This window comes from Triticum urartu, chromosome 3 (assembly GCF_003073215.2).
Source record: "Triticum urartu cultivar G1812 chromosome 3, Tu2.1, whole genome shotgun sequence".
In the NCBI taxonomy this organism is placed as follows: Eukaryota; Viridiplantae; Streptophyta; class Magnoliopsida; order Poales; family Poaceae; genus Triticum; species Triticum urartu.
In genome coordinates, this window is record NC_053024.1 from 386,260,502 (window position 1) to 386,332,102 (window position 71,601).

General features: G+C 44.2%; 5 protein-coding genes across 5 annotated transcripts; 2 read left to right on the forward strand and 3 right to left on the reverse strand.

Moving 5' to 3' along the window:
- The first annotated feature begins 36,876 nt into the window (after positions 1–36,876).
- Positions 36,877–41,314, forward strand: LOC125544054 (probable V-type proton ATPase subunit d). Its single transcript, XM_048707593.1, has 10 exons — positions 36,877–37,268; positions 37,836–37,956; positions 38,079–38,186; positions 38,270–38,372; positions 38,465–38,545; positions 38,617–38,702; positions 38,803–38,862; positions 38,952–39,000; positions 40,266–40,400; positions 40,887–41,314. Exons 1-10 carry the CDS (start codon positions 37,088–37,090, stop codon positions 41,016–41,018), a joined length of 1,056 nt encoding a protein of 351 aa, XP_048563550.1. The 5' UTR covers positions 36,877–37,087; the 3' UTR covers positions 41,019–41,314.
- A 201-nt stretch (positions 41,315–41,515) lies between these two features.
- LOC125544057 lies at positions 41,516–43,093 on the reverse strand. The gene is made up of 2 exons (XM_048707595.1): positions 42,556–43,093; positions 41,516–42,422 (listed from the first exon to the last, which is right to left on the reverse strand). The coding sequence occupies exons 1-2, from the start codon at positions 42,665–42,667 to the stop codon at positions 41,767–41,769; spliced, it is 768 nt and encodes a 255-aa protein (XP_048563552.1). The 5' UTR covers positions 42,668–43,093; the 3' UTR covers positions 41,516–41,766.
- A 138-nt stretch (positions 43,094–43,231) lies between these two features.
- On the reverse strand, positions 43,232–45,652 carry LOC125544056 (mitochondrial outer membrane protein porin 3). Its single transcript, XM_048707594.1, has 6 exons — positions 45,454–45,652; positions 45,303–45,370; positions 44,600–44,710; positions 44,320–44,409; positions 44,014–44,222; positions 43,232–43,840 (listed from the first exon to the last, which is right to left on the reverse strand). Exons 1-6 carry the CDS (start codon positions 45,494–45,496, stop codon positions 43,534–43,536), a joined length of 828 nt encoding a protein of 275 aa, XP_048563551.1. The 5' UTR covers positions 45,497–45,652; the 3' UTR covers positions 43,232–43,533.
- A 7-nt stretch (positions 45,653–45,659) lies between these two features.
- LOC125544053 (beta-adaptin-like protein A) lies at positions 45,660–57,244 on the forward strand. Its single transcript, XM_048707591.1, has 11 exons — positions 45,660–45,752; positions 45,837–46,353; positions 51,670–51,794; positions 51,874–52,072; positions 52,433–52,661; positions 52,777–52,943; positions 53,048–53,257; positions 54,258–54,368; positions 54,462–54,638; positions 55,657–56,100; positions 56,512–57,244. Exons 1-11 carry the CDS (start codon positions 45,697–45,699, stop codon positions 56,800–56,802), a joined length of 2,526 nt encoding a protein of 841 aa, XP_048563548.1. The 5' UTR covers positions 45,660–45,696; the 3' UTR covers positions 56,803–57,244.
- On the reverse strand, positions 57,026–58,400 carry LOC125544058 (mitochondrial import receptor subunit TOM7-1-like). The gene has a single exon (XM_048707596.1). The coding sequence runs from the start codon at positions 58,310–58,312 to the stop codon at positions 58,064–58,066; it is 249 nt and encodes an 82-aa protein (XP_048563553.1). The 5' UTR covers positions 58,313–58,400; the 3' UTR covers positions 57,026–58,063.
- Positions 58,401–71,601: the final 13,201 nt, after the last annotated feature.

The following is a 71,601-nucleotide window of genomic DNA, read 5'->3' on the forward strand; positions in this document are numbered from 1 at the left end:
CCCGGTACTCCGGAAAATTTCTGAACCTTTTCGAAACCATTTCGGTGTCCAAACATAACCTTCCAATATATCAATCTTTACATCTCGACCATTTTGAGACTCCTCGTCATGTCCGTGATCTCATCCGGGACTCCGAACAAACTTCGTTTCATCAAATCACATAACTCATAATACAAATTGTCATCGAACGTTAAGCATGCGGACCCTACGGGTTCGAGAACTATGTAGACATGACCGAGACACATCTCCGGTCAATAACCAACAGCGGAACCTGGGTGCTCATATTGGCTCCTAGATATTCTACGAAGATCTTTATCGGTCAAACCGCGTAACAACATACGTTGTTCCCTTTATCATCGGTATGTTACTTGCCCGAGATTCGATCGTCGGTATCATCATACCTAGTTCAATCTCGTCATCGGCAAGGCTGTTTACTCGTTCCGTAATACATCATCCCGTAACCAACTCATTAGTCACATTGCTTGCAAGGCTCATAGTGATGTGCATTACCGAGAGGTCCCAGAGATACCTCTTCGATACACGGAGTGACAAATCCTAATCTCGATCTATGCCAACTCAACAAACACCATCGGAGACACCTATAGAGCATCTTTATAATCACCCAGTTACGTTGTGACATTGATAGCACACAAGGTGTTCCTCCGGTATTCAGGAGTTGCATAATCTCATAGTCATAGGAACATGTATAAGTCATGAAGAAAGCAATAGCAATAAAACTAAATGATCATAATGCTAAGCTAATGGATGGGTCTTGTCCATCACATCATTCTCTAATGATGTGATCCCGTTCATCAAATGACAACGCATGTCTATGGTTAGGAAACTTAACCATCTTTGATTAACGAGCTAGTCAAGTAGAGGCATACTAGGGACACTCAGTTTTGTCTATGTATTCACACATGCACTAAGTTTGCGGTTAATACAATTCTAGCATGAATAATAAACATTTATCATCATATAAGGAAATATAAATAACAACTTTATTATTGCCTCTAGGGAATGTTTCCTTCATCCTCTACTTCATCACCACCACCTTCTTCATCACCAAAAGAAAATTGAGTATCGGGTATGGGCACTCCCCTTGGCTTCCGCCAAACTTGGGAGAGGTGCCCCGGTATCGTATCAGCCCACTATCTTTTGTCTTTACTTATTTTAGTTCGATCCATAGTTATCTTTTGCTTTAGATGAATAAAAGTTTAGTTCGATTCTTTCTTTTTGAGAGTTTGCTTAGTAATCTGTCCTTGTAATCGTGTGCAAGCTATATAATAAAGTTTAGTTTGAGTTTTTGCTTACTTTACTTTCATGTTGCAATAAGAAGAAAGGAAATAAATTAAAAAGATCATATGCTAATCTTATGGTAGGTGATGACACCACCTAAGGAAAAGTATAAGTAGAAAATTTTATTAGAGATTAACAAACATAGCATTGGTCAATGATGCAACCCATGAAAGAATTAATAAGGGAAGAGAAGATTCACATATAAATATACTATCATGGAAATCTTTTGTGATTGTGAGCCCCCATCAAAATATTATATGCCAAAATTGTTGATGTTGGACAAGGAAGATGACTTAATGATTTATGTTTATTCATATTCACATAGAAGTTATATTGTCATAGATCCTTCAACATGTGGTGCTTGCCCCTACCTTTGCTAGCCAAAAATTCCGCACTAAGTAGAGATACTACTTGTGCATCCAAAAAAACCCTTAAACCAAATCTTATTTTCAAGTGCCCACCATGCCTAACTAAGGATTGAGTTAGATCCTTCAAGTAAGTTGTCATCGGTGCAATAAGGCAATAAAATTTGCTTCTAAAAGTGTGAGATCATTTAGTGTAAGAGAAAATTGAGCGTTGTACGAACTTGTGATGGTGAAGAATAAAAGCGACAGACTGCATAATAAAGGTTGCCATCACAAGGGGCAATACAACATGACGTTCTTTTGCACTAAGGGGTTGAGCATACAAACAAATAAGCGCATGGAAACCTCTGATTCCCTTTGCGAAGGGCCTATACTTTTATGTATTTACTTTTATGCAAAGAGTCAAAGTTTATCTCTCTATTCCTTTTTAATCTTTTGGCAAGCATCATGTGGTGAGGAAATATCTAGGCATATATGTCCAGTTGAATATGGGTAGCATGATTTATTATTGTTGACATCACCCTTGAGGTGAATACGTTGGGAGGTGAAACTATAAGCTCCTATCTTTCTATGTGTACGGTTGAAACATTTTGCTCATGTGTATGCGGTGAGTGTTAGCAATCATAGAAGACTAAATGATGGTTGAGTATGTGGACTTGCCTAAAGGCTCCGATACGTGATCCTTCCTGAAAGATGATGAATTGTAGTTGTAAAGTTGACTGAGAACATAGTTTGTTGGTTTCTAATAGAGTTTATGCTTTATACTTCGATTGTGTGATGAATTGTTACTTATTCATGAGAAGTATACGATAAAAGTTTTGTGATAAAAGTTTTATGTCAAAGTTTGTTGCCGTTATAATAATTCACATGATACTTCTATGTCTGTATTTTGTTTTTATCGACACCTCTCTCTCTCTAAGCGTGTGGACATGTTTTTCGATTTTGGTTTTCGCTTGAGGACAAGCGATGTCTAAGCTTGGGGGATTTGATACATCCATTTTGCATCATGTTTTCCTACTGTTATTTATGATGTTTTTATGCATAATAGTGCTTTTTGGAGTAATACTGATGCCTTTTCTCCAATAATATGCAAGGTACACACAAAGAGGGAGAATTCCGGCAGCAGGAAATCTGGACCTAGAAAAGCTACATCAAGCTACCTATTCTGGACAACTCCAAACAAGTTGAAACTTTTCGGAGATTTTTTATGGAATATATGAGGAATATTGGAGCCAATAAGTACCAGAGGGGGCCCACCAGGTGGGCACAACCCACCTGGATGCACCAGGGAGCCCAAGCGCGCCGTAGTGGGTTGTGCTCACCCAGGCCCACCTCCAGTGCCCATCTTCTGGTATATAAGTCATTTTGACCTAGAAAAAAATTAGAAGAGGACTTTCGGGATGGAGCGCCGCCATCTCGAGGCGGAACTTGGGCAGGAGCACTTTTGCCCTCCGGCGGAGCGATTCCGCCCATGGAACTTCCCTCCCGGAGGGGGAAATCATCGTCGTCATCATCACCAACAACTCTCCCATCTTGGGGAGGGCAATATCCATCAACATCTTCAACAACACCATCTCATCTCAAACCCTAGTTCATCTCTTGTGTTCAATCTTGTTACCGGAACTATAGATATTGGTGCTTGTGGGTGACTAGTAGTGTTGATTACATCTTGTAGTTGATTGCTATATGGTTTATTTGGTGGAAGATTATATGTTCGGATCCATTATGCTATTTAATACCCCTCTGATCTTGAGCATGTTTATCACTTGTGAGTAGTTACTTTTGTTCTTGAGGTCACGAGAGAAATCATGTTGCAAGTAATCATGTGAACTTGATATGTGTTCGATATTTGGATAATATGTATGTTGTGATTCCCTTAGTGGTGTCATGTGAACGTCGACTACATGACACTTCACCATATTTGGGCCTAAGGGAATGCATTGTGGAGTAGTTATTAGATGATGGGTTGCGAGAGTGACAGAAGCTTAAACCCATAGTTTATGCGCTATTCCGTAAGGGATCGATTGGATCCAAAAGTTTAATGCTATGGTTAGAATTTATTCTTAATACTTTTCTCGTAGTTGCGGATGCTTGCGAGGGGGTTAATCATAAGTAGGAGGTTTGTTCAATTAAGAACAACACCTAAGCACCGGTCCACCCACATATCAAATTATCAAAGTAGCGAACACGAATGGAATTAACATGATGAAAGTGACTAGATGAAATTCCCGTGTACCCTCAAGAACGCTTTGCTTATTATAAGAGACTGTTTTGGCCTGTCCTTTGCCTCAAAAGGATTGGTCTACCTTGCTGCACTTTTGTTACTATTATCATTGCTTGCTCGTTATGAAATATCTTGCTATCAAACTACTCTGTTACTTACAATTTCAGCACTTGCAGACATTACCTTGCTGAAAACCACTTGTCATTTCCTTCTGGTACTCGTTGGGTTCGACACTATTACTTATGGAAAAGAGCTACAATTGACCCCCTATACTTGTGGGTCATCACGCCGGTTGCCCATATCTTGTCCCACGTGGCGGTTAGTGCGTATAGGTCAATGACCAACTCAGATCAAATACCCAATCTTGTTAAGCATGTTATTTTGATGTAACCACGGACACCGACTAGGGACCAGGCCCACCTCTCTCTTGGGTGGTCTCAACCTACCATGTCGCTCCGCCACAAAGTAACACTCGGGGGCCGTTGGGAACCCAGTACCACCACTACCTGGGTGGAACCACCTGCCCCTTTAACCCCCACATCTGAACAGTAACATAAGTATGTAATAGTATATAATATATACCCGTGATCACCTCTCGAAGTGATCACGACCCGATAGTATAGCATGGAAGACGAGCAAGTATGTAGGGGCACTGATGGAAATCTAGCATCCTACACTAAGCATTTACGATTGCAGGGAAAGGTAACAACAATAGTAACAAAGACATGCTATGCAGCAGAATAGGATCATCAGAAAGTAGTAACAACTACACTACTCTAATTCAAGCAGTAGAGAGAAGGAGAAGGGGATATCGGGATGATCAAGGGTTTTTGCTTGCCTGGAAGCTCTACGGAGAAGGACGGGTTGTCAGCTCCGTAGTCGATTGGGGCAACAGTAGCGTTAGTCTCGAAGTCTACTGGAGAGAAGAGGGGGAAGAAACAATGAATATAATGCAAACAGATGCATGACGATGCATGACCTGACAAATAAGCGGTGCTAGAGGTGACCTAGTTCAGTACTAGGTGATACCGACAAAGGGAAAAAACATCCGGGGAAGTATTCCCGGTGTTTGGCATTTTCGGACAAATTAAACGGAGGGAGACGGTTCCATGTTCGCTATGCTCGAGACGTGTGGCAGACAAACGGAGTGCGTATTCAGATTCGTCATGTTTTTTCTAAGCAACTTTCATTTACAAAGTATTTTCATCCGAGTTACGAATTATGTTATATTAATCTTCAAAGTTTTATTCAATTTCTGAAATTAATTAAATTCGAAATTAAATATGAAATTGCTAGGGGTACCCAGCCCTGTGTACACAGGAATGTATCCAGGGGCTGACATGTGGGCTAGGGGGACCCAGTTGACCAGTCAAAGGTTGACTCGACAACAGGGGTTGGGCCCCCTGTCATACTCTGTTTAGCCTAATCCATTGTTAACTAGGTTAAGTAAGTTTATTTAGTTAATTAAACATAATTAATTAAGTTAATGAATTATTTAATTATTTTTTATTTGTTATTATTATTTAATTCTTTTTTTCTAGGGTGGGCCCCACTTGTTAGTGGCACATGGGCCCCTCGAGCGGGCCTACGGGCTAACGAGCGTGGGGTGTCGGGGCGGAGCCCCGGGGCGCGTGGGCGGGCCGACGACCACTGCGCACAGCCGGCCGGCAGGAGCAGCGCATGGGAGGGGGAGGCCGGTGGCCAGGGCAAGCGGCGATGAGGCTGCAAAGGCAGGGCGGGCTGTAGCCGCCGGCGAGTGGAGGCGCGGCGGGGCAGAGGGAGCCGGGCGATAACGATGAGGCGGCGGGGGCTGCAGGGGAGCGCGGCTAGAGCAAGGTGCGGTGACGCGACAGGGCGCAGCGACCAGCAGCGTCATAGGAGGCGGGGCGAGCGCGGGCAGTGGCAGGGCCGCGTGGGCCGGGGCTAGACGACAGTGGCATGGGGTCACGCGCATGGAGACGTGATGGGGCGGCTGGCGCGGGGCATGGGCAGGGCGGCCAGGCGGCAACGGTGGTCGTGGGCAAGGCAGGGCGCATGCGCGAGGGAGGCATGGAGGAGGAGCAGGTTTTGCTCACCCCCGTTGTAGGGGAATAGCTGGCGAGGCTCGGAGACGACGTCGGGGAGGGGTCAAGGAGGTCCGGCGGCGAGGTCCTCATGCAGCGGCGGTGGTCGGCGACGGCATGGGGACGACGACAGTGGGGCGGGCGCGAGTTCCCCGATCCCGATCCAAACGGGGGAGGAGAAGGGGATCGTGGGGGGAGTTAGGGCTAGGTCTCGAGGGTGGGGGTGGTTATAGGCCAGAGGGGGAGATATGCCCGTTAGCTGGGCCGTGGCCAAGTTGGGCTAGTTAGCCACGGGCTTTCCCCCAATTTTCTTACTGTTTTGTTTTAGTTTATATTTTATTTTAGTTTTATAAATTATAATATAATTTCCTAATTTAGTGTTATAACTATGACGCCCTCGATTCAATCGTACACTAATCATACACGCAAATGTGTACGATCAAGATCAAGGACTCACAGGAAGATATCAACACAACTCTAGACACAAATAAAAATAATACAAGCTTTATATTACAAGCCAGGGGCCTCGAGGGCTCGAATACATAAGCTCGAAAACACAAGAGTCAGCTGAAGCAACAATATCTGAGTACAGACATAATTTAAACAAGTTTTGCCTTAAGAAGGCTATCACAAAAGCAACATTGATCGAAAAGGCAAGGCCTCCTGCCTGGGAGCCTCCTAACTACTCCAGGTCGTCAGCGGCCATCACGTAGTAGTAGGCACCCTCGGGGTAGTACTAGTCATCAGTGGTGTCGTCTGGCTCCTGGGATCCGTCATCTGGTCACAACAATTGGGTATGGGGGGAAAAGAGGTAGCAAGCAACCGTGAGTACTCATCCAAAGTACTCGCAAGACTTACATCAGATCTAAACTAAGTATGCATCTGTATCAAAGGAAGTGAGTTGTATCTGTGGACTAAACTGCAGAATGCCAGAAGAGAAGGGGAAAACCTAGCCTGTCGAAGACTAGCATCTTCAAGCATCGTGCAGCATATAGAAGGGTACAGATCAACATAATGTAAAGTAGTAGTAGTGTTATCAACCTCGGCCAGAGATCCTTTCTCGACTCCCTGCGAGAAAGCAATCCCAGAGTCCTACTATCCATTTCTCATCTCAAGTATCCAGTTCTAGTTGTATCGATCGAGATACAACTCCAAGTGCCATTACCGTAGGACAGGCTATCGATAGATGTTTTCTTCCTTGCAGGGGTGCATCAACTTACCCTGCACGCTCGATTAACTCCGGTCGGACACACTTTCCTGGGTCATGCCCGGCCTCGACCAAACAATACGCCACACAACCCGACCTAGACTTAATAGAGAGGTTAAGCACGCCGGACTAAACCTATGCCCCCAAGGGTCTTGGGCCATCGCCCCAGGAACTCCTACACATTGAGTGGGCGCCCAGTGAGCAGACCTAGCTACCTCCTTAAAAAGGCAGGAGCTTACTAGTCCAACCCGGCGCGCGCCACTCAGTTGCTAATGTCTAATAAGCTTCGGCTGATGTATGCAACGCAGAACGCCCATACAATGCCCACATGATGGTTAGTGCTATCAGGCCAGAGGCCCCTCGGATCAAATATCCAAACCGGTAGTGCGTTGGCAGTGCGGTCACGAGCAGAGACTCACGAAAGATGTGACCCCATCGCCCCGTCTCGAGTACTTGCGGCAAGGGCTAAGAATGCCCGGCCACGCCTCATAAGTATCTCGCGGGCACCTTCCAGGTCAACCCGACTCCACATCACTCGCTTTTAAGCTCGCGCGGGTACCCCTCAGGGCCGACCCGTCTTTAGTAAGACGGTTCAGTGTAAAGTCATAGTAATCATAGTAACTGGGTGTCTAACACCAAGGGGAAAACCCGAGGAATCACCCCCGGTGAATTCCACTCGATGTTATCATCAAGGTGAACGTAAGAGGATCCACCCTCGAGGTTCACACTTGAGGGGTTGCACGACAGAGCCGTAACGGAAGTGGTTAAGGAGGAAATCACCCTTGATGACCTCGACCGTATAGCTACACTACCGAGATCTCATCAGGAGTGATGTATGAGGTGTCACCCTCGGCACTCGATAGTAACTCTGCAGAATCGTACAACTAAGGGGGGTGATGTGCGGTGTCGGGGCCTGGATGTCGATCATGTTGATCGAGACATCGAACATAAAGGCGGGGCAACTGGGACAAGGTGGGGAAGGTGGGGGTCACTGATGGATCACTAACCAACCTATACTAAGCAGTTTAGGATAAGCGGGTAGGTAACAATAAGCAGGTAACAAAAACAGGCTATGCATCAGAGTAGGATCATACAGAAAGCAGTAGCAGTTCTAATGCAAGCATGAGAGGGAAAGAAATGGGCGATATCAAAATGCTCAAGGGGGGTTTGCTTGCCTGGTTGCTCGGCGACAAAGGCAGGGTCGTCAGTGACGTAGTCGATCACCGGGGCATCATCGGCCTCAGGGTCTACCGGAGAGAAGAGGGGGAAGAAACAATAAATATAAAGCAAACATAGCATCACAAAGCGTAACATGGCAATATGTTGTGCCGGGTGTGACCTAACGTATGGCTACACGATATAGGTGAAGGGGGAATTCAACCGGGAATGTTTTCCCGGTCCCGGACCTGTGTTAGATAGATGACCGGAGGAGGAATGTTCCATGTTCAGCTAGTTAGAGGCATCTGACAGGTAAACGGACCGTGTATTCGGATTCGCCTCATCGTTCTGAGCAACTTTCATATAGAAAAAAAATTCATCTGAGCTACGATTATTTTTCTACGACTTTTCAAAGATTTAAACATTTTCTGGAATTTCTGAAATATATTTAATTCAAATAATATTGAATGAAAAAGGCTAGACACACCCATAAGTATACCTAGCAGTGGGCACTGTGGGGCTGACGGTGGGGCCCTGTTGACTGCCCAGCTAGCAGTCAATAGTTGACTATTGATTGGTCAACAGAGTCAATGGGGCCCACATGTCATTGACTGGAATTTAACTAAAAGGGGAATTAAAAAGAGGGGGCCGCCTATCTGTGACTGTTAGGGTGTGGGGGTTAGTACTAATCTAATGGCCTTAATTAGACAAGGGCATGGCCCCATTGGTAGTGGCCTTATTGGCCACACGCACAGCCGTGCGTCACCGGCCGGCCATGACCACGGCCAGGAAGCCGCGAAGCGGCAGCAGCGAGGCCAGGGGAGGCAAGGCACGGCGTCACGCGAGGTAGAGGGGGGGTGCGGCGAGCGAGGTCGGCTGCGGCGGGGCCGTGCACAAGCAGGCGGTCGCGGGGGGCGGCCATGGCGGCACGTTGGGCGGTGGCGATCGCGGGCACGCAGGCCGGCGGCCTACGGCGAGCAGCGAAGCGCAACTGGGGACGGGCGTAGAGGTTGCGGGCGGCAGCCGCTGCAGCGAAGCAGCAGCGCTAGCCGGGGGCTGCGAGGGTGAGGCCCGGCCTACAGGCGGATGGCGCCGGCGGAGGGGCACGGCCGTGGGCGGGCTCGGCCGGCCGGAGGTGGCCGTGGCCGCGAGCGGCAGGGTGCGCGGCTGGGGTTGCAGGACGCGGCCATCGCGAGGCATCCAGGGGTGGCGCGCACGGAACTCGGCCGCAGGTGCGCTGAGCGCGGCACCGGCGGGCAGAGGCGGCTGTAGTAGCAGCAGCGCAAGCGGCAGCAGTAGTCGGGTGCAAGCGGACGGCGGCAAGCGCGCGCAAGCAGAAGTACGCAGCAGCATGCAGTAGTTAGTAGGGGTAGCAGCAACAGAACAAACAGCGCCGCGAGGGGGGAAGAGCAGCAGCGACGGGTGCATGAGAGGTTGTGGGCACGGCGAGCGGGCAGAAGGGAGTGCGGGCGCGCGCGCTGGGCCATAGTTGGGCGAGCAGAGCGCGGCAAGAGACGAGGTGGGCGCGAGCGAAGTCGGGGGAGGCGCGGGCGTGCAAGCGGAGGCGCGGGGAGCGTGTGCTCGTCGAGAACTGGACGGGGCGGGGCGGCGACCTAGAGCGGGGGGAAACAGAAGGAAGAGAGGGGGCTGTGAGAGGAGCTCACCTAGCAGGCACACGGGGGCCCCGTGATCGCTTAGGAGTAGCAGAGGGCGGACGGACTCGACGGAGCTCGCCGGTGATCAAAGACGAAGAAGACGGCTGTGGATCCGGCGATGGAGGTGCTTCTGGCCCACGCACTTGGACGTATAGGAAGGAGCAGTCAGCGGCGAAGTTCGCAAACACGTCGGCAATGCGCGGTGAGGAAGTGTGGCCGCGAGCTTCACGGGGCAGCGTCCATGGTGGCGCTTGGACGAGGTGGGAAGGGGATCTGATGGGGAGAGGGAGAGGCGGAGAGGGCAGGCAGGGGAGGAGTGGGCGAGTGGAGAGGGAGTCCGAGGCGTCGGGGCTGCCTTTATCCCTTCGCCGGGTCCGGCGGGAACGAGCAGGTGGTGTCTCGGTCGGTCGAACAGAAGGGAAAGAGGGGATCGATTCCGGGGAGGAGGCGCTGGGCCGGCTGGGCTGGTGGGGGAAAGGCCCAGGGAGGGGCGTTCCTCTTTCCTCTCCCTTTTCTTTTTTTTGAACTTTTTCTTTTAAGACTTTTACATGTTTATTTAGTTTCCAAAATACTTTATTTATTTAAAATACAAAACTAGTTTCTAAATTATAATTACTATTTATACCTCTGCCACAAAAAGTGCTAGGCCCAAATAAATTTGTTCGAAATTTAGTAAATTAGAAAAGGCATTTAACTAATTGTTTTAGCTACTGTTTTCATTAATTTTGAGCACTTAAACATTTTATAAAAACTTGGTTTCACCACCAATAATATTTATGAATATTTGGCACATGATGAACATTTTAGTTTTCATGTTTGAGCATTTTTGAAATTCACTCAGAATTTGAAATTGAATTCAACTGGAATTTGAAATGAGAGAGAACCAAGGATGATCAAAAACTTGTTTAGCAAAATGATTAACTTAACCCGAGGGGTTACTATAGCAACATTACACCGGGATGTTACAATAACATAACCCACTATCACAAAAAGTTTTATCCCAAAATAAAATAGTTTAGTATTTTATAAAATACAAAAGGCATTTAATTAATTGTTTTTCCTATTTTTTTATTTATTTTAGAGCATTTAAACATTTTATAAAAATGTGGTTTTTCCATCATAATTACTTATGAATTATTTGGCACATCCAAAACATTTTAGTTTCAATATTTGAAAACATTATTGTTTAACTTTATTTGAAATTTGAATTTGGATCGTTTTTGAGCCATCGCGAGATCAACAACAGTAATCATGGTGACGTGGCATCATTAGCAGGGAATTACTGTAGCTTAATTATCCGGGCGTTACAGGCCCGCTAACTTTTGATCGAGTCAAGAGGGCCAGTTGCAGCCCATCGCGGTAGCACCGTCGCCGCCGTAGCAAAATGGTTTGACGGTTCCAGCATTTCCAACCAACAATTGCAACTTTTGCGCCACAGCCATACCTTTTGCACCCTCTGTTGCAACACCAGTTAGCGTTGATTTCGAGATTTCTAGCCAATGGTTGTAGCTTTTGGTGACACTGGTTCCATCTTCCCACGACAACGTATGTAGCTTCGGCGACACTTGTTCCAGCATTTTCCCCACTGGTTCCAACAAACAAACTAGTGAATGTGGACCCCTCAAAATGCCAAGGAGAAAGATTGTCAAAGCTCCAAGACACTACATTTTTGGTTAAGTGATCCAAGATCACATTGAGTCCATAGGAGAGCCTATACTATTAAAAGGGTATGAAGTTTTGATCATGACTCAATTGCTCAAAGTGCTTAGTGATATTGCCCCAAAACCCTCAACTACTTAACCACTTCACCCCTATCCAAAACCCTAAATATCCATCTCGATCCCACCAAAACATCCATATTCGGACCCACCGAGATGAACCATACTATGCCACATGCCAAACCCTAACACTTCGGTACAACCAAAATGGATCTCGGTCTCACCAAGATGGCCTGGCCAAGTTTCTATAGTGAAGTTGTTCATTTCGAAATCACCGAGATAAACCAATCATAATTTCCAAAACGAGGTCTTGCCCTAGCCATTCCACTTTGGTCCCACCGAGATGTTCTGTTCGGTCTTACCGAAAAGCCTAACGGTCAAGTCTTTTACACTAGTCTGACTCACCGAGATTTTAATGTCAGTGTCACCGAGTTGGGCCAAAGACTTGTAATGGTTGGATTTTTGGTGCTGTCTATTTATACCCCTCCACCAGTACTTACTCAGAGAGAGAGAGAGAGAGAGCCATCAGAATGAACCACTACTTCCACTACTTATTTCCTAAGAAGAGAACCACCTACTCATGTATGTGTTGAGATCAAGAGATTCCAATCCAGCCATTTGAACCTTGATTTCTAGTCTTTCCCAAATTGCTTTCCATTCATTCCTCTCATCCACCCAAGCCAAATTTGTGAGAGAGTGTTTGAGTGTTGGGGAGACTATCATTTGAAGCATAAGAGCAAGGAGTTCATCATCAACAACACCATCTTTTACCTTTTGGAGAGTGGTGTCTCCTAGATTGGTTAGGTGTCAGTTGGGAGCCTCCAAGAGATTGTGGAGTTGAACCAAGGAGTTTGTAAGGGCAAGGAGATCGCTGATACTTCCCCAATGTATCTACTTTTCCAAACACTTTTGCCCTTGTTTTGGACTCTAACCTGCATGATTTAATGGAACTAACCCGGACTGACGCTGTTTTCAGCAGAATTGCCATGGTGTTATTTTTGTGCAGAAATAAAAGTTCTTGGAATGACCTGAAAATCAACGGAGATTATTTTTGGAATATATAAAAAATACTGGCGAAAGAATCAAGGCCAGGGGGCCCACACCCTACCCACGAGGGTGGGATGCGCGCCCCCCTGCCTCGTGGGCCCCCTGGTGCTCCTCCAACCTCAACTGCAACTCTATATATTCGTGTTCGGGGAGAAAAAAATCTGAGAGAAGGATTCATCGTGTTTTACGATATGGAGCCGCCGCCGAGCCCTAATATCTCTCGGGAGGGCTGATCTGGAGTCCGTTTGGGGCTCCGGAGAGGGGAATACGTCGCCATCGTCATCATCAACCTTCCTCCATCACCAATTTCAAGATGCGCACCGCCGTGCGTGAGTAATTCCATCGTAGGCTTGCTGGATAGTGATGGGTTGGATGAGATTTATCATGTAATCGAGTTAGTTTTGTTAGGTTTGATCCCTAGTATCCACTATGTTCTGAGATTGATGTTGCTATGACTTTGATGTGCTTAATGCTTGTCACTAGGGCCCGAGTGCCATGATTTCAGATCTGAACCTATTATGGTTTCATGAATATATGTGAGTTCTTGATCCTATCTTGCAATTCTATAGTCACCTATTATGTGTTATGATCCGATAACCCGAAGTGACAATAATCGGATACTTACCAATGATGACCGTAGTTTGAGGAGTTCATGTATTCATTATGTGTTAATGCTTTGGTCCGGTAATCTATTAAAAGGAGGCCTTAATATACCTTAGTTTCCAATAGGACCCCGCTGCCACGGGAGGGTAGGATAAAAGATGTCATGCAAGTTCTTTTCCATAAGCACGTATGACTATATTCAGAATACATGCCTACATTACATTGATGAACTGGAGCTAGTTCTGTGTCACCCTATGTTATAACTATTGCATGAGGAATCGCATCCGACATAATTATCCATCACTGATCCATTGCCTACGAGCTTTTCACATATTGTTCTTCGCTTATTTACTTTTTCGTTGCTACTGTTACAATCACTATAAAACCAAAAAGATTACTTTTGCTGTTGTTACCACTACTATCATATTGCTTTGCTACTAAATACTTTGCTGCAGATATTAAGTTTCTAGGTGTGGTTGAATTGACAACTCAGCTTCTAATACTTGAGAATATTCTTTGGCTCCCCTTGTGTCGAATCAATAAATTTGGGTTGAATACTCTACCCTCGAAAATTGTTGCGATCCCCTATACTTGTGGGTTATCAAGACTATTTTCTGGCGCCGTTGCCGGGGAGCATAGCTCCATTCTTTGAGTCACTTGGGATTTATATCTGTTGATCACTATGAAGAACTTGAAATATGAAAGAACCAAGATTTATCCCTCAACTACGAGGGGATGTAATGAATTGTCATCTAGCTCTACACTTGATTCACCTTCTGTTATGAGTAAACTTGCGACACCTACTCCTGCTATTCATTCCGATATGTCGAATGTTATTGATAATGCCACTTCTGCTTTGCATGATACTTATGATGAAACTACTTCTATGCTTGATAATACTATGCCACTAGGTGAATTTCTTGATGAACAACTGGCTAGGGTTAGAGAGAATGAAATTATTGAAACTGATAATATTGATGAAAGTGATGATGAAGATTCTCCCCCTAGATATGAATTGACTGTTGTGCTTGAGGGTTATGTTATGGATGAAGAAACTGCTAGAGACTTTCTTGCTTGCAATGATAGATCTGATCTTAAGAAATTATTAGCTAAGCTTAAAGAAAAGTCTTTGAATGCTAGAATGAAATATGACCCTGCTTTTGCTACTTCACCTATCTTTATTACTGATAAGGATTATGATTTCTCTGTCGACCCTGAGTTAATTACTTTGGTTGAATCTGATCCTTTTTATGGCTATGAATCTGAAACTGTTGTGGCACATCTTACTACATTAAATGATATAGCCACCCTGTTTACTCATGATGAGAAAACTCGCTATTACTTTATCCTTAAGTTGTTTCCGTTCTCATTAAAGGGTGATGCTAAAACATGGTTTAATTCCCTTGATCCTGGTTGTGTGCGTAGTCCCCAGGATATGATTTATTACTTCTCTGCTAAATATTTCCCTTCTCATAAGAAACAAGATGCCTTAAGGGAAATATATAATTTTATGCAAATTGAAGAAGAGAGTCTCCCACAAGCTTAGGGGAGGCTTCTCCAATTACTTAATGCTTTGCCTGATCATCCTCTCAAGAAAAATGAAATACTTGATATCTTTTATAATGGACTAACCGATGCTTCCAGAGATTACCTGGATAGTTGTGCCGGTTGTGTTTTCAGGGAAAGAACTGTTGATCAAGCTGAATTGCTATTGAATAATATGTTGAGTAATGAAAATGATTGGACACTTCCTGAACCAACTCCTAAGCGAACTCTGAAGAAAAGGGGTATTCTATTTCTCAGTCCTTAAGATATGCAAGAGGCAAAGAAATCTATGAAATAAAAAGGTATCAAAGCTGAAGATGTTAAGAATTTACCACCTATTGAAGAAATACATGGTCTTGATAGCCCGACACAGGTAGTAAAGGTAAATTCTCTCTATAGATTTGATGAAGGTGATATTCCTCATTATAAGTCTGCTAGCCAATGCTTAGATGAGTTTGATAATTTTATTGTTAAACAAGAAAACTTCAATGCGTATGTTGGTAGACAATTGAAATGCAATGCTGATATGCTTGAACACTTGAGTGATTATATGTCTAGAGTTAAAGGTGAACTTAAACTTATTAGTAAACATGCTTCTATGGTTACCACTCAAGTAGAACAAGTACTTAAGGCTCAGAATGATTTGCTCAATGAATTAAATAATAAGAAAAATGATAATGTTGTTAGAGTTATGACTAGAGGGGGTAAAATGACTCAGGAACCTTTGTATCCTGAGGGCCACCCTAAGAGAATTGAGCAATATTCTCAGAGAACTACTGTTGATGCACCAAGTTCTTCTAAGAAGAAGAAGAAGAAAAACGATAGGACTTTGCATGCTTCTAGTGAACCTGTTGTTGACACACCTGAGAATCCCAATGATATTTCTATTTCTGATGCTGAAACACAATCTGGCAATGAACATGAACCTAGTGATAATGTTAATGATGATGTTCATGTTGATGCTCAACCTAGCAATGATAATGATGTAGAGATTGAACCTGTTGTTGATCTTGATAACCCACAATCAAAGAATCAACATTATGATAAGAGAGACTTTGTTTCTAAGAAGCACGGTAAAGAAAGAGAACCATGGGTTTAGAAACCCATGCCTTTTCCTCCTAAACCATCCAAGAAAAAGGATGATGGGGATTTTGAGCGCTTTGCTGAAATGATTAGACCTATCTTTTTGCGTATGTGTTTGACTGATATGCTTAAAATGAACCCTTATGCTAAATACATGAAGGATATTGTTACTAATAGAAGAAAGATACCGGAAGCTAAAATTTCCACCATGCTTGCTAATTACACTTTTAAGGGTGGAATACCAAAGAAACTTGGAGATCCAGGAGTACCAACTATACCATGCTCCATTAAAAGAAACTATGTTAAAACTGCTTTATGTGATCTTTGAGCCGGTGTTAGTGTTATGCCTCTCTCTTTATATCATAGAATTGATTTGAATAAGTTGACACCTACTGAAATATCTTTGCAAATGGCTGATAAATCAACTACTATATCTGTCGGTATTTGTGAGGATGTGTCGGTTGTGGTTGCAAACGTTACTATTTTAACGGACTTTGTTATTCTTGATATTCCCGAGGACGATAGTATGTCGATTATCCTTGGTAGACCCTTTTTGAATACTGCAGGGGCTGTTATTGATTGCAACAAAGGCAATGTCACTTTTCATGTTAATGGTAATGAGCATACGGTACATTTTCTGAGGAAACAACCTCAAGTCCACAGTATCAATTCTATTGAAAAAATTTCAATAATCACTATTGGAGGTTTTGAATTTCCTCTTCCTACTGTCAAGAAGAAATATGATATTCTTATTGTTGGGGATGTGCATATCCCAGTTGAGGTAACCTAGTGTTATTCGAAATTTCTCCGGTTTCATGCGATTCGGAATGAGTTTGTTAACAAGACTTGATCAACCTTGTTAGTGGATTCCTTTTGATGAGCATGAGATGGATGAAGTTAGAAAGCACAACCTTATGTACCCTCCTTTTACTTTTTGTTATTTATATTAAATAAAGCAAAAATAGTATTTTCTGTCTGTTTTTTGAATTATCCTTGCAATAAAAAATACCCCGAAAATAAAAGTTCTCCAAATGCCCTGAAAATGAAATATGATTTTTCCAGAATATTTAAGAATTATTGGCACTGAGAACACACCAGGGGGACCACCATGTGCCCACGAGGGTGGAGGGCGCGCCCACCCCCTCGGCGTGCCCCCTGCCTCATGGACCCCATGTGGGTCCCCTCCACTTATCCTTGCACCCACACACTTCGTCTTCCTCTAGAAAAAATCACCCACCAGCTCAAACCCGAGTTCTTGCTCATCTTGCTGCCATTTTCGATCTCCTTGCTCAAAGCTCCATTCGCAAAACTGCTTTGGGGATTGTTCTTCGGTATGTGACTCCTCCAATGGTCTGATTAGTTTTTGCTCTAGTGCTTTATTTATTGCAAATTTTTGCTGCTTAGGTGACCCTGTTCTTGAGCTTGCATGTCAAATTTATGTGGTCAAGAGTAGTTTTAATGCATGATGTAGCCTCTAGGCACTTGTAGGAGTAGTTTCTATCAATTTTGTTGAGTTTGGTTCACTTTTATTTTGAGTCACTAAAAATTTCAGAAATTTTTCAGAGGAAGAAATATGTTTAGGAAAATGTACCAAGGTGGTTCCTCAAGGAAGCAAGGCCCAAGGCCCGCAATACGCGAGCCGGACAATGAACTACCAAGGGAGGCTCAAGTGCGGCCTTGCAAATGGCCGTCAGAGGATTTCATGGTTCGGGCAGGCATCAAGGAAGAATTTGACGCATATGTGAGTAACGCTGATCTAGAGAGCTTCGAGGCAGATAAGTGCCGGCAATACCTCTACTTAACCGATTCATTTGTGAGAAGGTTTAAATTTACATCCTCGCGCAATTCTCACACTGACCTATTTGATCTTTATGATAAATCTTATACTATGGACTTAGAAGATTTTAATACTGCTTGTAAACTCCCACAGTGAGGTAGTGCTAGTGAACCTCGCAAATCTGAATTTAAAGAATTTCTTGCTAGTATCACCGTGGGGGAATCTAGAGAAATAACACAAGCTACCATAGAGAGCATTCATTTTCCTGCCATACATTATTTTGCTCTCTTTATAGGTAGATGCATTAATGGTAAGGATGAGGCTTGTCACGTGTGCGTTCCAGATCTTAGTGTTCTCAAGAGTGTTGTATTAGGAGATGGACAATATAACTTGGGGGCTATTGTTGCACGTAGGTTGCATCTTAATGGTTTAACTGGAGATTTGTTTGGTGGAATTTATGCAACTCATGTAGCTAACTTTCTTGGTATACCCATACGTGGGGATGATATTGAGTTGCCTCCTACTTATCTAGATTATAATGCTATGGTTCGTCATCAGTTTGTTGAGAGGAATGATCAGTTCCTCCAGTACCGACTAATCTTTGACAGACGGTGCACCTTCCACGTTGCTCTCCCTGCTCCTGCTTTTTCGACTTTCAGACAAAAGGGGGATATGTTATAACCAGGGAGGAGGCGAGCGAGTACGAGAGGAGGACGGAGGCAGCTCGCCTCCAAGCTGCAGCTCACGAGGCAATTGCCGCTGCCTCTCAGTACGACCCCAACTACAACTTTGATCCTTGGGCGTAGACCAACTTAGGCCAAAAGCCTAAGCTTGGGGGAGTACGTATTTCTCACCTACATTACATTTATGTTCACACACTCATGCCAGTTATCAGTGCTCATACTTTTTCATTATATCATCCATGCTAGTTTATTTTCTTTTTAAACTTTCTTCTTGTGTGTTTGAAAAACCTTAAGCAAAACCAAAAAAATAGTTGTAGCTTTTAGCTAGTTTACTTTTCATGCCTGTAGTAGTAGTAATTAAAAAGAAAACCCAAAAAGATTTATCGTTCTTCTTCTGTTTGTTGGGAGCTTTTCCGTGTAAATAGTTTTGTTCCTTTCTTTTCTTTGGGGGTCGAGAGGAGAAGACCACGATGAAAATGTTGAGTGGCTCTCATATGCATTATTGTTGATCTAACAAAGAGCCCATATTACTTTGTCTTCTCTCCTGAGTTGAATGCTTGCAGATTCCAGCTTAGTCCAATGCACGTGCACTATTATTATTATCCACACTATTCGGTCGTGCAAGTGAAAGGCAATATTGATGATATATGATGAACTGGTTGAGATGAGAAAAGCTAGTATGAACTCGACCTCTCTTGTTTTTGTAAATATGATTAGTTCCTCGTTCCTGATTCAGCCTATTATGAATGAAACATGTTTGCAATGACAATTAGAGATTATAGTTGCTCATGCCATGCTTAATTTGCGAGGAATTTATAATGGTTTACCTTGCGTGCCAACATGCTATTAAAATAGTTGTGATGTGGTATGATAGGGTCGTATCCTCCTTTGAACGATTCGAGTGGCTTGACTTGGCACATGTTCACGCATGTAGATGAAACAAAATCAACATAGCCTCCATGATATTTATGTTCATGGTGAACTATATCCTACTCATGATTGCATTCACTGTTGATTAATTTTAATGCATGTTCATGACCGTTGTCACTCTCTACCTGGTCGCTTCCCAGTCTCTTTCTAGCATTCACTTGTACTAAGCGGGAATACTGCTTGGGCAACCAACTCCATAAACCCCAAAGTTATTCCTTATGAGTCCACCATACCTTCCTATATACGGTATCTACCTGCCATTCCAAGTAAATTTGTATGTGCCAAACTCTAAACCTTCAAATAAACATTCTGTTTTGTATGCTCGAATAGCTCATGTATCAACTAGGGATGTCTGTATCTTCCATGCTAGGCGGGTTATTCTCAAGAGGAGTAGACTCCGCTCCTCACTCACGAGAAAATGGCTGGTCACCGGGATGCCCAGTCCCATGCTCGAATCAAATCAAAATAATTACAAACAAAACTCTCCCAGGATTGTTGTTAGTTGCAGGCACCTGTTGTTTTGGGCAAGCCATGGATTGATGCTTGTTGGTGGTGGGGGAGTATAAAATTTACCATTCTGCTTGGGAACCGCCTATAATGTGTGTAGCATGGAAGATATCGAGATCTCTCGGTTGTTATGTTGACAATGAAAGTATACCGCTCAAAATATTATTCATCTCTATTTCAAAATCAAGCTCTGGCACCTCTACAAATCCCTGCTTCCCTCTACGAAGGGTCTATCCATTTACTTTTATGTTGAGTCATCATCCTCTTATTAAAAAGCACTAGTTGGAGAGCACCGCTGTCATTTTCATGTATTACTATTAGTTTACATTGAGTATGACTTGACTGGATCTCTTTTACCATGAATTACATTTTCCAGTCAGCCCTTCATCTTCAGGGGTGCTCTGCATTTATGTTTTGCGGTCTCAGAAAGGGATAGCGAGATACCATCTTGTTACATCATATTATGATTGTTTTGAGAAAGTGTTGTCATCCGAGATTTATTATTATTGCTTGCTAGTTGATTATGCCATTGATATGAATAAACATGAGACCTAAATGTTATTGTGAATATGATTAGTTCATAATCTTTGCTGAAAACTTGAATGCTGGCTTTACATATTTACAACAACAAAAGCAAACAGAGTTTGTAAAAGTTTTTCTTTATCACTTTCAGTTTGTCAACTGAATTGCTTGAGGACAAGCAAAGCTTGAAGCTTGGGGGAGTTGATACGTCTCCAGCGTATCTACTTTTCCAAACACTTTTTCCCTTATTTTAGACTATAACTTGCATGATATGAATGGAACTAACCCGGACTGACGCTGTTTTCAGCAGAATTGCCATGGTGTTATTTTTGTGCAGAAATAAAAGTTCTTGAAATGACCTGAAAATCAACGGAGATTATTTTTGGAATATATAAAAATACTAGCGAAAGAATCAAGGCTAGGGGCCCACTATAACGCCCTCGATGCGGCTATATCTCCCACGTGTCGAAGCATGACTTAGAGGCATAACCGCATTGAAAGCAATGTCGCAAGTGAGGTAATCTTCACACAACCCATGTAATACATAGGGGAAAGAGATACATAGTTGGCTTACAATCGCCACTTCACACAATACATGAATAAAGCATTACATTCATCCAAATACACTCAAGGTCCGACTACGGAACCAAAATAAAAGAAGACTGCCCCAAATGCTACACAGATCCCCGATCGACCCCAACTGGGCTCCACTACTGATCAACTAGAACGAAACAACACCAAGGACAAGATCTTCATCGAGCTCCTCCTTGAGCTTGGTTGCGTCACCTGCTCGGTATCATCAGCACCTACAAACTGGTTTTTGGAAGTATCTGTGAGTCACGGGGACTCAACAATCTCACACCCTCGCGATCAAGACTATTTAAGCTTATAGGAAGGGTAAAGGTATGATGTGGAGCTACAGCAAGCGACTAGCATATCTGGTGGCTAAACATACGCAAATGAGAGCGAGAAGAGAAGGCAAAAGCACGGTCGAACAACTATGATCAAGGAGTGATCCTAGAACAACCTACGTCCAAGCATAACTCCAACATCGTGTTCACTTCCCGGACTCTGCCGGAAAGAGACCATCACGGCTACACACGCGGTTGATGCATTTTAGTTAAGTTAGGTTTCAGGTTTTCTACAACCGGACATTAACAAATTCCCATCTGCCCATAACCACGGGCACGGCTTTCGAAAGTTCAAATCCCTGCAGGGGTGTCCCAACTTAGCCCATCACAAGCTCTCACGGTCAACGAAGGATATTCCTTCTCCCAAGACAATCCGATCAGACTCGGCATCCCGGTTACAAGACATCCTCGACAATGGTAAAAACAAGTCCAGCAACACCGCCCGAATGTGCCGACAAATCCCGATAGGAGCTGCACATATCTCGTTCTCAGGGCACACTCAGATGAGCGCTCCGTACAACTAAAACCAAACCTCGAGTTTCCCCGAGGGGGCGCTGCACAGGGCTCTAGTTTGGACCAACACTCAGAGGAGCACTGGCCCGGGGGGTTTAAATAAAGATGACCCTTGAGTCCGTGGAACCCAAGGGAAAAAGAGGCTAGGTGGAGAATGGTAAAACCAATGTTGGGCATTGCTGGAGGAGTTTTATTCAAGGCGAACTGTCAAGGGGTTCCCATTATAACCCAACCGTGTAAGGAACGCAAAATCTGGGAACATAACACCGATATGACGGAAACTAGGGCAGCAAGAGTGGAACAAAACACCAGGCATAAGGCCGAGCCTTCCACCCTTTACCAAGTATATAGATGCATTAATTAAATAAGAGATATTGTGATATCCCAACAAAATATCCATGTTCCAACAAGGAACAAACTCCAATCTTCACCTGCAACTAGCAACGCTATAAGAGCGGCTGAGCAAAGCGGTAACATAGTCAAACAACGGTTCGCTAGGACAAGGTGGTTAGAGGCTTGGCTTAACAATATGGGAGGCATGATAAGCAAGTAGTAGGTATCGCAACATAGGCATAGCAAAAGAGCGAGCATCTAGCAAGCAAAGATAGAAGTGATTTCGAAGGTATGGTCATCTTGCCTGCAAAGTTCTCCGAGAAGACGAAAAGCTTGATCCTCGTAAATGTACTCAACGGGCTCCTCGAACACGAACTCGCCTCCCGGCTCTACCCAAAGCAAGGACACAAGCAAAGGGAGACACAATCAACCACGTGCAATGCTCAAGCGACATGATGCAAGACATGGTATGATATGCGGTATGCGGTATGCGATGCATATGCATGATTTGGAAAGGAATGATTGAACCTGGCCTCAATTTGGAAATCCAAGAGTGTCACTGGAAAGGTGATTTGATTTTGTTCGAAATCGATATAAAGATCACCGGAATCGGATGCACGGTTTGCAAATGGCAAGCACAACAATAATGACACCATTCTGCGATTAACAGCACGATGCTATCTAGAATGTAACAATAAACTAAGCTACTGCACTCCAACATAGCAACAAGGCATATTATAGTGATCTACACAAGATGCTTGACTAAAGATGAACACTGAGCTAAAGCTATAAACCTCTAGAGCATGACTAAAACAGCATGGCAATAATGCAAAAGATAACAGTTTTAAAGACTTAGTGAAAATGCTAGACATAGCAGAAACAGATTCAACATGGCATCTTTACAAGCTTGATTAACTCACTACAAGGCATGACATGGCATGGAACAAAATCTATCATGAAGTAGACATGAAAATGAAGCTATCCAAGTGCAAAGCAACCTCATGGCATGATTGAATTAAATCACACGAAAATGACAAAACAACATCATGATGTAAAATGACATGTTTACGAACTTGCTCAAATGCAGAAACTAATGCCACCACGGGATTGGTGGGATTTTTCTACCCCAAAAACATACTCCCTCCATTCCACAATGTAGTGCTTCCTCTATCCTCGTGCTTCAACTTTGATCGTAAATTTAACTACCAAGACCGATTGCGGCAGGAGAAAAAATTATATCAGTGAATTCATATTCGAAAGAAGTTTTCAATTATATAATTTTTTCTGCCGTCGTAGTTGGTCTCGTTGGTTAAATCTATGGTCAAAATTGGACCTCGGGAAGCGCGGGCGCACTATATTTTGGAATGGAGGGAGTATATAATATGTCTCGGTTAGTGTAGGAAAGTCATCACAAAAATGCAAAAACAAATATTGCCTAAAAAGGAAATAAATAGAAATGGGCAACAACCCAATATGGAATGTGCAGAATTTGCCATGACCAGAAATGGAAAGGTGCTACTTTCCAGAAATGGAAACCGCGGGGCTAGCTGTGGATGACATGCGGGGGGTGGTTGGAGAGTGTGGATGCCATGTGGGGGCCGGTTGTCAGCGACTCCAGAATAAGATAAGTCGTTGGCAAAAATAGGGGCGCCTGGGACTCGAACCCAGCACCTCCCGCACGGAAACGAGTGCGTTGACCACTGCGCTGGCTGTGTGTTAGTGATCTAGAGCAGGCTCTGCGCTGGCTGTGTGTTAGTGATCTAGAGCGGGCTCTGTGCTAGATCAAATAACAACAATGCTTGGACCTGCTGAGACGAAAATGGTGGAAACAAAAGGTGTAGCCATGGGAATTCGAACCCGAGACCTCCTACAACTAAGCGTGCGGGAGCAACCAGTGGGTTACGAGCCAGGCATGTGAACACAAAGGGGCGCGTCTCCCTTTGAACAGAGAGAAACCCGGTCCTGGAAAATGCCATGAATGCACAACAGAGTTCCGGCGGCGACGGCAAGCAAAGGCGGCGACTTCTGCAGCTGCAGAGCACCGACGAGCGTGCGGGATGGGGCAAGGAGGCGCGCGTGCAAGCGGAACAGCAAGGGAATGTGCACGTGCGGGGCCTCCCGAGGACGAGCTCGTGCTCGCCTTGGTGGCTAAAGCGGTGGCTAGGCGAGGCCTGGGGCTCGCGCAGGGCTGCTACGCTGCGGGAGCGCGTGAGCGTGCTAGCTTAAGCGTTGAGGCGAGTGTGGAAAGGCGGAGTGGGGGAACGCACGGGCAAGCCACGACCATGACAGGAACTACCCAAAACAATTACAACTTCGCCAGAGCACCGAGAGCACGGGAAAGATTGAATTGAAGCAGCGCCTGTGGTGATCTATTGACGACAGGAAGGAGCAGGGAGGAAGTTGGGTATACATGCTTACCCTAGGACAACAATACAGTGACGGAGTCGAGCCTGCGGCGACGCGGACGAGCTCTGAACCTGGCGGGGTTGCTGTCCGGGAAGAAGTGGAAGAATACAGGTCAGAGAAGTCGATCCAGAGGCTATAGAGGTCGCGTTCGTCGTGGAAGGAGACGTAGGGGAACTTGGCGGACTCCCCCACAGCGGCAGGAGAGATCGGATGTGGTCGGAGAGGCTACCCCGAGCTTGAGCTCGAGCTCGGCGGGGGCATGGTGGGTAGGGCGAGGGCGAGGCGCGTGGCGCTAACCTAGGCGGCGGTGAGGTCGGTAGAGGGGGGATCAGTCGAGGAGGAACCCTAGGGCACCGGTGACAAGATATATATGGGCTAGGGACACCGGACGACCGTCAAATCACGCACATGTCCGACGTGGACACACTGGATGCACTGCCGTACATGAGGACGAAGCTCCTGTACGCGTGGGCTGACTGGGCGCAGTTGGTGAGCTCTGTTGGGCTGCGGGAGAGGGGAAGGCCCAAGTTGCTGCACTAGGAGGGCTTCCCCTTTTACTTAAATCTGTAAATATAAATTCACAGTTGTAGAAAAAGAAAAGTCTAGGGAGGTAGGAGAGGTATTTGGCAGAAACAAAAGATATCCTCGAGCTCCTGGAATTATGCTCTATTATATAAATTTGGTTTGGACATTTTTAGAGGAAACAAAAATAATTCAAATTTGAATCAAATTCAAACTTGAGGCATTTTTGAACCTAACCAAATCAATTCCAAAAGAGGTGAAATTTGGCAGGGGGCTTTATGGCATGGTGATGGAATATTGGGGCAAAGTTGAACATTAACGGAGGAGGGTAGAGGTGCACTTACCAAAGAAAGAAAAGAGGGGAAGAGGTGGTGATGAGAGAAGGGGAAAAGATGATGCTTGGATCCACAAAGAACATGCCACAATGCAACATGCTAAGATGAAGATGCACATGATGATGCCATGATGCAACAAGATGAACATGATATGAAATGCATGACAAGAACAAAATCAAAACAAAGGCAAAAACCCAACCATGAATCTCATAACTTAAAGCCGGAAATGGCAAGAGTCGGAGTACAAATATGGTAAGTTACATCCGGGGCGTTACACCTAGTCTTTTCGGTCTCACCGATAGGGATCCCGGTCTCACCGAGATGGACACCAGAGGGAAACGAAAGAGGAAGAGAAGAGGTAAAACTAAGTTGCTTCTTTGATAAACGAGTGAAATCAATGAACCTTGAGAGGTTAAACAATTTGAAAGAAGAATACAACGGAGATGAACGAAGTTGAAACACTCCGTTAGAAAAGAGGAACGGGGAACATTACTAGAACCTTGTAGATTGAAAGACATAAGAAAATGGGTACAATAGACAAGAAGTACAAGCAAGCACTCCGGTTGAAACGAGATGTACAAGGAACGATAAAGATCAATTACGACAACACTCCGGTTAAAACGAGATAGAGAAGGAATAAGAATGATATAATTTGGACAGCACTCCGACTGTAATTGAAGGAATTGAACATGAACTTGACAAGATGAGAGGATACTTGATGAAATCAACAACACACTGCCTCCGGAACTATTTAAAGAATGGCACAAAGGGGTAAGAAAGATTCCAGACAGCACTCCAGTTGAGAAGGGAGGCAAAACTTGACAGAATGGGAAAAACTTGAAAAGAGGACATGACACTCCGGTTGAATGGATAAACACGAAAAGAACATGGTCCTCACAATCCGAGATGATGAGTGAAGAGATCAACATCACAATGCCTCCGGAAGAAATAAAAGAATGGAATTAAAGGAACTGAGCAGAAAACAACAAGTTCTGCCTGAAATGAATTTAAGAAAGCATCCTTAAAAAGAAGGATTGAATGGAGTTGTTGGAAGATCAATACGAAAGGATAATGATCCTCGTGGGCTTATGGAGACATCTCAAAATTATGAGGTGACAACCAACCACTACCAAAAGATTGATTAGCTGAGATGGACGAAGAGATGGAAAACTTCTCAAAACTATGAGGTGAAGTTCCGCCACCAACGGAAACAATAGATTGGATTGATATGAACAAGGAGACAAGAAACTTATTTCACCGGGAGGATAAATGAAGAACTTGGATCATTTATGAGCACCATAAATAGCAAAAATCCTTAGGGAAAGCTTTAGGTGAAATATAACCCAAGATAATTCCAATGAAGAGATTGATGGGTTGAAAGGATCTCTTGAACGAAGAGAAATTGATGGATTTAAATATCTCATTCCTGACAACTTGTGAATCATGACATATGAAGGGAAATTGTCAAGAGTGACATAACACCACCTCAAAAGATGAGATATGAAAGAATTGCACTTTGGAATGCAGGAAGAAGAATACTTGAACTCCTCAAAACAAGACATGTGTTGAGCATCATGTTTATTTGAGAGTATAACTTGGCGGATCATAACTTTGAGAGCAACCTTGAAGAACGAAAGAAGAATGAAAGGAATCCTTGATGAGCCACCATGTAGAGCCTCCATGAATAACTCCGGTAACAAAATGATGATAAAAAGAAAGAGAAGTTGAAAACACAAGGTGAAACCTTGTAATGATTTAGATGGATCTTCGTGATGATATAATTGAGGGAGCTTGGAATTACGGGAAGAAAAGATGAAACAATTGAAACCGAGAACTTGATGAGCCTCCAGAATAAGGAATTGAATTTACTCGATGAAACAAGAATAAGGATTATATTATGCTTATCCTTCACCAATTAAATTGATGACAAGCAACGGATTTGGCATACTACTTATTCTTCTTGAAAAAGGATTGAGGAGAGATATAGCGCAAACTTGGGAAAATCTTCAACGAACCACCAGTAGAATTGAAACAATGAATGAATAAATATGATAACCATTGAAGAGAAACGTGAGCAAACCACCATAAGAATTGAAAATGAACAAAGAACAGGTAAAGAGATATCGAAAAGGAATTAGAGAACGAATGAAGATACTTGAAAGAATTTAGATGCATGAGAACGAAGAGATCACGAGCTGATAAGAGAATACTTGAATGATGCACCAGTATGATTTGGAGAACAACGAATGAATAATTTTGCGATGATGAGCTCCGGAGAATCAAACTGAAACGACTCCTGGATTGCTCCGGATTGGTGAAAAGAATTCTCACAATCAAAAATAACTATGAGAGGATGACAATAAGCTAGAACCACGAATCTAGAAGAGAATGGAGTACGATATGGAGGAAAAAATCTTCTTCGGTCTTCAAATGCAAAGATAACGAGAAAACACCACTGAGAATTGTTGAGGCACTCCGGGATGAAGAATGGAAAGGTTGAACCGACGATGAAAAGAATTTGAAAGATCTTGGAGAAGGCATATGACTGATGACAATTCATTCTTACATCACACTTTGAAAGATTTGAGAATAGCTCTGGTAGAAGAATTAGAAGAGTCAGGTAAGATCCTGGGAAAAGACCTGTGGATTAGGGCCCACTGAAATGATACACCGTTGAATGATTTTGAAGAGAGATTGCACCGGTTGATTTAAATGGCTTGAATGAGATAACAACCTCGAAATAGGTTGAACGGATCTTGAATGACAAGACGATCCTTCTGAGATATCTTTAGCACTCTGGAATAATTGAATAGCGAGAAATGGATGATTAAGAGGTGCACCGACATGAAAAAGCATTGAAACAAGGAAAGGGATATGATCGACAAAGCTTGAATTGAAACCCCCGGAGAAGAGAAGAAACAAAGAATGATAACTTGAAGCTCCGTTAGGATCTTCATGAGAATCACCGGATAAGAATATTGACGGAAAAGGATGGAGAGACTTCACAAGAATAAAAGGATACTTGATTAAGACATCGGATTCCTTGAAGAAAAAGGGTGGGAGGGTGGGTAAAACAAAACCAAATTGGAACGGATGAAGCAAACAACGTTGAGAGAGCTTAGATTGAATCTTGCGGATGTTGAAAATGGACGGATCCGCTTGAAGAGAAGCACACCGGTTGAAAGGATTGGCAAGACAATCTTGATTATCATGAAGGATTAGTATTCACATAGAAATATGAGAATACCGCTTAGGAAAAGGTATGGAATCAACATTTGACTTCGAAGCAACTCGAATACCACAACTGAAAACAAAACAAAGGATTGGCTTGCAAAATAAGCTGGAACAAACAAATGATAGAGATTTCGTCCGAAGTTTTCGTGGTGGGGCCTACACGGGCTCGATCGTACAGCACCATCATGTACAAGGCAGTCTACATGACATACGAAGTGTCCCCGAGTCAGCATAGCCAAGGACTCTTTAAGACACAACGAGACCACTGTAAAACCAACCGTGGATAGGCGGACCACTAGACGTCGAACCCCAATTTCATATCATACATCTGTCGGAAAGATATCCTAAGATCTACTTGAATTCCCACTTATAAACTCCCGAAACTTTTTGGTTATGCAATCAGGTGTTGGGGATACAGGGGAAGCATAATATCTCACCCAAAACTAGCAAATCCTACATCCAATTGTATCCATCCTTCAACACATAACCAAGAAACCTTCGGAAATCATTTACCTCAACCTTCGAAAAGCATCCGTTATACGAGTTATGGCAATACTCCCGAACTCCTGCCCTAGTACTGGGTGGCGTTGAGGTTATCTCACCAACAACTGCATAAAAGAGATTTTCGATGTCGGCGAAACTCAGGTATTCCAGAACTGCAACGATAAAATTGTGGCGACAACACCTCGGAGCTCAACTCCCCGGGACACTGCCACAACCCCTAAATGACAGGAGGCACCAAGAACAATGTTCTCGTCACAAAACCATCGGAACGATTCCAAAATACCCGCGTGATCCTAATTTTTTTAGTGAAATTTGAGAAGAGAAGAGTCAAAACTCTACGTCAGGATGCCTCACCAGAGCGACGAAGGGACTGAGGAGTAAAAAGAATTCTACTCTCCGATATATATAATCCTAAAAGACTCAAAACATTTTTCTAGACTCAACAACGCCAGCGATTCGATCAAGCAGGGGGCTCCTAAAGTCGGGGAAGGCTCTGATTACCAACTTGTAACACCCTCGAAGCGGCTATATCTCCCACGTGTCGAAGCACGACTTAGAGGCATAACCGCATTGAAAGCAATGTCGCAAGTGAGGTAATCTTCACACAACCCATGTAATACATAAGGGAAAGAGATACGTAGTTGGATTACAATCGCCACTTCACACAATACATAAATAAAGCATGCCATTCATCCAAATACACTCAAGGTCCGACTACGGAACCAAAATAAAAGAAGACTACCCCAAATGCTACACAGATCCCCGATCGACCCCAACTGGACTCCACTACTGATCAACTAGAACGAAACAACACCAAGGACAAGATCTTCATCGAGCTCCACCTTGAGCTTGGTTGCGTCACCTGCTCGGTATCATCGGCACCTACAAACTGGTTTTTGGAAGTATCTATGGGTCACGGGGACTCAGCAATCTCACACCCTCGCAATCAAGACTATTTAAGCTTATAGGAAGGGTAAAGGTATGATGTGGAGCTGCAGCAAGCGACTAGCATATCTGGTGGCTAAACATACGCAAATGAGAGCGAGAAGAGAAGGCAAAAGCACGGTCGAACAACTATGATCAAGAAGTGATCCTAGAACAACCTACGTCCAAGCATAACTCCAACACCGTGTTCACTTCCCGGACTCCGCCGGAAAGAGACCATCATGGCTACACACGCGGTTGATGCATTTTAGTTAAGTTAGGTTTCAGGTTTTCTACAACCGGACATTAACAAATTTCCATCTGCCCATAACCGTGGGCACAGCTTTCGAAAGTTCAAATCCCTGTAGGGGTGTCCCAACTTAGCCCATCACAAGCTCTCACGGTCAACGAAGGATATTCCTTCTCCCAAGACAATCCGATCAGACTCGGCATCCCGGTTACAAGACATCCTCGACAATGGTAAAACAAGTCCAGCAACACCGCCCGAATGTGCCGACAAATCCCGATAGGAGCTGCACATATCTCATTCTCAGGGCACACTCAGATGAGCGCTCCATACAACTAAAACCAAACCTCGAGTTTCCCCGAGGGGGCGCTGCACAGGGCTCTAGTTTGGACCAACACTCAGAGGAGCACTGGCCCGGGGGGGTTAAATAAAGATGACCCTTGAGTCCGCGGAACCCAAGGGAAAAAGAGGCTAGGTGGCGAATGGTAAAACCAATGTTGGGCATTGCTGGAGGAGTTTTATTCAAGGCGAACTGTCAAGGGGTTCCCATTATAACCCAACCGTGTAAGGAACACAAAATCCGGGAACATAACACCGATATGACGGAAACTAGGGCAGCAAGAGTGGAACAAAACACCAGGCATAAGGCCGAGCCTTCCACCCTTTACCAAGTATATAGATGCATTAATTAAATAAGATATATTGTGATATCCTAACAAAATATCCATGTTTCAACAAGGAACAAACTCCAATCTTCACCTGCAACTAGCAACGCTATAAGAGGGGCTGAGCAAAGCGGTAACATAGCCAAACAACGGTTTGCTAGGGCAAGGTGGTTAGAGGCTTGGCTTAACAATATGGGAGGCATGATAAGCAATTGGTAGGTATCGCAACATATTCATAGCAAAAGAGAGAACATCTAGCAAGCAAAGATAGAAGTGATTTCGAAGGTATGGTCATCTTGCCTGCAAAGTTCTCCGAGAAGACGAAAAGCTTGATCCTCGTAAACATGAACTCGCCTCCCGGCTCTACCCAAAGCAAGGACACAAGCAAAGGGAGACACAATCAACCACGTGCAATGCTCAAGCAACATGATGCAAGACATTGTATGATATGCGGGATGCGGTATGCGATGCATATGCATGATTTGGAAAGGAATGATTGAACCTAGCCTCAACATGGATATCCAAGAGTGTCACTGGAAAGGTGAGTTGATTTTGGTCGAAATCGATATAAAAATCACCGGAATCGGATGCATGGTTTGCAAATGGCAAGCACGACAATAATGACACCATTCTGCGATTAACAGCATGATGCTATCTAGAATGTAACAATAAACTAAGCTACTGCACTCCAACATAGCAACAAGGCACATTACAGTGATCTACGCAAGATGCTTGACAAAAGATGAACACTGAGCTAAAGCTATAAACCTCTAGAGCATGACTAAAACAACATGGCAATAATGCAAAAGATAACAGTTTTAAAGACTTAGTGAAAATGCTAGACATAGCAGAAACAGATTCAACATGGCATCTTTACAAGCTTGATTAACTCACTACAAGGCATGACATGGCATGGAACAAAATCTATCATGAAGTAGACATGAAAATGAAGCTATCCAAGTGCAAAGCAACCTCATGGCATGATTGAATTAAATCACACGAAAATGACAAAACAACATCATGATGTAAAATGGCATGTTTATGAACTTGCTCAAATGCAGAAACTAATGCCACCACGGGATTGGTGGGATTTTTCTACCCCAAAAACATACTCCCTCCATTCCACAATGTAGTGCTTCCTCTATCCTCGTGCTTCAATTTTGACCGTAAATTTAACTACCAAGACCGATTGCGGCGGGAGAAAAAATTATATCAGTGAATTCGTATTCGAAAGAAGTTTTCAATTATATAATTTTTTCTGCCGTCGCAGTTGGTCTCGTTGGTTAAATCTATGGTCAAAGTTGGACCTCGGTAAGCGCGGGCGCACTATATTTTGGAATGGAGGGGGTATATAATATGTCTAGGTTAGTGTAGGAAAGTCATCACAAAAATGCAAAAACAAATACTGCCTAAAAAGGAAATAAACAGAAATGGGCAACAACCCAATATGGAATGTGCAGAATTTGCCATGGCCAGAAATGGAAAGGTGCTACTTTCCAGAAATGGAAACCGCGGGGTTACTGAGAGAAAAAAAGGAGGTGGCTGTGGATGACATGCGGGGGGCGGTTGGAGAGTGTGGATGCCATGTGGGGGCCGGTTGCCAGCGACTCCAGAATAAGATAAGTCGTTGGCAAAAATAGGGGCGCGTGGGACTCGAACCCAGCACCTCCCGCACGGAAACGAGTACAATGGTGGAAACAAAAGGTGTAGCCATGGGAATTCAAACCCGAGACCTCCTACAACTGAGCGTGGGGGAGCAACCAGTGGGTTACGAGCCATGCCTGTGAACACGAAGGGGCGCGTGTCCCTTTGAACAGAGAGAAACCCGGTCCTGGAAAACGCCATGAACGCACAGCAGAGTTCCGGCATCGACGACAAGCAAAGGCGGCGACTTCTGCAGCTGCAGAGCACCGACGAGCGTGCAGGATGGGGCAAGGAGGCGCGCGTGCAAGCGGAGCAGCAAGGGAATGTGCGCGTGCGGTCCCTCCCAAGGACGAGCTCGTGCTCGCCTTGGTGGCTAAAGCGGTGGCTAGGCGACCTGAGGCTCGCGCGGGGCTGCTGCGCTGCGGGAGCGCGGGAGCGTGCTAGCTTAAGCGCTGAGGCGAGTGTGGCAAGGCGGAGTGGGGGAACGCACGGGCAAGCCACGACCACGACAGGAACTACCCAAAACAATTACAACTTCGCCGGAGCATCGAGAGCGCATGAAAGATTGAATCGAAGCAGCACCTGTGGTGATCTATTGACGACAGGAAGGAGCAAGGAGGAAGTTGGGTATACATGCTTACCCTAGGACAACAATACAACGACGGAGTCGAGCCTGCGGCGACACGGACGAGCTCTGAACCTGGCGGGGCTGCTGTTCGAGAAGAAGAGGAAGAATACAGGTTGGAGAAGTCGATCCAGAGGCCGTAGAGGTCGCGTTCGTCATGGAAGGAGACGTAGGGGAACTTGGCGGACTCCCCCACAGTGGCAAGAGAGATCGGACGTGGTCGGAGAGGCTACCCCGAGCTTGAGCTCGAGCTCGGCGGGGGCATGGTGGGCAGGGCGAGGCGTGTGGCGCTAACCTAGGCGGCGGTGAGGTCGGTAGAGGAGGGAGATCGGTCGAGGAGGAACCCTAGGGCACCGGTGACAAGATATATATGGGCTAGGGACGCCGGACGGCCATCAAATCACGCACATGTTCGACATGGACACACTGGATGCACTACCGTACGGGAGGACGAAGCTCCTGTACGCGTGGGCTGACTGGGCGCAGTTGGTGAGCTCTGTTGGGCTGCGGGAGAGGGGAAGGCCCAAGTTGCTGCACTAGGAGGGCGTCCCCTTTTACTTAAATCTGTAAATATAAATTCACAGTTGTAGAAAAAGAAAAGTCTAGGGAGGTAGGAGAGGTATTTGGCAGAAACAAAAGATATCCCCGAGCTCCTGGAATTATGCTCTATTATATAAAATTGGTTTGGACATTTTTAGAGGAAACAAAAATAATTCAAATTTGAATCAAATTCAAACTTGAGGCATTTTTGAACCTAACCAAATCAATTCCAAAAGAGGTGAAATTCGGCAGGGGGCTTTATGGCATGGTGATGGAATATTGGGGCAAAGTTGAACATTAACGGAGGAGGGTAGAGGTGCACTTGCCAAAGAAAGAAAAGAGGGGAAGAGGTGGTGATGAGATAAGGGGAAAAGATGATGCTTGGATCCACAAAGAACATGCCACAATGCAACATGCTAAGATGAAGATGCACATGATGATGCCATGATGCAACAAGATGAACATGATATGAAATGCATGACAAGAACAAAATCAAAACAAAGGCAAAAACCCAACCATGAATCTCATAACTTAAAGCCGGAAATGGCAAGAGTCGGAGTACAAATATGGTAAGTTACACCCGGGGCATTACACCCACACCCTGTCCACAAGGGTGGGGGGCGCGCCTACCCCCCTGGGCGCGCCCCTGCCTCGTGGGCCCCCTGGTGCTCCTCCGACTTCAACTCCAACTCTATATATTCGTGTTCGGGGAGAAAAAATCAAAGAGAAAGATTCATCGCATTTTATGATACGGAGCCGCCGCCAAACCCTAATCTTTCTCAGGAGGGCTGATTTGGAGTCCGTTCGGGGCTCCGGAGAGGGGAATCCGTCGCCATCGTCATCATCAACCTTCCTTAATCACCAATTTCATGATGCTCATCGCCATGCGTGAGTAATTCCATCATAGGCTTGCTGGACGGTGATGGGTTGGATGAGATTTATCATGTAATCGAGTTAGTTTTGTTAGATTTTATCCCTAGTATCCACTATGTTCTGAGATTGATGTTGCTATGACTTTGATATGCTTAATGCTTGTCACTAGGGCCCGAGTGCCATGATTTCAGGTCTGAACCTATTATGTTTTCATGAATATATGTGAGTTCTTGATCCTATCTTGTAAGTCTATAGTCACCTATTATGTGTTATGATCCGATAACCCTGAAGTGACAATAATCGGGATACTTACCGGTGATGACCGTAGTTTGATGAGTTCATGTATTCACTATGTGTTAATGCTTTGGTCCGATACTATATTAAAATGAGGCCTTAATATCCCTTAGTTTCCAATAGGACCCCGCAACCACGGAGGGTAGGACAAAATATGCCATGCAAGTTCTTTTCCATAAGCACGTATGACTATATTCAAAATACATGCCTACATTACATTGATGAACTGAAACTAGTTCTGTGTCACCCTATGCTATAATTATTGCATGAGGAATCGCATCTGACATAATTATCCATCACTGATCCATTGCCTACGAGCTTTTCACATATTATTCTTCGCTTATTTACTTTTCCGTTGCTACTGTTACAATCACTATAAAACCAAAAAAATTATTTTTGCTACCGTTACCATCACTATCATATTACTTTGCTACTAAATACTTTGCTGCAGATATTAATTTTTCAGGTGTGGTTGAATTGACAACTCAGCTGCTAATACTTGAGAATATTTTTTGGCTCCCCTTGTGTCGAATCAATAAATTTGGGTTGAATACTCTACCCTCGAAAAACTGCTGCGATCCCCTACTTGTGGGTTATCAATCGCCTACTCTGTGAAGATCTACCCGAGTGAGGCTGGTCCTTCGTGGGCATAAGCCATAATGGAATAGACAAGTTGCTTCATTGTGGACCCTTCTCTGGGTCGAGCCCTTCGTGGACTCGCGCAACCGTTACCCTTCGTGGGTTGAAGTCTCCATCAATGTGGGTGTACGATAGCACCACCTATCGGAATCATGACAAAAATCATCGTGTCTTCATTGCGTTTGAAATCTCTGATCCCTCCTTTACATTTATATGCAAAATCTTCACTTTTAGCTGCACAACTCTTAGACTTGCATGTGCGAGGTGTACTTGACTTGATAGAATTGCTAAAACTTGGCCAACTAAAATTGGGAAAATGGTAAGTTTTTATTTGGTCAAGTAATCTAATCACCCCCCCTTCCAGACATACTTTTGACCCAATAGTTTGTGATGCCTCGCTTCCAACACCCCACAACCTGGATTTGCAACGCAACAGAGGGCGCAACGTCGTTGCCTCCGGCCGCCCCTTGCTGCAAAAATTGGTGCGGACATGTCGGGCGAGAGGCAGACGACGACAGCTTTGCAGCGAGTGGAGGAACAAAATCATGTGCGAGGTGGAGTCATGGAGGTAGGCGACGAAAGAAGGAAAGAAGGAAGAAGATGTTATGGAGAAACGAAGGGTTGTGAAGACACAAATAGGAAGGTTTGGATGTGCCCCCAATAGGACCTCGTGCGCGGCAGGCCGAAACTGTGGACAACCGACCATCTGGAATCGTTTACCATCTAGATGTGCCCTGCCCAGACCCAATCCGAATCCTTAGTGCATAAAAATAACCGGTTTACTAAATTTTGTATCGACTATAAAACTGTAGTAGTATAGATAGATAGTAGATGATATAAAATTATAAAGGAAGGAAAGGGGAGGATCCTACGCGGCCATTGTTAAAAGTTTGCTTCTAGTGCTGGTATCTTTGTCAGCTGTCGAGTTACTTCTAAAGAGAGTGTATCAAATCAAATAGTGAAATTCATAACCATGACAAAACCTCCTCTATATTTGATGATGGTCGCTATATATGACTTACCCATCATCATGACCCAGTTTATATACCTCTAAATATTCACATTTATTTTGAGGGGTCTAAATATTCACATTGATCAACTAAAAAAATTTCACATTGATGGACTAAAAAAAGTTCACATTGATCAACTAAAAAAATATATTCACATTGATCAATAAAGTAGTGTTGGCAATCCTGAAAAAAAAAACTAATTTTTGTCTCCTGGCTGGCCTTGTCTCGTGCGCACCAGCACCACAGGGCACCGCACAGGTGAGCGCGAGGCGACGTGCCTAGCCCGGATCTCAGAAGCAAGCTGAGCCCGGCACGACCGCGCCCTTTGGTTTGTGAGAAGGCGAATTCTTTTCTGGCTGATAGATAAAAATCTCCACCACATCCGCAAGCGCGAACTCCCTCCCGGATCTGCAACTAGCCGGCTCCCCTCCCGATCCATCTCGCCGCGGCGGAGATCCTTCATTCCTCCGGCGAGAGCCAAGATGTACTCGTGGGAGATGCTGTCGTTCAACATCCACGACGGGTTCCTGGAGGCGATCGTGCGGGGGAACCGCTCGGGCCTCCTCACCCAAGCCGATTACAACAACCTCTGCCAGTGCGAGACCCTCGACGACATCAAGATGCACCTCTCCGCCACAGAGTACGGCCCATACCTCCAGAACGGTATGCCGCGTGGATCTTTTCCTTCTCTTCTTTGGGTTGGATTGGGCTGCTTGGTCTGCGTTGCTAGAGATTCGCGATCCCGTCCATGCCAATTGCGATCTCGATTGGCCAATTGGAGATTTATTTTCTTCTTAGGGATAATAAGGGAGACTGCACCGTGCTCGGCGAGTTGGGATTGTTTTGAGCTAGCCCTACCTTGTCCGAAATTTCTCTTTGCTCTCTGGGAACCGTTGGGAGCAGGTTTGATGAGCAACCAAACGGGCGGTGTTAATCTACGCAGTGCCTGCAAGTTTGTTATAATGTATTTCCCACAGCCCACATGTCATGGCAACTCTGTAGCACCAGCCTGATCCCCCTGATGAATTTTGCCGCAAGATCCCTTTCATCCACTCCCACCTTACGATTTCAGCCATCTGTGACGCGTCCCAAGACGAATTCACCCAATTTATTACATCAGTTCCATTAATGTGCTCTTGTGCTATGATATACAGTAATCGCTGTGTATGTTTGTTCTATGCGTTTCTTCTGATACCTCTGTATTGTGATCGTATTTCTGATTGATTGCAGAACCTTCTCCCTTGCACACAACAACAATTGTGGAGAAGTGCACTCTTAAGCTGGTTGATGAATACAAACACATGTTGTGCCAGGCGAATGAACCTCTATCTACATTCCTACAGTACATAACGTAAGTCATGAAGCACTGCTAGGATGCCATTTGTTTCTGCTTCGTTTGCACAAGCAAACAACATATCAAACGAGTGCAGGGCAGACTTCGGTTTGATCCTAACAGGATAATGTTTTCTGCAGGTATGGACACATGATCGATAATGTTGTCCTTATTGTTACTGGGACATTGCATGAAAGAGATGTTAACGAACTGTTGGAGAAATGCCATCCATTGGGCATGTTTGACAGGTATTGTTGTGGTTCCTTTCTCGTTTCTGTTAAATGGAGATCTATCAAATACTGACTCTTCATCTCCCCCCGCCAATCAACAGCATTGCATCACTTGCGGTTGCTCAAAATATGCGTGAGCTTTACAGGCTGGTTCTAGTTGATACACCCTTAGCACCGTACTTCTCAGAGTGCATTACATCTGAGGTAAAAACTTTGAAACCATTGTGCTGTCCATTTTTGTTGAAATGGTTAAGTATACCTTGGTATGTCATGCGAGCTTCATGTATATTGTGTAGGATCTGGATGACATGAATATTGAGATCATGAGGAACACACTCTACAAAGCGTATCTTGAGGATTTTTACAAATTTTGCGCGGTATGTACTTCTGACTGAAAATGTTGTTTTGCCTAATTGTGTTTGGTTTCTAACTAACTTCTTCGCAACAGAAACTAGGTGGTGCGACGGCTGAGATTATGTGTAATCTCCTTTCATTTGAAGCTGACAGAAGAGCTGTAAACATTACAATAAACAGGTAAAAAACTAAACATTTCATCCTTTTGTGTGACAGATCTCCATGTTGCCATTACATTCACAGACATCTGACTGCCAATTTCCTTGTCATGTTTTTTCAGTATTGGTACTGAGCTGACTAGAGATGACCGCCGCAAGCTGTACTCCAACTTTGGTCTATTGTAGGTTTCCATTGGAAGTAGCACTAGCATTACTTTTAGTTAAAATATGCCTATTTTTGCATGTGGTTATAGTAATCTGATGCTTCCAGGTTTCCGTATGGTCATGAAGAGTTGGCTGTCTGTGAAGATGTTGACCAGGTTTATCCCCTGTTCTGCTTTTAAGCTCAATGTCGGTCATTCTACTACATAAATATTTTCAGTTGTCTAAACACGAAGTTATCATGCCATGAACTGGTTCACTTTATTACCTAATTTTGTGCATATTGCTCAGTATTTCAGGCTTAAGTTCTGTTAATATGGTTATTTCATCATAAAATGTCTCTTTCAAATGTTTGTGATAGGGCCATTGATAATAATTAACTCCTCGTGAGGTCTTTTAAACATACCATGCGCCCTAGGCTGAACACTTCCTCCTTAAGAATGGAGAAGCTTCATACCTACCAGTCACCAGGGTCAAGGAATGGGGTTGCCTCTCCTGTGTGGCTAAAAATGAGGGTAAAGAAAAAAGAGGGGGGGGGGGGGGGGGGGGGGGGGGCTGTGGGGTGTCACCTCGCTACGATAGTAACAACAGTCTATTTTATTTATGTGTTGATAATTATTGCCAAAAACATGTACCACTTTGTTGATGGTGCAGATGGCCAGGTAAGCCTCCCATCAATTTGCCTGCAAGTTTCGTGTTCCTGAGCTTCCATTAGGGCCAATTTATCCTGGGTGAGGGACACAGAATCGACCTGTGTGCCTGGCTTATCTGAGAAGAATGGTATTCCATTGGAGATGCTTTTGTGGCATACATTTTTCATTTGATGGGCATAAGTCAAACTCGGCTTTCTGGCTGCTCTTTTATATCAGCTGCAGTATGAATGTTTTGTTTGGCCTACAGCAGTCATGGTCTCATTCTGTCATACGGTTCTTTTCTTGCACGAAGATTAACATCATGTGTTTTTTTTAATTGAAAATTGCCCTATGTGGTATACTTATCCTGTAAGCATGTGCCAGACTATCTATTTCTTTCTTTGTGTATCATCAGCATTTGGCAAGCTAACATTTTAGATGACAGTAACACATTTACACAGTCCTTTTTTTGGCTTCTTACCCTCTGGTCTCTCTTGTTAGGATGACTGGTTTCCTGTTCTGATTTATGCTCTCTAGGATGTATTGTAGTTTTGAGTGTGCTACTACATTTTGGAAGTTCTCACTTGAAAGTTAAATGTGTGTTTTGTTGTTGTGGAGATGATAATAAAAAGAGCACAGGGAAATCTTAACAGGCATGTAGTATTTCAAGAGGGATTGCATCTAAGTTATACTGGAATTCAGACCAGTGTCCTCTTCATAAAAGTGAGATCTGTGCCCACGCATGAATTATTCTGGCTAACGTCAATACTTTTTTCGTGCTCATACCGCAGGTGCGTGGTGTAATGGAAAAGTACCCCCCATACCAGTCTATTTTTGCCAAGATATCATATGGCGAAAGCCAGATGTTGGACAAGGCCTTTTATGAGGAGGAAGTAAAGAGGCTGTGCCTCTCATTTGAACAGCAGGTACAATTTTTTAGGTTGACCTTATATGTATGTTTACACAAGTTACTTCATATAAACTATCTCACAGGAATAACAACAGATGGTCAAAATGTAAGAGATCCGATATTGTACACTGGATGCATGCAAGTTCTCTAGAAGGTCACTGGTTTTACACTCTAAAGATTAGCAGTAAACAAGAACTATTGGTAGGCTGATTTAGTCAAAAGCCTATAACACGCCCAGCCACATGCAGTACTGATGCATACCAGCGTGATGCATGCATACATGCTTGTAAAATATGCGCTAACCAGCCACGGCTTTGCACATGATTCTATAGATCCATCGTTAGTCATTACTCTATTTGAAACTTGTGAGTGCCCGATAGTTTAAAAAAAATGCCATAGTGCTAGTGCCTGTTGGTGAGTTTTATTGTCTCTGTGTGCCACTATTTTGGACCTCAACTCTAGAATTGAAGGTGGGAGCTCTGATGTTCTCTTGTTTGTGCAGTTCCACTATGCCGTTTTCTTCGCATACATGAGGCTACGAGAGCAGGAGATAAGGAACTTGATGTGGATCTCGGAATGCGTTGCCCAGAACCAGAAGAACAGGGTCCATGACAGTGTCGTGCCGATCTTTTAATCGCCCTCTTACTGTGCATATGGTTGTACAAAAGGCCTGCTTTGATGATGGCACAATCGATTGCACACTTTACAAGCTCATGATTTGTTATTACCCCTGTTCCTCTTTCTACGCGGCTGAAAAGCTAGACCTGGAGTAGTGTATCATTATTTGTTTTTGTAGTAAAATAAAAGGCGCAGTTGTACGGTAAATTAAATAAATGATGATGTTTATTTTCGTAGTGGGTGGCACTATTTGTGCAGTTTGTTGGCAATGTAAAATGTACACCCAAGATATCAAATGGTTTGTTGGCAAAACTCTCTTACTGCATTATCAAATGGAACTTGTGCAGCTTAGTAAGGACATGGAAATTGTTGGGCACCGTCGTTAACTACTGTGTATTTTCCTAAGCCTCCTGGCTTTGCACCTTACATAAAAAAAGAAATAAATCATGAAAATGCAGGACTATGAAAAATAAGATGGCCATGCGAGTATATTTTACGCATGTACTCCCTTCGTAAATAAATATAAGAGCGTTTACCAATTTCTTTACAGAGGGAGCAAGTGATAGTACCGTTTTATTTTGAAGTTTCATGTATATTTTAGTCATGTACGTACGTGATAGTATCATTAAACTCGTTGACGAGAATTTATTCCTCACGTATATATATTTATCTCGGCAGCTACGGTCGTAGTACATCCGCTTGTATCGTTATTAGGTGGACGCACGCAGCAGCACAACGGACGCTGCATTTACATGCAGTGATCTCTAGTTTCTGGAGAAGAGCCTATGGGAGACGAAGACGCCTAGCGTGAAGGCGGCGACCGCGGTGGCGGCGATCACCTCCTTGTTCTTACCTATGGTATCCGCCCACTTGAACCCCTCCTCGGGCGCCCGCTCCTTCCAGCAGCCTTTCTTCTCCCTCTGCGTCGCCGCCTCATACTCAAGCTTCTCCTTGTGGTCCTGATCATCATCTCCTTTCACCACCTTTTCTGCTGCCTTGGGCTCCTGTTTCCTGTCGTCCACTTTCATGGCCGGGGGTTCCTTGCTACTCGCTGCAGTTTGGTCCTTGGCCGTCTCCTGTTTGTGCCTCCCCTGCAACCTTGCCCTCACCGCCTCGATCAGCCGCTCCGCCTCCTGGCTAACCTTGGATTTCTTATCCGTCGGTTCGTCGCCGACAGCGTCCGAGGCCTCATTCTCACTGGGCGGGGGCGGGGCCGGGGCGGAAGGCAGCTTGGGCACGGTGAGCGTGAGCACGTTGGCGTCGTACCGGCCGGTGATTGCGTCGAGGTCGGATGTGGATGGCAGCTGGAACACCCTGTGCAGCCGCACGTTCCCATCTCCGGCGTCCGCCGTTCTGTGGCCGAGGATGGTCAGGCGGCCCGCGGGGTCCACGTGCACCCGGAAGTCCTCCTTCTTGAACCCTTGATCATCAACATAATGTCATACGTACAATTCAGTAGGTACAGTACAGTACAGCTGCAAAGGTTAATTCGGGTTCAGGGGAACACCATTTCATCCATCTCAGCAGGAATCACGAACGCGCATCGTACGTACCTGGGAGGTTGAGGCGGAGGAGATAGCTGCCGTCGCCGTCGACCCACTCGTACACGGGATCGAAGTCGGCCGCCGCGGCTTTCGCTGCTGACGATTCTGGCCTGCTCGCCATGTCTCTCGCGTGCTACGTTTAACTTGGTTTCCCGGGCCGGGCGATCAAACGGTACCTAGCTAGCTAGCTTCAGGCGCGTACTGATCGATCGGGTTGGAGGTGCCACCTAGAGTTACTGCCACGAGCCTCATATATAGCATCATGTATGTACGCAGCGCTTGCCTCCTTGCGCTGGTAACGCTAAACTATTCCAAGCTTTTCTTGAGGGGCTGGTCTGGCACAAGGAAAATTTATCGTGAGGGTCTAGCCTGGGGATCTCCATCTCCTCCTCCTAGTAGACGTGTAACGTGTCTTGGGCTCATTAAATTTTGGGCGCGCGCCAGGGTAACGTCTGTACTAGCTCCGTCCCACCGAAGCAACAAAAGAATTCAAGACATTTTTTAACTCTCTCCACGTCTCATACCTCACATAAACAGTTTATCCCAGGTATGACAACTCTTTTCCCAGGTTTTGTTCTTTAGCTTCTTATAAGTCGTTACTAGTAATACCACAACACGCAGCTCCTCAAACAATGTTAGTACTACTAAGCATGCATCCAAGAGGATTAATTACTCACACATCAAATGGATCAACTGGAACAAGGGCATCAATGAATGAATTGAACACACTGTCTGTAACCGCCAATCTGTCACATTTGACAAGATTCACAATAGGTCTTAATCACCAGAAATTATTGACAGGCGCTGATGATCAAATCAAAATAATGAGGAGGTCAAGGCTAACATTTGCCTAGGAAACAGATTATGTGGACAAAGGAGGAATTCAAGATCAAAATGAAAGCACGAAGAGATGACCTGGGGCCATGTTATTCCAATCCAGCAGAACTGAACCTTTTTTTTCAAAACATAGGGCCCCAGCTGTGCATCTCAAGGCTTTAGCACCAATGACAGACCAACTTTTGTGCTCTTCTCAATTGCCTTGGTGTCAACCTCGCCGGAGATGGTAACGAGTGACTTGGCTCGCCATTCATGCTGGACAAGGGCACTAGCCATGCCATAGTTGTTGAAGCGTGCCTTCACACTGGTGTGCGGGTCCAATGAGTGCTGTGATCCAAATATCAATGTGCTCTCGTTCCTTGGGAAGTTGTGGGACAGCTCTGCTCCAACAGCGGTGCTTGAATGTGACTTTACTAAGTGGTAGTAAGACGCAGTCAAGGTGTCACCGTGATTGTTCCTGGATGAGATTTGAAAGTTCATTACCAGAGCAAATGCTATTATAATAGCGATGAAGCACCGCACTTGACACCTTAGTATGGAATCAGATTGCTAATCGACATTATCTATCAATCTTAAAAGAATTGCATAATAGTAATACATATGATAGCTGCGCATAGAGAAGATACTTACAGGTGGAGTGAGGCAATAAGATCCGGATACGTGAGGCTTAAAGCAGCGTTGTACTTGGTGAAATTGCTAGTTGCCGTGTCAAATGAAACATCAACACCAACTGACAGTTCTTTGCTTCCGAATACACCAGAAAGGTTAACCATAGGGTTCGGGTTCAGCCCAACACTTGCATTGATACCGGCGAATTCATGGAGATACTGGAGTTCAAGCTGTCAAGGCAGAAAAATACAAATTAAATCTCCTATCGCAGTGATCACCATATTGCAGATTAGAAGTTTAAGCAAACGGAGTGGTAGAAAATTATACCTTCCCTGACCTCTGGTCTGGAACAACCAAACTGAGGATTGATTTCAGCCCTGGAGTTGCAAACTCGTCAACTGTGAATGTTGTCAGAAGCTGGAAGATGTGAAATATTCATCAGCGAATATAAAATCTCAAGAACTGGACATTGCTGTGAATTAATATTATGAGGCATAAAAGAAAAGCCAAATATGTGAGAAATAATATCAAGGAAAAACAGGCAATCAGATGTTTATACATGATTCATGTGAGAGCAAAAGGGAGAGTTGGAGTAAAGGCGGCTTACATCTGACTCTGAGTTTGCTTTGATATCAACTGTCAAGTTCTTGTTCTTAAGCTGGGTCTGAAGCTCGCCAAAGATAGACTCGTTTTTCCTAGTTCCTGCAGCTGTGATTGCCTGTAGGTAAACCAAAATCATTAATATGTAGTAGCGCACAAATACTAGATAGACACGGTTACCGAAACCATACAGGTAAACCAAAACCATCAATATGGAGTGCACAAATCATATCCAGAGACATGGTTACCTAAACCATATACTGATCATGAGTTCATTTCCTGAAGAAATGCTTCGAGTCAAGGAATCAAAGATGCACAATCCAGTGAAGGTGAAAGGGGAAGGGGGAAAGTTCTGGCAGCTCGTTGCGAGAGTGAAGAGACGGTCCCTAAACAAAGATAATATCCTGGTAACACATTAGGGTCCATAGTCTCCCTCCATGGCCAAAACTGAAAACTCTACATGCAGAACACGCACACACGGAATGAGAACAGCTCGACACAGTGGCACGGCGGCGATCTGTGTCGCCAACGGCGGTACAGAGGCACAAAATAGAGATCGGCGGACAACATTCTAACATGCATTTGTACCGTAAGTAGTCGATCAATGTGGGGAATGCGAGGCGGACCGTAACTGGGACACTGCTACGGGACACAAATTTGCGAAATCGCTATGGAAGAAGTGCGAGGGAGAGGATGGCAGTGGTACTCACGACGCCCTCGGGGGTGCATGTGGTGAGGGTGAACTTCTGGTGCGTGCAGTAGTCCCTGTAGAGCAGATCTGCGTGCAAATCATCACATCACAGCATCGTCAAGATCGGCACCGGAGAGGTAATCAGAGGAGGGGAGAGAGACTGGCGGCACCTCTGGTCTTCTTGCCGATGTCGGTGTAGAGGCCCGGAGCCATGGCGGCCGGCGACGGAGACGACGACTTGGGTGGTGGTGGGGAGAAGAGAGCGGGAGAGAGATCGCGGGGAAGCGGCAGCGTCGGGCGGAGGCTGCGGCGACCAGTTAAAATGGAGTCGTGGCAGATCTTGCCCCTATCGTTTTCACTTTACAAAATGATTTTCGTCTTCCCCACGCGCGCCCAGATCCAAGCCCTCCGCCATGGCTCCCACGGCGCCTTCGCCGGCGAAGTCCGCCTCCCCGTCCCAACCATCCGGGTACACTACTTCCTTCTCTGGCTCCCAAAATTGCTGGCCTCCCTAATCTTAACTAATCAATCGGGGCAATTTGAGAGCGTGCAGCAAGAGCGAGGTGTCGGATCTGAAGCAGCAGCTGCGGCAGCTGGCGGGGAGCCGTGCGCCAGACGCTGATGATCAGCGCCGGGATGTCTTCAAGCGGGTGATCTCTTGCATGACCGCAGGTATCGACGTGTCGGCGGCGTTCGGGGAGATGGTGCTCTGCTCCGCCACCTCCGACGTTGTGCTCAAGAAGATGTGCTACCTCTACGTCGGTGTCCATGCGCGCGCCCACCCGGACCTCGCCCTCCTCACCATCAACTTCCTCCAGCGCGACTGCCGCGACCAGGACCCCACCATCCGCGGCCTTGCGCTCCGCAGCCTCTGCTCCCTCCGCGTTCCAAATCTTGTCGAGTACCTTGTTACGCCGCTCACCACAGGGCTGAAGGACCCTAGTGCCTACGTTCGGATGGTCGCTGCTGTTGGTGCTGCAAAGCTGTATCACATATCTGCTACCACCTGCCTCGACGCTGACCTGCCTGCTGCGCTCAAGGCACTTATGCTCTCGGACCCTGATGCCCAGGTGAGCTTTCATGCTACGAACTGTTTTGATGAGATCGTTATTTTGTTTTCTGGCGACCCTGTTATTCTACATGCTTGCAATGATGAGATATCTATGCTGCCTAAAAAATCGCAGCATGCATTGTCTTCATTAAACCTGGAACTGGAAGTTAATCTCAACAGAAATTGAATTTTGTTACATGGAACTGAGTTAAGCTGCAAGTTATGAATATGCTCTCACTGAAAAACGGTTTGGTTTATATCTTGCTTGTTTGATCATATAGTAATAGTTTGTGGCTAATTATGCCTTGCCGGTTTAAATATGTACTGTGATGTAATGCATCAAGTAAATGTAAGTACTTCGCATCGGATGTCCACCACAAAGGAAATTCCAACCAGCGGATATAACCATGCTATCAACTTCAATATAGATATTTAGAAGTAATTGGTTATTATACCAACTTGTCAATTTCTCCTAAGGACTTTGTGATAGAAAGTATAATTACATACAGAACCAGCTGTGGTAGCTTCTTGCAAATTCACAATCCCATTGGTTACGAAATTATAGATTTATAGTCTTATAGGTAGCTTTACATATACACCCTAGTGTTTTTAGTTCCAACATATTTTATTATATCCAGCTGATCTGACACTGAATCTGCGTCGATCTGGTTCTGGATTAGATATTGTGATCTGGAGTTTGATTGAGATATATTTATTAGATACAAGTACAATTTTGGGGAACAGACGTTCTTGGTTTCTAACTAAAATCAATCTGTATATCTGCAAAAATATGATTGAAGATTTTGATTTAAGGATAAGAAAGAGGAGATAGATTCCTTATCCAAAAGTTGTAAGATTCTAAGACTTGAGTCGCGATTCTGACGACTTTGTCATCCACCATAAACTACCGAGGACTCACCAGTCACCACTCAAGTATGCCTTATAACCATAAGTACTCCCTCCATTCCAATGAATAAGGCGCGCACGCATTTCAAAATCCACATTGACCATAAATTAGACCAATAATATATTTTTATGACTTAAAAATCATACAATTGAAAACTTCTTCAGATACGAATACAATGGTATAATTTTTGTTACATATAACCCACATTTGGTTGGTCTAATTTATGGGCAAAGTTTAATCTTGGTGTGTGCGCCTTATTCATTGAAATGGAGGGAGTATTCCCGACATTGTACTTTTCTTTTTGGAGCATCTAAACTCCACCCCAGACTTCTTCTAAAAACCGAGAAAAGGCTCACTTTCACTCATACCCAGTTCAAATATTTCTTGCTTGGCACCATGTCTCGTGTCTGTAAGGCATGCTTGAGCATGCATGCCTACATCATCGTCTTCTACAATACCATCTGTATCCATCGACCGGCCTCTATTTTTATCGATTGTTCTACAATACCCCACCTGTTTCCATCTACCGGCCTCTATTTTTATTGATTGTACTGCAGTTAGCTATTGCTTTCCATTATTTGCGCCAGTCCCTTCGGCTAGTTTATGTGCGTATTGGCAACTATGAAAGATTGATACCATGGCCCTTGTATGTACATATAAACATACTGAGTCAAATGGAAATGACTTCTAGTGCCAATCTTTGAGCATCTCTAGTAGACCCCCTATCCTATAATCGCAAAACGTATCCCCTAACCCAGAAAAAGCTAATTTTTAGGGGATTAAACCTTTCTTCATCTAGCAGATTCCCTAAAACTTGATCCCTCAAAATATTTCTTTTACCAATTCATCCAACCGTTTTCATACTTATCACCACATATTAATTCAAAACTTGAGAATTCAAGTACACACAAGTCAAATACATATCAAATTTAATGCTCTCAAACTTAACTATTCAAATTCAAACACAACATACTGTCCAAATGAACCAATAATCCAAATAAACATGATAAAAGCACAAGAATCAAGTGCTATGAAGTCGCCAATGATGCTCAATAAGATCTTCTTGAAGCTGGTTGTGAGCTTCTTGGTTCTCGACCCTTTGGTGTGCTTGGAAGAATGCTCCGATCCTGTTTTGTGTTATGTTCCGGCTCCACCTCGACACCATTGTAGAGATACCGAAAGTCCTCTGGGCCCTCTCTCTCATCCTTGATGATCATGTCGTGCAAGAGAACACATGCTCTCATGATCTGCCACAGGGTCTGAGGCTTCCAATACTCAGCAGGGCCATGGACAATCGCAAAGCGTCTTTGAAGCACACCAAAAACTCTCTCAACATCCTTTCTAGCAAATTCTTGGCGCGTTGCAAAGTGAGATATCTTGTTGCCTTTAGGATGGTGGACTGTCTTCACAAATGTGGCCAGGGAGGATAGATACCATCGACTAGTATCCCACGTTGTACTCATGGCCATTGACAACATAGTTGCAAGATGGATCGTCACCGGCAACAAGCCTTGAAAAAAGAGGAGATTGCTATAGGACATTCAGATTGTTGTGAGAGCCAGCCAGCTAGGCATCCCGAAGTATGCGTGCCAAATCCAGAGATCATGTGACGCAACTGCCTCAAGAATGATTGTTGGATCATGTCAATGCTCTCTATAGTGACCTTACCATGCCACATGACAATTTTTACATGTCCAATGCATACAGTCAATGAATCCAAGATCCCTGGCCAACATCTCTCTTCATTTTCTGCCATGAGCCTCTCGGTATCTTCATTAGTGGGAGCCCTCAAGTACTCCGGTCAACAGATCTTGATCACAGCTTTGTAGAATCGTTTCACGCAGAACATGGTCATTGATAGAATCAGCCGGGCATCCATAATCAAGGACTCACACTGCTGTTGTAATCTTCGACAATGGACTTGCACCTGATGTTCCCGCTGCATTCCTTCTCAGTTTGTCCACAACTTTTGCAATGTACTTGAAGAGATCCCGGTGCATCCGGAGTTGGCGATGAAAATAGTAAGGGGGATATACTGCACTCGACGCGAAGTAATCCCTCACTAGACCATCATGACCCATGATCCTATTTCGAAGAAACATCCTTCAACCAATTTGAGAACCACGACCCGTCTCCTAAAATACTTCCCCATAGCGACCAACGACAACCACCAACTCGAATTCATCATCTTCCTCCAACGATGAATCATCGAAGATCATCTCCCACAATCTTCTCGTTTACACATTGGAGAGTTACATGATCCACTTGAGACCTTTCTTCGATAAAAAACAGAAAAGAAAACATTTGGTTTTGGTACTATTAGACACGAGGAGGAGGTTAGCCTTGATGGGCAGGTGGTACCTTAGGACACCTTTCGATATTTGAGGTCAATGTTGCAGGGGGATGGTGATGTCGATGAAGATGTGAGCCATCGAATCAAAGCCGGATGGATGAAGTGGCGCCAAGCTTTTGGCATTCTCTGTGACAAGAGGGCGCCACAAAAGCTAAAAGGCAGGTTCTATAGGATGACGATTCGATCTGTAATGTTGTATGGCGCTGAGTGTTGGCTGACTAAATGGCGACATGTTCAACAGTTAGGTGTTAGGTGTAGCAGAGATGCACATGTTGAGATGGATGTGTGGCCACATAAGGAAGGATCGGGTCTGGAATGAGGATATACGGGATCGAGTTGGGGTAGCACCGATTGAAGAGAAGTTTGTCCAACATCGTCTGAGATGGTTTGGGCATATTCAACGCAGGCCTCTAAAAGCTCCAATGCATAGCGGATGGTTAAAGCGTGCTGAGAATGTCAAGAGAGGTCGGGGTAGACCAAACTTGCAATGGGAGGTGTCTGTAAAGAGAGATCTGAAGGACTGGAATATCATCAAAGAACTAGCCATGCACAAGGGTGCGTGAAAGTTAGCTATCCATGCGCCAGAACCATGAGTTGGTTTCGTGATATTATGGGTTTCAGTTCTAGCCTATACCCCAACTTGTTTGGGATTAAAGGATTTGTTATTGTTGTTGTTGTAGAGGCAATTGGACAGACACCTTGTGGGCAGACGGGGTCGGAGAGATGGTGGCCGGCGACAGAACTATGGCTAGGGACGAACGGTGGCGGAGGACACTGACAACGGTGCCTAGCAGTCCGCAGAGGTTATTCCTGGGCGTGGAGGCGACGAATGCAGCCAGGATGTAGGTGCAGCGGCAGCAGTGGGCTACTTTGCCGGTTCTTGTGCCGTCAGCCGGCTAGGGCTTGTGCTTGAGCTTGCTACGCCATCTCCAAGGTTGGCCGGTTCGATTTCTGGCAAAAACAGGCCTCGGCGTCGACCGGGTGGAGCTACATGACGGCAGCCCCGTCGGCGGCGAAAATGCTGATTCTGGCGCCGGCGAGTGAGGAGAAGGCGCCGGAGAAGGTGACAGGGCTGCGGGCTGGTGCCATCGAACGGTTCCGTTGCCTGGGGGTCGACGGCGGTGGCAAGAGGCGGGGCGAGGCGGGGCGGCGCTGAGAGGAAGGTCGGGCAGCCGCCTAAATTTACTGAGAAGCTGCATCTCCAGAGCAAAAACAGGATGGAAGGCTGCATTTTAAGAGATGCAAAGTTAGGCCTCCTTTGGTTCATAGGATAGGAAAGTCATAGGAATAGGAAAGTCATAGGAAATGAGATGACATGTATTTGAAATCCTATGAATAGGAATAGAAAAGAAGGTGCCCTTTGGTTTACATCATAGGATTTTTTTCCATTGAGTCTAGGCTAATGTTTATTTTCCTATGAAATGTGGAGGATAGGAAGAATTCCTCCACAGGAATAGGATTCTATTCCTACAAACCAAAGGGCTCTAACGGAATTTTCCCTATACAAATCCTATCCTATGGGATTCCTACAAAATTCCTACAAACCAAAGCAGCCCTAATATTTTTGGGGGATTATTGGTTTGAGGGATCTGCTAGATAGGCCTTATTCTCTCAAACCAGAAAATTTCCCCCCAAATATCACTATCGGGATCTGCTAGAGATGCTCTTACATCAACTAGTTATATGGCTTCAAGCCTGTAAGTTTAAAAACAAAATACTCTGCTAACTACTGGAATTACCACACGTCTTTGGTCTTAGGAATACTGTTGAAAGTTAGTATTCACAAACTGTGGTGTTGAATGCACACAAAATTGAAAACTGTGGTTTTGAAAATATTTTGCATCCAAATAGGACCCATTGTAATATTCTAGTCTGTGGTATTCTAGAAAGGGTTGGAAGGTCGGCCTGCCTGTTAAGAGGTCCTGTCTTGAGGAAGGAAATTCTTACTTAACCTGACATGTTTCATTGGACAAGTTGATTTAACTGGGCCTTGGTTCAGCTGACTAGTTTTTAGTTGTTTATCTCTTGTAAATGCCATTTTTGTGGTAACCTGATTACATTGCCGAAATCTCCAGGTGGTTGCCAATTGCTTGCATTCACTGCTTGAGATATGGACCCTAGAAGCTGCCAATTCAGAGGCAGCAGGGAGGGAGATTGAGACACTATATAGCAAGCCAGTGGTGTTTTACTTGCTAAACAAGTGAGTTTCCACCTTTGAAGATTTTGTTAGCAATACTTCCTATGTGCATTTACTCAAATTCTTTTATTTTGAATTGCAGAATCAAAGAATTCAGCGAGTGGGCACAGTGCCATGTTCTTGAGTTGGCGTCAAAGTTCCTACCATCTGATAATAATGAAATATTTGACATAATGAACCTGCTTGAGGATAGACTTCAGCATGCAAATGGAGCTGTTGTTTTGGCAACAATCAAAGTGTTTCTCCACTTGACGATGTCAATGACCGATGTTCACCAGCAGGTGTACAGTGTTTCACACATTATGTTCCTGGATATGCAGTCTTACTCTTGCAGCACAATTATTCTCCTTATACTAAATTTGTGGAAGTCTTAATTTTTATCCTATTTATATGCAATCAAATACACTGAATACCACTTCACATAACCAGTAAACATACATATATCTATTCTCTGGGAATTCATGTGGTCTTCAAATTTCTTCATTCAGAGGGCACTTCAGCTATTTGTCTCATGCTTATAGTTAGATATGCGTACACCAATATACTGGATTTTCCTTTTTATGCCACTATTATAGACTTCTTAAGTGAAATGAGATCTTGATTGAGTATCTTCTAAATCCTGTTTGCACCCTCCATTTTAGGTTTATGAACGCATAAAGGCACCTTTGCTTACTCTGGTAGGTGCTGGGAGTCCAGAACAATCATATTCAGTGCTATGTCATCTGCATCTTTTGGTGATGCGTGCTCCCATGTTATTTTCTTCCGACTACAAAAGTTTCTACTGCCAGTTTAGTGATCCTTCGTATGTGAAGAAGCTGAAACTTGAGATGTTGACTGCTATTGCAAATGAGAGCAACACCTATGAAATTGGTATACCAGATATCTGATGGTGTCATATATCTTGCAAAATATTTGATATATTTGTTAGTCCAGTTGTTCCCCCTCCCCCTAAAATGCTCATGCCATATTTTTTTCTTCCTGCTAGTAACCGAGCTGTGTGAATACGCTGGAAATGTTGATGTACCAATTGCAAGAGAGTCTATCAGAGCAGTTGGAAAAATAGCTCTGCAGCAATATGATGTGAATGCTATCGTTGACAGGCTTCTACAATTTCTTGAAATGGACAAGGATTATGTGACTGCTGAGACTCTTGTAAGTTCTATAATGCTAGCTATTGATCCTTACTGTGGGTAAAATCTTGTAGGATTACATTCAACTGTGCATCCTTTTGTGCCTGAATAAAAATTAAAATGCAGGTCTTGGTGAAAGATCTTTTGAGGAAATACCCTCAATGGAGCCATGACTGTATAGCTGTTGTTGGAAATATTAGTAGCCAGAATATTCAAGAGCCAAAAGGGAAAGCAGCTCTCATATGGATGTTGGGTGAATATTCTCAAGATATGTATGATGCTCCATATGTTCTTGAAAATCTTGTTGATAACTGGGATGAGGAGCAGTCTCCCGAGGTACTAATAACACTTTTCTTGTTTTGTGTTGTTCGTATTTCCTGCCAAATTAAGATGTGTCAGTGGGTTTCAGTATGCAATTTTCTTTCTTAAAGTTCTGTAAGAAATTTACATGACTGGCTAAAGTAATTTTCGACGGCAGAATACGAGTTGCTATTGTCCTTGTCCTATATGTATGTTAAAAGTATATCTGCTTTGATCATATGGGCTCATGATGTTGTGTCCTGTAGTATCTAATGGTTTGCTGGTAGTGTACATGTTTAAGATAAAGGCTAAAGCATTAGATCAGTTAGAACTGGAAATGGTAATGATTGCAATCTTGGTTTATAAAGGCTGTAAAGTTGAATGTCCCATCAAGTTTTACTGTAATGAATAGTGTGGTTCATGAGTGAAACTCACATCCTAGCGTGTTAACACGAGACATTTCTCTTGCCGTCTTTTAGTTGATATCTTGAACCAAGTAGTTTATTTGGAATCGGAAGAGGATTTGTAGCACCTGGGTGCTCCACACCCCTATATGAACATTAAGTTCAAAAAAATACCAGGAAATTTCAAAACAAATCTGTGGTTTTGGGATATGAAACCTGGGTGCCTAATCCACTTTCGTGTGAAATTTTGTGAATACCAGGAAACGTATCCGTGGCAAAAAAAAATCCTATGTACAGAAAAAACTGTTTGGATGGATTTTAGTTCAAACTGTATTTTCTTCGTCACGGATATATTTCCTGGTATTTTTCTACGAAACTTCATATGGACGTAGATTGGGCACCCAAGTTTGAGATCCCAAGATTTCAGTTTTTTTTTGAATTTTCCTGGTATTTTTTGAATTTACTTTGTATAGGGGGTTGGAGCACCCAGGTGCTCCTGTGTATTTCCCGTCACTATATAACTCTGTTCCATTTTCAGACTGTTATATGCCATGGTCCACTGTCACAACCCTAGCCAGTAGGTACTTAATGTTTAACTTCACATCATTCTTCCAGTGATGTCTTATTTTCAGGTTCGTTTGCATCTTCTGACTGCGGTGATGAAATGTTTCTTTAAGAGACCACCAGAGACACAGAAGGCGTTAGGGGCTACATTAGCTGCTGGCCTAGCTGATACACACCAGGTTGGATTTTTTTAATGATAGTTGTTGGATTATTCATATCATAACAAATGGTAAAAATGTTGTTTCGCTAGCTTAACTGCCACCTCATTGCAGGATGTTCATGACCGAGCACTTTTCTACTACAGGCTTTTACAGTATGATCCGGCTGTAGCTGAACGTGTAGTAAACCCTCCCAAGCAAGCTGTCTCTGTATTTGCAGACACACAGAGCAGTGAAATCAAAGATCGGATATTTGATGAATTTAACAGCCTATCAGTTGTATATCAGAAGGTACTTAATTTGACATCTGACGTGTAATCGTCATTAAAATTTCGAACACTGATAACTCCATTCATTGATACCTCTATCAAAATTTTGTTGTTACCATTCCCAGCACATGTCAAATTTTGTGCATGTTGTATGTTGCAACATTTAGTGCATCTTGGGGGTTATGTATGTTCAGAACATCTGACAACATTGTTTGTGGACTGCCTTTGTTGTCAATGATGACTGATGAAGGTGCTGAAGATTATGTTTTGGCATAGCAAAGCTTGAGTGGCAAATAATGCAGTCGGGGCAACAGAAATTCATTTCCTTCTACCAATATTCATTAGCTCTCAGTGGAGGCATTTGAAAGCAGTAATTTGGTAATTACTCCCTCTGTAAAGAAATATAAGAGTGTTTAGATCACTACTTTAGTGATCTAAATGCTCTTATATTTCTTTACGGAGGCAGTACTAATAAACTAACAGTTAGCTCATGGGTTTTGGTTGATCATCGGCTATAATCACTTGCAGTGCCAAGCAAAGCCAGTGTGGTCCCACATGCTTCAACCTTTTAAAGCAAGTGGTTCAGTTCATAAAAGAACCACGTGGAACTCGGTTAATATTACAAATTCATGCATCAGCGATTAGATTAAGCACTGTCCTATAAGCAAAGGCTTTGCTGGGTAGCAGTCTTCAACTATAAAGCTAGTTAGGAACCTTAGTAACTAGTTTCTGAATCCCTGCTTCAGGCAAGTTGAGTTAATGCATTGCAAAAGAGTCCATGCCATGTCACGTGTCGATCTTGTCTTTGTTGAGTTGCAAGAGATGTGCTTGTTCACATCTTTCTGTGATTAGAAATCCACTAGTTTTATTATGGCTAAGATGGGAACTTAATACCAGCATGATGTGCAATTGTTGTCATTGACTACTGTTAGATAAGGTTGGAGCATAATTTGTAGCAAATCAGCTACTCAAATATAATCATCCGCATTTTTATTTTGGAAAATTTACATGAGAAGTATTGACATCTTGATGGATTGCAGCCCTCTTACATGTTTACCGACAAGGAACATCGTGGAACATTCGAGTACTCAGAAGATCTTGCGAACTTAACTGTTGGGGCAGAGGCTCCAGAAACCGTCATTTCTGCCCAAAGATACCAAGAAAACGATAATGATCTTCTGCTAAGTACTTCAGATAAAGAGGACAACGGTATAAGAAGCAGCAATGGTTCTTACACCTCTACATACAATGCTCCTTCCGACTTGCTAAGTTCGCAAACACCAGCTGAAACTGCACTAATAAATCCTGGTAGTTCGACATATTCAACACAAACAAACTTCAGTCTCGATGATCTTCTTGGACTTGGTGTTCCTGATGCCCCAGCACCTCCACCACCTCCTGCACTGGCCCTCAACTCAAAGCCTGTGCTAGATCCTGCGACTTTCCAGAAGAAATGGGGCCAACTAGCATTATCCTTTTCTCAGGTGTGTTGCTTTTAAGTTTTTGTCCCTGCTACATTTTATGATTATGGGCAGGGCAGCATAGTCTTGTGTCTTTTTCTCATTGCCTGGTCAAGTTTCTTATGATTTTAGCAAAGTGATCGCGTGAAATCCTATGTGCTGCCGCTGTCTAATTTGTCCATGAAGCTCATCTCAGCTGTGTTTGAAATTAGCAGTTCTGATATAGTGATGTTCTATGTTCCTCTTAATCGTTTCACTTGGTTTGAGATTATTATGATTTTACTTTGGTAGTATTGCACAAGAGGATTCTGTGTGATGATCTGCTTCTGTTTGTCGTTTTCCTGTATAGGTCCGCCCTTGAAATTCATCATCACATTGATAAGTTTGAAATTGTAATTAACAAATACTTCTCTCATATGGTTTGTTCTGTTGTAGGAATGCTCTTTAAGTCCACAAGGAGCAGCTTCTTTGATGAATCCCCAATCGCTCATTCGTCATATGCAAAGCAACTACATTCAATGCATTGCTTCAGGCGGTCAGCCTCCAAACTACAAGTTCTACTTTTATGGTCAGAAAGCTGGGGCTGCTGCTTTCTACCTTGTAGAATGCATTGTGAACACCGCATCAGCGAAGGCCCAGCTCAAAATCAAGGCCGAGGATGGGACTACTGCTGAGGCATTTTCTACCTTGTTTCAATCAGTATTGTCCCAATTTGGCCATTCTTGATCGTGAGCATTTTCCGTCTTGATGATGCACCTGCCTCCAGCTTTTCTGGCTCTGCACAATATCTCTGCAATCCACTACTTTAAACTCCAAGCAAAGCCTTCCGGTACATCTTTTTATCAGAAGCTTGGAGCAGGTGAAATTTGCCGTTCGCCTCCCAGTGTCATGCAAGTACCATCAGACCATTAGATTCCGCAGGGAAAAGACACCAGAGTTTTTTTTGGGGGGGATTTCTTTTGGTGGGTGAAGTCACTAGCACTGTACATTACTATACATTTCATTCAGTCATCTTGTGAAGCGGCTAATTTCTTCAGGGTTATGGTGGTTTAGATGGTGTGTAACCTTGTTACTGGACTGGACATGATTCCGTTGATGTGGTGAGAATAGATGGATACCTGTAATTTGTTTGCAGGGTGCAATAAAGCAAGAGTATATTCGACTTGTATAAGTTGGCATTCGAAGTACATGTACACAAACAGAAGTGTGGTGATCACAGCAAGTTAAAGTTGAACGTCAACTTCTTAAGATCATAACAATAGGTCAAACAATTAATCTTTACAGACAGTGATGTAGACAAATCGTACCATAATCAACTGGCAAAACGTTGTCTATCTAGTCCTCGTCACAAAATTTCTATGTGGCAATCGTTTAACACGGCTTACTATTTGGAAGTGCCTTAATATTGGGATGACAGCTTCTTCAGAACATTGCAGTTTCTTCAGAACAACCTTATATCAGGTATAAACTGTGACTCAACAACAACACAACTAACTAATTAGCCATGGCCTCAATGAACTGGCGTGCATTCTGGTGTTCCATAAATCCATCTAGGCTGCTGAGGCAGCAAAGCTTCTGCTAGCATTGTAGACTGAATGAATGAGCAGTCAGGCACCAAGAGTACCAAAATTACGCAACACAGCAATAATGAGTAGTACTGCTTACTTCTAATCAATCAAAGCAATTAGTTCAATTAAAACATACACACGCATCAGGCAGAGAAATACAATTCAGACAACTAACACTGAAAGTTCAACATAGCACAATATATTAATAGCAGATCCGTAGCATCTCAGGTATCTAACAAGATCCGATCCAATCCAGGATCGATCCACCGACATAACATTATTCGACACAGATCAGATAGAAGATCACCACCCAGGGATCAAGAACTCAACCACCAGGATTCAATAAACAGCAAAAACATCTACTAGTAGTAACTAAAAGGAGCTGGATCGATCCAGTCTAGGGCTCGCCGGGGATGGGATCAGACGGGGGACAGAAGCTGGAACAAGCTAGGTTTGGGCTCGTCTCCCTTAGTCATGCCGACGACGATGATGAGCGGGATGAAGCCCCAGTGCGCCACCACCTTCGCCGTCTTCATCGTCCACGTGCTCCACTCCTTGGCGAGCTGCACCGCCACCGCCGCCGTGGACTGCTCGTCCTCGGCCGCGGACGAGCCCCTCTTCCCACCCTTGCCCTTCGGCTTCGGCTTCAGCGACGGCCGCGACGCCATGGCGACTCCTCTTGATTCTTCGATTCGCTGGACGAAAACCCTAGAGACGTGGCCTTTGGGGATGTGTTGATCTGTCGTTTGATCTGGTGCGTTGTTTCCGGTTAATATTGGCTGCTTCCTGGGCCAGTCCTTCTCGTGTTTGGTTAGCAACTCAGTAGTATCTCTCTGGGAGACCTCTCATGGGTCCTCAAATGCTTTGGGCTAGGTTTATCTTTGAATTGGGCCAAACTTTCCAAGTAGCCAGGACCTGGGCATTGTGGACATCGAATATTCTATTTGACGCTAACTGCGACAAACTTTCATTGAAACGCACAGGGAACACGTGCGAGCGAACTACATGGGCCGGCCCACTTCTGATCGATTTACCGAGTCACAGGATCCCGGTTTGGTTCCCAAGGCGGTTCTTACTGGTTTTTTGGCTTTTCAGATTTTCCTTTTTTATTTCTGTTTCTGTTTCTTTTCTTCTTTCTTCCTTTTCAAGTTTTATCTCTTTTTTTCTGTTTCCTTTTCTATTTTTTATTTTAGAAAATTTTGAATTCTGAATTAAAAAATGTTCATTTTTTCAATTTTGTTCACAAATTTAGAAAAAAAATACGTTTTGAAAAAGGCTCAGGGTTAAAAAAAGTTCCCTTTTTCTGAAATTTATTCACAAATTCAAAATATGTTCAGAGTTTTCCCAAAATGTTCGTGGTTTCAAATTTTCTTGAATTCCAAATTTTTCCTGTTTTTCAAAATTTGTTCACAGGTTAGAAAACGTTCCAGAATTTCAAAAAATGTTCAGGTCTCAAAATTGTTCAGGGGGTTCCCAAATTTGTTTGGAATTTTGAAATTGTTCAAAATTTCAAGAAATGGCCAATTTTTTGAAATTTGCTCACGTTTATAGAAAAAGAAATTTGAAATTTTGTTCACGTTGTTAAATAAATGTTCTCATGTCCGAAAAATTGTTCACCATTGGAAAAAAACGTCTGGGATTCGAAAATTTTAAGAATTTCAAAAATGTTCTTTTTTAAAATACCGATTTCAAATTTGTTCTCATTGTTAAAAAATGTCCAAACTTTGAAACATTACTTACCTTTTAAAAAGTTATTTATAATTTCCAAGATTTATTCGAATAAAATTAAAAAGTGTTGAGGTTTGGCACTATTGTTAGTTCTTGTATATCAATGTTGCAAATCGGTCACTTACAATTAGAACAAACCCCTCTTATATATACAAGAAAAAATGGTTTTGTATGGTATACTGTGTGCTAAGTATTTTTTTCCTATCAATGAACTTTTCATAATTTTCATAATAGAATCCTCATGTTTTATTATGAAAATTATGAAAAGTGGAGTATTCTTACAATAGGACTTACAACTTCCACCCATCTTCTCCAAAATCATAAGGTTAGTAAATCTTATTAATAAGAGCATAAATACTTTCATTCTAGACATTAAAAAAATCCAAATGGCCTTTTCTATTTATCCATTTTAATTTCATCACTAAATAGAAACCCTTTTGAATTTTTCATTGTATTGAAAGAACCGAAGTTCCTTCCCTTAGAACCGTACTTGAGAGTTTCCTACCTCATACGGCTCAGAAATTGCTATATGAATTTCCCCTATCTTAACTGAATTCGATTTATCAAAAATCGATCCAATTTGTTCTTGGGTTAAGCTTCAAACCCTATTTTTATCAATAATCAGTTTGATCTTTTTTACCACCTTCAGAAGAATGAAGCATAGATAGATATAGAGCCTTGGTTGAAATTTTCTAAAAGGTCGCATGGCTATTGGCATCACTTCATTACGAGAGGTCTCGAGTTCCATTCCTCTAGAGCGCGCGCTTTTTCGTTATTTTTCCTGTTGTGCTATAGTATTTGCGGGGGCTTCCCATCGCGTCTGCTGAGTGTCCTTTTGCCACAAAGTGTGTTGTATATGAGCTCCACTAGTGAGTTCTACTTAAAAAAATACTACTAAAAAAGATAAAGTGAGTGATACTATGAGCGACTAGTCCACGAGCATTCCCTCTGTTGGACTTTCCAGCGAACACTCTTCGTGGGGCTTTTCAGTGGACACTCGAAAGCGCGTGGCAGTGCTATAGCCATCACATGGTGCATCTCAGAGATGGTAGGTGCCGTGCGTGGGTGCACCTCAGGCGAACTCCAACGCAAGACCCCAAATGGCCTGGCCGATGTTTGGGGTAAACGGACAAAAAACGTGGCCCAACGCGTGGGAACAAACGGACAAATGTCCGTTTTTTCGTTCGCTTTCGACCCATTCCCATGCCAAATTTGGGCCGCATTTGCGTCGAAACAGACGCATGCGGACGGGCGGGATGCGTGCCCTTGCCCTTCCCTGGCCCGCCCCTATGTGGCATAGACGCCCTTTTTTCTCTTCCCCTGCCCCTCACCGCGTCTCGCCCCCGGCGTTGCCGCGACTCGTGGACGCCCATATTCCTGGCTGCCTTCCTCGCTTTCCTGCCAGGCCACTCGGACCACGACCAAGACATGCCATAGCTGGCTCCACGCCCGCGTTTCGGAGGACTTTCTTGCTGGCGTTCGCGGCTCTTTGTTGTTGCAGCCGATGGAAGAGAAGATATGCGCGCGGATGATGTCCATCGACCCCAACACCTTCCCGTAGGCACTACATAGCCGTAGGGTGCCGCTTGCCAACTTCCACCTTGCCTGCTGCCTATGATGCGGGCTCGACGTGCTCTTACCGACCACGTCTACACCATGACCGCAAGGTGTTCAATGCTTTGCTCACAAGGGACAATGCATAGTGGGGATGAGTATTTCTTTCACAACTTTATTTGTTCATCGGATGATTCGTCCTCAGATGATGAAGACCTTGTGGTGGCTGCATTGGTCGTCAATGACCACATTTCTGGGAAGTGGCCTCGGTTCAGGGGATCAATCCCGGGTCATGCTCTCGCCTTGAACCACAATAGGGAGAGCGGCCACACCCTACTCTATGCCGATTACTTTGAGAATACCACACTCTTCAAACCACACCAATTCCGTCGCCACTTCCGTATGAGGAGACATGTGTTCAATCGTATTCGGGAGGAAGTGGTAGGATATGACCCATACTAGGATGCCCTTGACAAGCTTGGCTTCTCCTCTTACCAGAAATGCACCGCTACTATTCGCATGCTTGCATATGGAATTCCAGGTGATCTTGTTGACGAGTACGTGCGTATGAGCGAGTCCACATGTCTCCTATCAATGTATAGTTTCTTCAAGGCCATGGTGGCAGTGTTTGGCCCTGAGTGTCGGAGATATGCCCTAGAGGCAATTCCTATATGTTTATGAATAAAGAGAGTCCTTGGACATTATCAATGATGTGTATCAGCAAGTACATGACTTTTTATGGGACTATGCATTGTATGATGACTGTCCTAAAAGGTCGCTAGTCGAAAGGGTAGTGTGGACGCTCAACCAACTAGACTAGTATATGACACAGTGGATGGCTCGGTCTCACTAGCCATGGAGCATTAGATGCTAACCGGATAATATGGGCTCGGAAGGATTTGGTCGGATTCTACATGGTCGGATCTGAGTCGAGATAAGGTCCGAGTCGGACAGACCCAACAATGAGATGCAGCGATATGACATCTGTGAGTCTCTAGTACAACATAAATTCTATGTCCTAATACCTGAGCTGGTGCATGTACTCGAGATGGCAACAAACCTGCTTTAGGCCGACCAAATGCTACTCCATGACTGGGTAGTTAGAAAGGTAGATTTCAGGCTTGTCCAGACCCATGCCATGAGACATGGTCGAGCAAGATGGGATTTGCCCCTCCGACCAGGAGAGATATACTCTGGGCCCCTCGTGTGATCCAACCAAGATAAGCATGGCCACTCGACAAAGATTATGAGATAATCCATTTTGTGGTCGGCATCACTGGAACGAGAAAGAGGTCGGGCTAGCACAAGGATGACAAACTCGCCTTGTACCCGACAACATATATCGTGTGGCAAAGGGAATAGAAGTGTGACATGTTGTACAAGTTCGCCTAACCATCTTCATCGAACACTTGGAGTCGGCATGCCTAGATAGAGGCCGCTACCGACTACACGAGCCGGATGTGATCTGACTTGCGACCAAGTGCAAGAACCTAAGGGGTTGCGCGCTTAAGGGAAGGAACCTGTGAGGTTGGACATGACTCCACGAGTCGGATGGGATCCTACTCGGACTCGGATCCAGGCTGAACATACTTTGGGCTTTAGGATCCGTGCGAGGCCCAAGTGTTGAGCCCGCGATGGATGCCTATATATAGTGAGGGTGCGACACACTCATTTGGTTGATCGCTTCGGCGCTGTCACTAGGTTTTGCATGTGTTGCAAATAGCCACCTCCACTCGCCACTGACTATGTGATCGAACCTAGTAGTCCGCCGCACGGCGTTCCTCCTGCACGCGCGGATACCGTTAGAGGCGGCGCACTTGCGCCGCTCTGACGAACTTGTACGTGGGATCTGACGACCAGCTGTTTGAGGAAGATCGGACAAGGAGGAGACGATCCACGCGGACGCGCTGCCCAAACTCTTCTTCCGCTGCACGACACTACGCGTCTAGTGGTAACGGTCTGTGATCCATCTCCCGTAGCATGTTCTTGGTTGTTCTGCGTGTAGGAAAATTTTAACTTGCAGTCGATGCACCCCACATAGAACCCAACAGTGGTATCAGAGCCACTGCTAGAGGATTTGGATTCAGATTGTATACATATTAGATATGTGGAGGCGGCAGATGAGATCTATTGTCGTTTATGAGATCGACTGTGTGCATGGTTGATGAGATCAACTGCACATGGGGATCGATGATGCGATGTTTTCTATCAATAAATATCAATGAGGTCGTGACACAACCTACCCCTACCGGTCGGTATCCGCCATCGGGGTTAACAGTGAAACGTAAATCTGAATCGGATTCACGATGATCGATAAGATCAGTCAGATCAGAAAATTCGGCGTGATCGGAGCGGGACCGCCGTGTGCGTAGCACCTTGTATTTCGTACACGATCACGCAAAACCGGTAGAATGCGATTCTATGCATAAATTTGTTTTGTAGGTTTGATGTGAATAGTATGGCTCATGTGTATGTGATGCATGTGTGTAAATTATACATGGCCTGCGTGTCATGTTTGTCAGCCGGTAGGAGCCAAAGTGCTGTCATTATTGTTGGGGAACGTAGTAATTTCAAAATTTTTCCTACGCACACGCAAGATCATGGTGATGCATAGCAACGAGAGGGGAGAGTGTGATCTACATACCCTTGTAGATCGACAACGGAAGCGTTTGGTTGATGTAGTCGTACGTCTCCACGGCCCGACCGATCAAGCACCGAAACTACGACACCTCCGAGTTCTAGCACACGTTCAGCTCGATGACGATCCCCGGACTCCGATCCAGCAAAGTGTCGGGGAAGAGTTCCGTCAGCACGACGGCGTGGTGACGATCTTGATGCACTACGGTCGCAGGGCTTCGCCTAAGCACCGCTACAATATTATCGAGGAATATGGTGGAAGGGGGCACCGCACACGGCTAAGAATATGATCACGTGGATCAACTTGTGTGTCAAGGGGTGCCCCCTGCCCCCGTATATAAAGGATCAAGGGGAGGAGGCCGGCCGGCCCTCTATGGCGCGCCAAGGAGGAGTCCTCCTCCTAGTAGGAGTAGGACTCCTACTAGGAGGGGGAAAGAAGTGGGGAGGGAGAGGGAAAGGGGGGCGCCGCCCCCCCTCTCCTAGTCCAATTCCGACCAGGGGGGAGGAGGCGCGCGGCCCACCTTTGGCTGCCCCTCTCTCTCTCCACTAAGGCCCATATGGCCCATTACTTCTCCCAGGGGGGTTCCAGTAACCCTCCGGCTCTCCGGTTTTCTCCGAAATCACCCGGAACACTTCCGGTGTCCGAATAAAGCCGTCCAATATATCAATCTTTATGTCTCAACCATTTCGAGACTCCTCGTCATGTCCGTGATCACATCCGGGACTCTGAACTAACTTCGGTACATCAAAACTCATAAACTCATAATATAACTGTCATCGAAACCTTAAGCGTGCGGACCCTACGGGTTCGAGAACAATGTAGACATGACCGAGACTCGTCTCCGGTCAATAACCAATAGCGGAACATGGATGCTCATATTGGCTCCTACATATTCTACGAAGATCTTTATCGGTCAGACCGCATAACAACATACGTTGTTCCCTTTGTCATCGGTATGTTACTTGCCAGAGATTCGATCGTCGGTATCTCAATACCTAGTTCAATCTCGTTACCGGCAAGTCTCTTTACTCGTTCCGTAATACATCATCTCGCAACTAACTCATTAGTTGCAATGCTTGCAAGGCTTATGTGATGTGCATTACCGAGAGGGCCCAGAGATACCTCTCCGACAATCGGAGTGACAAATCCTAATCTCGAAATACGCCAACCCAACATGTACCTTTGGAGACACCTGTAGAGCACCTTTATAATCACCCATTTACGTTGTGACGTTTGGTAGCACACAAAGTGTTCCTCCGGCAAACGGGAGTTGCATAATCTCATAGTCATAGGAACATGTATAAGTCATGAAGAAAGCAATAGCAACATACTAAACGATCGGGTGCTAAGCTAATGGAATGGGTCATGTCAATCAGATCATTCACCTAATGATGTGATCCCGTTAATCAAATAACAACTCCTTGTTCATGGTTAGGAAACATAACCATCTTTGATTAACGAGCTAGTCAAGTAGAGGCATACTAGTGACACTCTTTTTGTCTATGTATTCACACATGTATTATGTTTCCGGTTAATACAATTCTAGCATGAATAATAAACATTTATCATGATATAAGGAAATAAATAATAACTTTATTATTGCCTCTAGGGCATATTTCCTTCAATTATAATGTATAACAACCTGCGTGTCGACTTGTGATTCTCTATAAAATTCATTACTAGTTATAGTAGTTGGATAATAGAGATAAAATTGGTGGCTTGGCGTCCCGGCGTGATGAACAAGATGGAGTTCCTAGATGGTCATCAAAGTCGGAGCCAATCTGGAAGATCATCCATGAAGGAGCCATACTATTTCACAATATATGTTTATTTGTGATTGTTATGCTTCTTGTTTTCTATGCATGTTAAAATGGTAGAATGATCCATCATTAATATCAAATGAATTGCCATCCCCGATGTTGCACCTTCGCACGTCAAGTACGTCTAGTAGTGGGCTCATAAAATTGGGGTGCTACTAGGTGTCCTTGAACCGAAGGGTTTGTGTTGGACACGGACATTCACCGCATCTGGTTAACTTGACAAGGCTATCAAAACGGTTTTGGGCCTTGTGGCAAAGAAGGTTGGGAGCCGGGGTATAAGATACATACTTGACCGACATGAGTCATATAGAGATACGATTAGCAAGGAGTTGCTTACCGAATAGGTATGTTGGCTAGCAGTGATGCTAAAGCTCACTAGTCGCATGCGCTAGTTGGATCCTGAATCACTGAGAGTTTGTGGAGGGATGCCGACTTCAGTGGGAGTATTTCTGTTTAAGGCTTGAATTACTCTACATAAACACATGCTTAGTGATTGCATATTTTTATGTTGTAGATCAATGGCACCACCTGCTCAACCCAACTTTGTATTGAAATCAATTCTGGAAAAGGATAAACTGAATGGAACAAACTTTACCATATGGTACAGAAATCTGAGAATTGTTCTCAAGCATGATAAAAAGGAACATGTTCTAGAGGATCCACTTCTAGAGGAACCTGCTGATAATGCTAATGCCACAACCAGGAATACCTACCAGAAACTCGTTGATGAATCAAACAAGATCAGCTGCCTCATGATGGCTTGTATGGAGCCTGATTTGCAGCAGCATTTCGAATATGTAGGGGCTTTCGATATGATTGAGAGTCTCAAGAGCATGTTTCGGGTGCAGGCTAGGACCGAAAGGTTCAACGTCTGGTGATCCTTGATGGATTGCAAGCTGGAGGAAGGTGATCCACTGAGCCCACATGTGATCAAGATGATCGGGTATGTGCAGGCGTTGGATCAGTTAGGCTTCCCGCTCTTGGATGAGCTGGCTATAGATGCAGTTCTGGGTTCTCTTCCAGCTAGCTATGTGTTGGGGAACATAGTAATTTCAAAAAATTTCCTACGCACACATAGGATCATGGTGATGCATAGCAACGGGAGGGGAGAGTGTGTCCACGTACCCTCGTAGACGGAAAGCGGAAGCGTTAGCACAACACGGTTGATGTAGTCGTACGTCTTCACGATCCGACCGATCCAAGTACCGAACGCACGACACCTCCGAGTTCAGCACACGTTCAGCTCGATGACGTCCCACGAACTCCGATCCAGCAGAGCTTCATGGGAGAGTTCCGTCATCACGACGGCGTGATGACAACGACGATGATGCTATCGACGTAGGGCTTCTCCTAAGCATCGCTACGATATGATCGAGGTGGATTATGGTGGAGGGGGGCACCGCACACGGCTGGGAGAGATCAACAGATCAACTTGTGTGTCTAGAGGTGCCCCCTGCCCCCGTATATAAAGGAGCAAGGGGGGAGGCCGGCCAGCTCCTGTAGGCGCGCCAGGAGGAGGAATCCTCCTCCTAGTAGGAGTAGGATTCCCCTCTTTCCTACTCCTACTAGGAGGGGGAAAGGAAGGGGGAGAGGGAGAAGGAAAGGGGGGCGCCGCCCCCCTCTCCTAGTCCAATTTGGACCAGAGGGGGAGGGGCACGCGGTCTTCCCTAGGCCAGCCCTCTCTCTCCACTAAGGCCCATAAGGCCCATTATTTCTCCGGGGGGGGGGGGTCGGTAACCCTCCGGCATTCCGGTTTTCTCCAAACCACCCGGAACACTTCCGGTGTCCGAATATAGTCGTCCAATATATAGATCTTTATGTCTCGACCATTTCTAGACTCCTCTTCATGTCCGTGATCATATCTAGGACTCCGAACTACCTTCGGTACATCAAAACACAAAAACTCATAATACCGATCATCACCAAACTTTAAGCGTGCGGACCCTACGGGTTCAAGAACTATGTAGACATGACCAAGACACGTCTCCGGTCAATAACCAATAGTGGAACCTGGATGTTCATATTGGCTCCCACATATTCTACGAAGATCTTTATCGGTCAAACCGCATAACAACATACGTTGTTCCCTTTGTCATCAGTATGTTACTTGCCCGAGATTCGATCGTCGGTATCTCAATACCTAGTTCAATCTCGTTACCGACAAGTCTCTTTACTCATTCTGTAATACATCATCTCGCAACTAACTCATTAGTTACAATGCTTGCAAGGCTTATAGTGATGTGCATTACTGAATGGGCCCAGAGATACCTCTCCGACAATCGGAGTGACAAATCCTAATCTTGATCTATGACAACTCAACAAGTACCATCGGAGACACCTGTAGAGCACCTTTATAATCACCCATTTACATTGTGACGTATGGTAGCACACAAAGTGTTCCTCCGGTAATAGGGAGTTGCATAACCTCATAGTCATAGGAACATGTATGAGTCATGAAGAAAGCAATAGCAGTAAACTAAATGATCAAGTGCTAAGCTAATGGAATGGGTCAAGTCAATCACATCATTCTCCTAATGATGTGATCCCGTTAATCAAATGACAACTCACGTCTATGGTTAGGAAACTTAACCATCTTTGATTAATGAGCTAGTCAAGTAGAGGCATACTAGTGACACTCTGTTTGTCTATGTATTCACACATGTAATAAGTTTCCGGTTAATACAATTCTAGCATGAATAATAAACAATTTATCATGATATGAGGAAATAAATAATAACTTCATTATTGCCTCTAGGGCATATTTCCTTCAGTCTCCCACTTGCACTAGAGTCAATAATCTAGATTACACAGTAATGATTCTAACACCCATGGAGCCTTGGTGCTGATCATGTTTTGCTCGTGAGAGAGGCTTAGTCAACGGGTCTACAACATTCAGATCCGTATGTATCTTGCAAATCTCTATGTCTCCCACCTGGACTTGATCGTGGATGGAATTGAAGCGTCTCTTGATGTGCTTGGTTCTCTTGTGAAATCTGGATTCCTTTGCCAAGGCAATTGCACCAGTATTGCCACAAAAGATTTTCATTGGACCCGATGCACTAGGTATGACACCTAGATCGGATATCAACTCCTTCATCCAGACTCCTTCATTTGCTGCTTCCGAAGCAGCAATGTACTCCGCTTCACACGTAGATCCCGCCATGACGCTTTGTTTAGAACTGCTCCAACTGACAGCTCCACCGTTCAATATAAACACGTATCCGGTTTGCGATTTAGAATCGTCCGGATCAGTGTCAAAGCTTGCATCAACGTAACCATTTACGATGAGCTCTTTGTCACCTCCATAAATGAGAAACATATCCTTAGTCCTTTTCAGGTATTTCAGGATGTTCTTGACCGCTGTCCAGTGATCCACTCCTGGATTACTTTGGTACCTCCCTGCTAAACTGATAGCAATGCACACATCAGGTCTGGTACACAACATTGCATACATGATAGAGCATATGGCTGAAGCATAGGGAACACCTTTCATTTTCTCTCTATCTTCTGCAGTGGTCGGGCATTGAGTCTTACTCAACTTCACACCTTGTAACACAGGCAAGAACCCTTTCTTTGCCTGATCCATTTTGAACTTCTTCAAAACTTTGTCAAGGTATGTGCTTCGTGAAAGTCCAATTAAGCATCTTGATCTATCTCTATAGATCTTGATGCCCAATATGTAAGCAGCTTCACCGAGGTCTTTCATTGAAAAACTCTTATTCAAATATCCTTTTATGCTATCCAGAAATTCTATATCATTTCCAATCAACAATATGTCATCCACATATAATATTAGAAATGCTACAGAGCTCCCACTCACTTTATTGTAAATACAGGCTTCTCCAAAAGTCTGTATAAAACCATATGCTTTGATCACACTATCAAAACATTTATTCCAACTCCGAGAGGCTTGCACCAGTCCATAAATGGATCGCTGGAGCTTACATACTTTGTTAGCACCCTTTGGATCAATAAAACCTTCAGGTTGCATCATATACAACTCTTCTTCCAGAAATCCATTTAGGAATGCAGTCTTTACATCCATTTGCCAAATTTCATAATCATAAAATGTGGCAATAGCTAACGTGATTCTGACGGACTTAAGCATCACTACAAGTGAGAAGGTCTCATCGTAGTCAACTCCTTGAACTTGTCGAAAACCTTTCGCAACAAGTCAAGCTTTGTAGACAGTAACATTACCATAAGCGTCTGTCTTCTTCTTGAAGATCCATTTATTCTCAATGGCTTGCTGATCATCAGGCAAGTCAACCAAAGTCCACACTTTGTTCTCATACATGGATCCCACCTTAGATTTCATGGCTTCTAGCCATTTTGCGGAATCTGGGCTCATCATTGCTTCCTCCTAGTTCGTAGGTTCGTCATGGTCTAGTAACATGACCTCCAGAACAGGATTACCGTACCACTCTGGTGCGGATCTGGTTGACCTACGAGGTCCGGTAGTAATTTGATCTGAAGTTTCATGATCATCATCATTAGCTTCCTCACTAATTGGTGTAGGTGTCACAGGAACCGGTTTCTGTGATGAACTAATTCCTAATAAGGGAGCAGGTACAGTTACCTCATCAAGTTCTACTTTCCTCCCACTCACTTCTTTCGAGAGAAACTCCTTCTGTAGAAAGGATCCATTCTTAGCAAGAAAAGTCTTGCCTTCGGATCTGTGATAGAAGGTGTACCCAACTGTTTCTTTTGGGTATCCTATGAAGACACATTTCTCCGATTTGGGTTCGAGCTTATCGGGTTGAAGCTTTTTCACATAAGCGTCGCATCCCCAAACTTTAAGAAACGACAACTTTGGTTTCTTGCCAAACCACAGTTCATAAGGAGTCGTCTCAATGGATTTAGATGGTGCCCTATTTAACGTGAATGCAACCGTCTCTAAAGCATAACCCCAAAATGATAGCGGTAAATCAGTAAGAGACATCATAGATCGCACCATATCTAGTAAAGTACGATTAGGACGTTCAGACACACCATTACGCTGTGGTGTTCCGGGTGGCGTGAGTTGCGAAACTATTCTGCATTGTTTCAAATGAAGACTAAACTCGTAACTCAAATATTCTCCTCCATGATTAGATCGTAGAAGCTTTATTTTCTTGTTACGATGATTTTCCACTTCACTCTGAAATTCTTTAAACTTTTCAAATGTTTCAGACTTATGTTTCATCAAGTAGATATACCCATATCTGCTCAAATCATCTGAGAAGGTGAGAAAATAACGATATCCGCCACGAGCCTCAACATTCATCGGACCACATACATAAGTATGTATGATTTCCAACAAATCTATTGCTCGCTCCATTCTTCCAGAGAACAGTGTTTTAGTCATCTTGCCCATGAGGCATGGTTCGCAAGTACCATGTGATTCATAATCAAGTGATTCCAAAAGTCCATCAGAATGGAGTTTCTTCATGCGCTTTACACCAATATGACCCAAACGGCAGTGCCACAAATAAGTTGCAGTATCATTATCAACTCTGCATCTTTTAGCTTCAATACTATGAATATGTGTATCTTCACTATCGAGATTCAAAAAGAATAGACCACTCTTTAAGGGTGCATGACCATAAAAGATATCACTCATATAAATAGAACAACCATTATTCTCTGATTTAAATGAATAACCATCTTGCATTAAACAAGATCCAGATATAACGTTCATGCTCAACGCTGGCACCAAATAACAATTATTTAGGTCTAAAACTAATCACGAAAGTAGATGTAGAGGTAGTGTGCCGACCGCGATCACATCGACTTTGGAACCATTTCCCACGCGCATCATCACGTTGTCCTTTGCTAATATTCGCTTAATCCGTAGTCCCTGTTTCGAGTTGCAAATATTGGCAACAGTACCAGTATCAAATACCCAGGTACTACTGCGAGAATTAGTAAGGTACACATCAATACCATGTATATCACATAAACCTTTGTTCACCTTTCCATCCTTCTTATCTGCCAAATACTTGGGGCAGTTCCGCTTCCAGTGACCAGTCTGTTTGCAGTAGAAGCATTCAGTCTCAGGCTTAGGTCCAGACTTGGGTTTCTTCTCCTGAACAACAACTTGTTTGCCGTTCTTATTGAAGTTCCCCTTATTCTTCCCTTTTCCCTTTTTCTTGAAACTGGTGGTCTTGTTGACCATCAACACTTGATGCTCCTTCTTGATTTCTACCTCCGCAGCCTTTAGCATTGCGAAGAGCTC

Excerpts from the sequence above, each read along its gene's own strand:
- LOC125544054 (XM_048707593.1), top strand. The coding sequence starts at position 37,088 with ATGTACTCGTGGGAGATGCTGTCGTTCAACATCCACGACGGGTTCCTG. Across the intron at positions 38,373-38,464 it reads CAGAGTGCATTACATCTGAG|GATCTGGATGACATGAATAT; the intron begins GTAAAAACTTTG and ends TATATTGTGTAG. Across the intron at positions 38,546-38,616 it reads ATTTTTACAAATTTTGCGCG|AAACTAGGTGGTGCGACGGC; the intron begins GTATGTACTTCT and ends TCTTCGCAACAG.
- LOC125544057 (XM_048707595.1), bottom strand. The coding sequence starts at position 42,667 with ATGGCGAGCAGGCCAGAATCGTCAGCAGCGAAAGCCGCGGCGGCCGAC. Across the intron at positions 42,423-42,555 it reads CCTCCGCCTCAACCTCCCAG|GGTTCAAGAAGGAGGACTTC; the intron begins GTACGTACGATG and ends TTGATGATCAAG.
- LOC125544056 (XM_048707594.1), bottom strand. The coding sequence starts at position 45,496 with ATGGCTCCGGGCCTCTACACCGACATCGGCAAGAAGACCAGAG. Across the intron at positions 44,711-45,302 it reads CATGCACCCCCGAGGGCGTC|GCAATCACAGCTGCAGGAAC; the intron begins GTGAGTACCACT and ends GTTTACCTACAG. Across the intron at positions 43,841-44,013 it reads CTTATTGCCTCACTCCACCT|GAACAATCACGGTGACACCT; the intron begins GTAAGTATCTTC and ends AATCTCATCCAG.
- LOC125544053 (XM_048707591.1), top strand. The coding sequence starts at position 45,697 with ATGGCTCCCACGGCGCCTTCGCCGGCGAAGTCCGCCTCCCCGTCCCAA. Across the intron at positions 45,753-45,836 it reads TCCCCGTCCCAACCATCCGG|CAAGAGCGAGGTGTCGGATC; the intron begins GTACACTACTTC and ends GAGAGCGTGCAG. Across the intron at positions 52,944-53,047 it reads ATGTGACTGCTGAGACTCTT|GTCTTGGTGAAAGATCTTTT; the intron begins GTAAGTTCTATA and ends ATTAAAATGCAG.
- LOC125544058 (XM_048707596.1), bottom strand. The coding sequence starts at position 58,312 with ATGGCGTCGCGGCCGTCGCTGAAGCCGAAGCCGAAGGGCAAGGGTGGG.